We start from the raw sequence: 72,089 nt of genomic DNA, 5'->3' as shown, positions 1-72,089 counted from the left end.
AACAAAAGCCTCACAGAGTTGTAGATGCGTCGGTTCCTTGCTTTGGGGGAGATGATGCGTCGTGCCTCAATGCTTGCGCAGAGCAGGGGATGCGTCTTGGTCCTTACCGGAGAGGAGATGATGTGTTCTTCTTAATGCGTCACGCTTCCAGCTCCCATTGAGACGCAGGCTTCTGCAGACAGAATTCCCAGCAAGGAAATTCAGTGAGAAGCTGGTGATGAAGTATTTTGTCCTGAGACTTCAGCATGAGGCAAGCACCAGCTCAAGCCCTTGGAGTAATGTCTGTATTTGTAGATCTACTTCCATCAGGTTCTACTCATGTAGATTACCTTAGCTACTGGAAAACAATCCAGCCTAAGCCATATAAAAAGACCACCTGATGTTCTCTCCAACAAAGATGACGCAACATTACCACTAAATGTAACATAGATAGATCTGAAGACCGGTTTCACCACCCAAGTCTCATGGAAGAGTATAGTTGGTACTGGTTTACAAACCACCAATTCTGGGTCTGCTATCTTAGCTCTATTTCCCTTCAGGATCCACGATAAGAAACGGAGGAAATCCTCCTGCGTGATCTAATTGCATGCATGGCCAGCTAGTAGAGGAATTTTCCAGTTTCATTGCTGTGTTCATATAACCGCTGTGTGGATGCTCCCCAACACTGGTGGGCCTCATCAAGCGCAAACTGCCCCAATGAGGCCCAGTCAACTTTGAGTTGCCTATGGATCCCTCAAGCATGTCAGCAGAGCAGTGCTTCTCTAGTTTCATCATTCAGGTTTCCAGACAAGTGAACTCATCCCCTTTGACCATTTCTACCCTGTGGAGGTAGGATTTGACGATCTCCTAATCACGGTTTTGCTGGCTTCCCAAAGCGACTCAAAGCAGGTCACTGAGTCTGCGTTAATCTTAAAATACAGGTCAATTTCTGGATGAAAGTGTTCTCAAAATTTCTAATCCAAAGGACACCAGGCATTGAGCAGCCACACTGGGTGCCAGAGCCCTGAGACTTACAATCACTGGGGAGTGGTCAAAAATACCTCTGGAGAGTATACGTGCTGCCATCTTGTGGAGCAGATCGATCAGTGAGAAATTCTTGGTCATGGTCACTGTGTGCATGTATTTCCTGCCAGTGGCATGCCAGCGTCACCACACTTTGCAGAAGCTCAGGGAATCCATGCAGGACTTCAAGTAACATGCCCCTCTCTGATGGTGTTCCGTCAGGGGGTCAGATGAATCTAGCTCAAGGTAGGGAGTTGAGGTGAATTCCTTCCTAGAAAGGTGGTCCCATGGAAAAGCCCAGAGACAACCCCAGTGAGTGTCATGTGGCTATGTGTCAGGAGGTGAGGAGGTATGTAAATGCTCAGGAGGTAGATTTGTTTGCTTTCTAAAGTGCCCTCCACTGCTACGAAGTGGTCCCGTTGGTTTGGGTTCATCTGAGTCACCACCAAGGGGAACGTTTTGTGCAGGAGTGAGGCCCAGCCTTGGAACCCCAGTCCTGCCCTGATTGATAGGCCTGGTCACATTCAAATCTACAGAAAAAGGAACAGTTGGTGCCCAGAATATGGCATGTTTTTTTTGCACATAGAATGACTGCCATTTGCTTGATCTAATCTAGCAGGTCATTGACATTCAATGTCAATACTTGAAAGCGAACCATTCCAGGAGCTGGGAATCCGAATGGTGATGATGGTCCAGAACATATCAAAATCGCATCCACCATCTTAGCCTCCCTGCCTACACCTCACATGTGGTGTGGAACTTACTACTACTTTATCAGAAGTATTTACACTCATACATTTGGCTCCATCTCCTTTTTCTAGGCCAGGCAAATTACTCAAACATGTAAATTACTCAAAATTGTCCGTTGCCTTTGTCAATCAGCCCCAGAAATGATGACTAACAAAAATTTGTATGATTACTCCTACATGTAGCAGCAAATTTATTGTGTAATTTTACCTTTTTGAATAGCCTCTTAAATTTTCTGCAAGATGTGGGCGCAGATTTAGCAGGCACTGTTCTTCACATATTTATTATCTGTCCATTAGTTGAAAGGAACACTTATACATAAATGCATTGTTCTGGAAAGCAATTCCAGACGTCCATGAGGTAATGAATCTTTTGTTCACAGAAGGGTTGATTTACCTATTCTACTATATGAAGGAGGTATTTTTGATTAAAAAGTAACATATTCCAAGGTATAATAATGCATGTTTAAGCTTGGCAGCTTTGCCAGAAGAGAGCATCATTTATTGTTTGTTCTGGGATGGGGCTGTTGTTTTTATAGCAATAGGAGAAGCAGTTTGAGTTTTTATGAGCTGAATAACAGTTATGTTATCTATTTCTGTTATAGTTCAGTTTTTTGCATGCACGTTTATATACACGGTTTCTTTCTTAACTTGTTTAAAATATGTCTATGCTTAAAATGTTTCATTTTCGAAGGATTATTTGTTTATTTTTTTAAGAAATTATTGTGACTAAATTGTACAACTTCTGCATTATGAGATCATTTCTTGTGTATAATATGTGCTATTCTTGGTTTAGATTCCAGTTATGACTCACCGGCAATGCAGAGTGCAGACCAAAATCTACAAGGCCACGCAAAACCACTTAACGTGGCTTTTCATGTCTTCATAGATATGGATTAAGGCAAAGCAGTACAAGTTGCTGTAAAGACAAAGGTGGGGTGGTTTTGGGTAAGTGTGGTATTGATGCTTCCTAAGTATACTCTTTATGCGGTGCACGAGGTGAGGGAATACACACCCTGAACCCTCTTCCTGGACCATCTATACAATCAAAAATTCAACAGTACCACTTGTCCTATGCACACGCTGATATCAATGACATTATTGTTGATTCACACATCTCCTGTCTCTGTATCATTTTTGCATTCAAGATAACACAGTAAGATCAGTTATTTCCAATGATAAGTCGTTCGGGTGTTCTGTTGTTCTTCTATTTCATGCGAAAATGCCCAGCCAACACGTGTTTCGTTGTGGGAAGTTTCCCAATCGAGTTCTTCAGGGCTACAAGAAAGAAAATGCGTATGGGATCCAATGATCAATATAGTTCTTCCAAAGAATCTTATTTTGTGATAGTGAGCATGCAGTGACTTTTTAGATGAGAACATGTTACATAACATTGTGACCCATTTCCTATACCGTTAGCCACGTGAGCCTAAGTGTTGTCCCTTGACTATAGCTCCAAAAGGTTGGAAGTCTTGACATATTTCAATAGTGCTCCGTATTGCAAAAGTGCATTGCCTCCGTGAGTCACACGTGTGAAAATAAATATACATGGGATCACATTATGTCCCAGGAACCTTGAGTTTCTAAGGAAGCAGAAATCTTGTGGCATACAATACAGGTTTTAAAAAGGGGGTGGTGGGCACGACCAAAAAGTCCTGTGTAATTTATTACAATCTTTGAGTGGTATTCATGTTCTTAATGGTCTAGTGCTGTTTAGGCCGAATGTGATAGATATTAAAAAGTGTCTTTCCTACCTGACAACAAAGTGGAAGAAGTTGTCCCGTTCTATAAGATAAGAGATTGAGGGGTTTTATCAGAACAGTGTATAATTCCACTGTTAACCTAGCCTCTAACATATATATCACTTGAGTCAGTGAGATGCTACTCAAGTCAAAAAGTCAAAAAGTACTTTATTCGGTTAAAAGATAATAACCATAAAAGTTCACAACATGATTTACAATTTACACAGGGCAATTTTTAAAAGAACCATTTCATTATATTTCATTAAAATCAATTGTTTTCCGCAATTTAAAAACGAGTTTAAAAAAGCCTAAAACTACATCAACAGTTAAAACAGTGTCCATTCTCTGAAGTTCTAAAAATGCTGTGCGGCATCTATTTAGATTTATTTCTTTAAGAATTGGGATAAGGAATTTTCTACGAGGTAAAATATAAAATTTACAGAAAAATAGGATATGAATATCAGATTGGGACGATAAATCATTACATGGACACATAGGCAAATTTTGAGACCATGAATTCATTACTGGGAAGGACAAGAGTCTAAAAACAATATTTAGTCTAAAGCGGGTCAAGAGAAATCGTTCATAGTTAGACATCGGTAGCGTTAAATACGGCTGTATCTTATCACCAGTTATTACTAGGAGATGCGAGGTAACAGTCTTTTTTTTCATTTCATCTCCCCTTCTCCTCTCCTCTAGGTATTCCATGCATTGCTTACTCAACACTTTCCTAGATATGTGAACCATAGTGAGTGGATCGTCATAATATTGTTGGCAACCAATTTCAATGAGGAAACATTTTACGTACTCTAGCCACTCGAACTTACCAATTTTCCAACTTTAACATATCCTGGAGCATAGCCCGGTTCATAGGACACTCATTCGTTGTCCACACCCTGTGCCACAAAAGGATGGGTTGTGTTCTAATTATGTCCGATATATGAGGTTGTCCTAGCTCAGTGTGGCAGATATAAGTCGCCACACTTTGTGGCACTGCTAGCACATCCCTCATAAACTTGTTTTCGGCTTTTTGGATTGAGTTTATGTTCGCATATCCCCATAGGCCCGAGCCATACAAAGCTACCGATCTACACGCGGCATTATATATAGTTAAAATTTCTCTTATCGGCTTTTTACCCAACTTTTTTATAAAATTCTTTAATGCCATTATTGTTTTTAAGAACAAGAGCGTTCTGGCCTTGACTGCACTTGTCCAACCCCCCGATTCATGGAACAAAATGCCAAGATAAGGGAAAGAAGCGGTATTTTCCAAGGGAATATTTTTCATATACATTCTTCTCATTTGCTTTCCAGTTCTTTTACCACAGTTCATGGAGAAGGTTTTACTACAATTTATTTTCAAGTCCAAACTCATCATGAACTTTTCAAAGGCTATTATCAACTTTTGGAGGGCCAAGGGGGACCGAGCCATCAGGACTGTATCATCAGCATACAAGAGTGCAGGGATAGGCCTCTGGCCAACCCTAGGCACATCCCTGCACCCCTGAAGCAGATGACACTCAAGTCCATTAATGTAGATCAGAAATAAAAAGGGAGCCAGGACACACCCCTGGCGTACTCCTCTTTCAACACCAAAATTTCTGGTACATTCGCCCCCCTTTCCATAGCGAACCGAAGCCGTAGCTCCCGCATATAATTCTCTTAGAAAGCAAATGATTGAGGGTTCCACACCCACATCTTTTAAAATTTCCCACAGTTTCGCATGCGACACACAGTCGAATGCTGACGTAAGGTCAACAAACGTAAGATACAAGCGTTCGCCCTTTACCCTTGTGTATTTTTGTTGGACAATCATTAAATTTAAACATTGTTCTATTGTCCCTATGCCCTTCTGAAATCCAAACTGTAGATCACTCATTATCTCATTCTCTTCAGCCCAGCTTTGGAGTCTTGCCAGGATGATTCTGCCAAGGATTTTTATGGAGGAGTCCAAGAGGGAGATTGTTCTGTAGCAGGCACAATCTTGCTTATCTCCCTTCTTGTATATCGGTACAATGACTGAAGTAAACCAAGACGGGTTCAGCCCCCTTGCTAGTGCTGCATTAAAAAGTTGTACTAGCATAGGGCCCCAGATCTCGCAGTTGGCTTTATATAGGTCTGCTGGGATACCGTCAGGACCTGCGTCCTTGCCTCCTTTAGTTGCTTTCAGGCCCGACATCACTTCCTCCAATGTTACCACCAGTTTCTCAACCCTTGGCACTATATTGTCCATTTTAGTTGGGCCTATTATAGGACTGTCATCTTGGCACCTATAAAGGTTAGAAAAATGTTTCACCCAGTCCTCCTCAGCAATAGCAATCTCTATTTTTGCCTTGCAATTGTCATAAAGAAGAGGGGCATTTACGGCCCTCCAAAAAGCAGATACATCATTTGACTGTGATGCTGCGCATAACGCTTCTAGGGCCTCCTTCTTTATAACATCTTTCTTTTTCTTTAGGGCCTCATTATATATTTTCCTAAGGGCTCTTATTTGTAGGGGATCTCGGGGCGTGCTATGAATAGCATGTTTCTAGTCAGTTAGTGCCCTTGTACATGCTTTATCAAACCAACTTTTATTACCCTTCACCTTATTTTTTGCCTCCACCCGCAAGCAGTTTCTGATTTTGGAAGCTATAATGTTGAAATGCTTTATAATCTGTTCATTGTTAGACTGCTCATTCAAGCATATTGCAAAGCTGTCCGAGCAGGCATTCAACAATTTTTCTAGGAGCGTTTCTGGAACCACCTTTCCCCAATTTAGGGTATACCCCTTTTGTCTCCCGAGGACTACATCTGGATCTATACATGGAGGGTGGATGTCATCATGCTGCTCCCGAAATTGGTTTTCAACCTCCATTATTTGGGGCAGATGGTCACTTAAAGGTACCTCCATAATCTTTAGCCCCTTGATATTATGGCTATAGCTATTTGAAGAAATAATGAAATCAATTGTGGTTAGAGCTCCTCTACCTATAAATGTGGGGGCAAAAGAGCTTGGTTTTTGGGCAATTTCATTAGCATAACCCATATTGTACATAAACAGTATTTCGTTTAAACTATCCCCCAACAAAGAGTGATCAAAGTGCCTTAAGTTGATATCCTGTTCTAGCATTAGGCCACAGATGCCCTGTTTGCCCTTTTTACAGAGTGGACAATTAAAATCCCCCCCCCATAAGATTGTTACTTCCCTGTCCTTTTTATCAATTTCATGTTGTATATCTTCCCTCAGCATTGTTAAAGTGCTGAGGGTTTCGTTTTTAGGGATATTATTATAAAAGTTTATCAAGACCAAGTTAATTCCCTTATTATTTAACCATATAACTTGATAATAACTGGATTTGGACATAAAATGTGCCTGCTCATACTTAAGCCGATTCGAGAGGAACGTAATTAAACCGCCCTTTGCTCTCCCACATTGCCCCCCAATGGCCGGAGTAAAAAAGGTTCTATACCCATTTAAGAATACTGGATCAGTGGTCCAGGTTTCTTGTAGAGCCAGAATGTCTGATCCATTTATGACGCTTTCCCATGTTGGGTTACGAATTTTCTGCCTCAATACTGCCACATTCCAGAATAAAAATGTACAGGGTTTTTTATTCTCTTTTACTGGGCGGTCACCCACTGGTACATTACTCAGATCCCTGCGTCCTATCGAGTGGCATACTATTCTGCGCGTCCCCTCTTCTTTTAAGTCGTGGTTACTGGATATCATGCAGCCTTCCTCCTCATTGTGACCATAGATCACAGTGGGTACAGTGGCAGTGGCAGGTTGAGTAGTGTTTTCGTCGCCCTCCCGTGCCTCCTGATCTCTTCTATTCTCCTTAAGTTTGTCACTATCCTCCCCTAATCCTGATATATTGATGGGAGAAATAGCCTGTTTTTGTCAATCCACATAATCAAGACCCGAGAATACGTCAAATTGATTGTGGACACAAATGTTATAAACGCATGGATCTATAACTCTGTTATCCCACAAATAATTATTCCTAGAATTAAGACTAGGGGTTAGTGGATAATGCTGCCTAGAATAGAAGTTGGGTAATCTCTGAGTTTGGAAGGAAAGATTCTGAGTATATCCTAAGTGATTGGAACCAAACCTTTTAGTAAACTGTCTTTCTGGTTCATGAATTTTAGCATATTGGGCTGAAACGTATGGATAGAAGTAGCTAAGATAGTGTGTAGAAATAGATTCACTACTTCTTGTCTCATACCAATCCCCAATATGCCTGACAGCTCTGTGATCTTTAAAGTTTATAATGATTACATCCCCTTTCCTGTCTTTTGGTCGAGAGCCCACTCATATTGACCGCCTAACATTTAGAATTTCCCCATTAATATGGGCAGGCAAGGGTCTGTTGTTACGAAACCAATAAATAACTTTATTTCTTAAGGCTCCGTGACCTTTTTTAGTGACTATAGGAAGCTCAGGGACACCCGCCATGACAATCACATAAGGCGCAGCATCAGGCGGTAAATCTACTATTCTACGTGTTTGCCATTTTATATTATCCGTGTTCCTGGCCCCATTTTCCTTTATAGCCTTACTTTGCGGGAGTTCTACCTTATCTTTTGTATTCAAATTATTCCCCTCGATCAGCGTCTGGTCACTCGCTTTAATTGTGGGTTGGGCTATAATTTCTGGCTTTTTCTTTGGTGGAAAGAGAGTCTGCACCTTTTTGGGGGGGACACTGGATGGTTTTTTTCCCGCCAGGGCAAACTTTTGTAGGGAGGGTAGAATGTACTGGGACTTGATCTGCTTGTGGCAACGTTTTCCCGGGCTTTACTATAGTGTTTACATTAGTCAGCCCCTTCATTAAATCTGACAGTAGGTTTGTATTTCGTTCTACTTTTTTATCATTTAAGTCTAGGTGTGTGTTAATCATCCTAGTCTTTTCTAGGACGGGGTGCATAAATGTTTTTATCAGAGTTTCAATTTTTTCCAGCAGGCCATCCTCCCCAGAGTGGCGATGTGTTGTAAATAAGGGGGACTTATTGGGAGTCGGTAAGTCAACCGCATTCAGCGATGTTGAGGTCAACGCCTTCTTTTGTATTTTAGCTTCCCTGGTTTTTAAGGGTCCACCCCCTCTTTTTTTAGTTTTCGCCTTAAGTAGAGTAATCTCACTGGTATTAGAAGGGGATGGAGATGGAGTAGAAAATCTCGAGGAATTTGATAGACCTTCGTCATCCATACTATTAAACGATTCGGGAATGGTGGGCGAACACAACAGAGGAACATCAATGTTAGAATTAGAAAACATTTCTACTCTACCCTCCATGTCTCCAGGATTCACCAGCCCACTATGTCCCCCTGCATGGTTTGTAGAATTTGGCGACGTCATGGTCCCTATTTGCCCCAAGGATGATTGTTTTCCAATCATTGAGTTAGGAGCAGGTCCCCTCTTTGGTTCAACTACATCCACTCTTTTCTTGCAGTACTTCCCCCCACGTCTCACACGTGCTTTTCTATATTTTCTCACCGATTTAGGAGCTGACGGAGTATGCTCAAGAACTTTAATAGCAATCTCAGGCCGGTCTTGATGCCTCTCAGCATGCACTTGTGCTGCAATCGTCATGACCTTCCTTACTCCGATTTCAAGTTTAGTAGGCGTAACTTTATCCACCACTATGAGGGGGGTGTCTTCTTGTGCCATATTAGGACTCCTTCGACCTAGTGATGCCCTTCTATCATGGTTGATCTGATTAACTTTTTTAATAAGATAATTATCCGAAGTGCCTAAGCCAGGAGCAATATTATCATTTTTAAGCCGAGACATCTAGGAACCTTATGGATACAGATAGTGTGTCTTCAAGTGTAGGAGTACAATACCAAATCGTGCAAATACGCTACGGCACCGACACCATATGTAAGATACAATCACTTCAATATATGTAAATCTCCCTACCAGGATCAAAGTCTATGGCCCAGTCCAGTCCCTTCAGGCCTCTGAGGGCCTGCTCTTTGCCCAGGCTTAGCCCGGCATGTCCCGCGCGCGTTCCCGCGACGCGGGGAGTGCGCGCAATTTCAAGCGCCTCCGGTGGCGGGTAATGACGATGGCGGCTCCTGCCGCAATGCCCCCAGGGAGTTGTAGTTCTCCTCGCTGCGGCCGCTGAGATGGTGTGTGGCGGCGGGAGAACTACCGGCAGTGATGGCGAGTTCTGCGGTGTCACGGGCAGCAGGACCACAGGTTCCAAGAGTTCGCCCCAAAAAGCCAGGTGAGCAGGCTTACACCCGCTCCACCAAAGTGCGCGCAATTTCCAGCGCCTCCGGTGGCGGGAAATGACGATGGCAGCTCCTGCCGCAATGCCCCCAGGGAGTTGTAGTTCTCCTCGCTGCGGCCGCTAAGATGGTGTGCAGTGGCAGGAGAACTACCGGCAGTGATGGCGAGTTCTGCGGTGTCACGGGCAGCAGGACCACAGGTTCCAAGACTTCACCCCAAAAAGCAAGGTGAGCAGGCTTACACCCGCTCCACCGGGAGTGCGCGCAATTTCAAGCGCCTCCGGTGGCGGGAAATGACGATGGCGGCTCCTGCCGCAATGCCACCAGTGAGTTGTAGTTCTCCTCGCTGCGGCCGCTGAGGTGGTGTGCGGCGGCGGGAGAACTACCGGCAGTGATGGCGAGTTCTGCGGTGTCACGGGCAGCAGGACCACAGGTTCCAAGAGTTCGCCCCAAAAAGCCAGGTGAGCAGGCTTACACCCGCTCCACCGGGAGTGCGCGCAATTTCAAGCGCCTCCGGTGGCGTGAAATGACGATGGCAGCTCCTGCCGCAATGCCCCCAGGGAGTTGTAGTTCTCCTTGCTGCGGCCGCTGAGATGGTGTGCGGCGGCGGGAGAACTACCGGCAGTGATGGCGAGTTCTGCGGTGTCACGGGCAGCAGGACCACAGGTTCCAAGAGTTCACCCCAAAAAGCAAGGTGATGGTCATAATTTTGTGGCTGAAATCACGTCAAAATGTGCAGGCAATCGTCGTCGTTTAAGACGCTACTCACCTCCCCGCCGGTTCTACTTCTGTCCCGGCTGTTTCTAAGTATTCCTTTGTATCGGATCGGTAAATTGTTATCGCAAGATTAGCGTTATATCTTAAAATTAAAAGATAATTTCATTGTAATTGAGCCTCAACCTAATGGTTAAACAACTCTCCACAAACATCACTTATTATGCTTAAACGATGTTAAGCTCTTACCTATCGCAGGCTCAATGTAGAGAAAAAATTAGCCTACTCCGTAGTCTTCCGGTCTATGTGTATGCTTGCGGTCCGTAGTAGGCTTAAGTCACTAGAACGAGAACCCGAGTGTGGAGGTCGGTTCTACCCCTCCCTCTATGCGCTTCTTACTCCTATTTTCTTGTTTCAGAACTACTGTCCAACGTCGTTATTTCAAATTCTATGCACTCATTTCTGTAGTTAGCCTATTTTAGAAATAGTCTCCATTATTCTAATTCCAAGGGATACCATTACGACCACGAATATCTCCAAGATATGGAATGTCAATTCGTATAAGACGTCACCATTCCAAATGACAGGTCTTAGGGTTTAACATCAGGGAATAGTCTATCGCAATACCCACTGATATGCAGTATTTGTTTAAGATGTATTGCAATCACTCTTTCGAAGACAAGGAAATAAAAAACACAAAATCGAAATATAAAAGAGACTTCAGGGCGATTCCAGCAAGACTCTTATGTTCCTGATTGCGAGGAAGTTGCATTTCAATACTTTTGGATGAAGAACACAAACAGTAATTATGTTCCTATTAGCTATCTAGAGTAAACGTTTTCTGTAAAAGTATTCTTTTCTTCTGTTCAATGAAGCTACATTTCAATACTTTTGTATTAAGATCACAGAAAGTAATTATGTTCCTACTAGCTATCTAGAGTAAAAGTTTTCGGTAAAAGTATTCTATTTTTCTGTCAAAAACTTTATCCAAGCCAAGAGCTCATTATGTTCATATGATGCAGAAGACTTGCATAAAACAGTCACACATTGTTTTACATGATATAGAAAACGGATCAGTCTGTTGTGTTCTCTTATTTCAATATGTCACATATATTTTTCATGCAAGGACGTGTACATCCTTAAGTCTCATATATCTGTTGTTGTTCATTGGTACCTCAATCGTGTTAACCTATTCTGCATGCAATAACCAATTTCTATGTTATATCCAGTTCATCCTCTGGAGGATCAATACCCAGGAAATATTGCATTTCATGGTCTGAGTTTAACCCTCTCTACCATTTTCAGGCACATGATCCATTTTGCCCCTGTGCAGTGCAGTCTCAATTCTCTGTTGCCACCCCTTTGGTTTTGTTGGACTTGATCCATTCCAAACAACGAGAACAGTTTATAGGGCCCCTGAGATTCACAGTTACTTGCATGTGTGGTCATAGGGTATCTCTTGTCTCCCTGTTTCAGGGCCCTAACATGCTCACTGATCCTTTCCCTCAATGTCCTGATTGTACTCCTAATGTACATCTTGTTGCATTTGCACTGGATCGCATATTCCACAAATTTGGATGTACAATTGATATTCTGATTGTGTATGTTTGTCCATCAATTCCTGTGAAACTTTTTTTCTTGTCCTCTGCCCATCTGCATACTCCATAGCACCCACATTTGTAGAAACCAAAATTTATTTGGTGAGCCAATTCATATCATTCCTGGCCTGCGGGATGCTGGGGCTGGGAATAGTTTTTAATGTCCTAATCATCCTGTATGTAACTAGGGGTAGTCCAGTAGGGATTTCTTTCAGAGTCTTGTCCGTCCTGAGAATACCCGGGTTTATTCCTGTTTCTAACCATTGATTTGGTCTGGTTGTTTATTGTCAGTGTCTCTATTCCTGTCCTTTAGTGTATCAAACCTTTGTGTAGCTAAGATTCTTCGATCTGCCCTCTTGAGTGTCTGTGGGGTATATCCCCTCTTTTTGAACCTTTCTTTCATTTCCTCAAGGCAGGAGAGAAACTCTTGCTCTTCGCTGGCTTGTTTTTGGTGTGAGGGGTCAGAACTACTTGTATGTAATACTGAATTGAACGCCGTTGTCTTTAGATATAATCTACTGTGGAGTGTATTGTAACTGACATAGAGACATAGAGTTCTATATCTAAGAACTCAATTTGTGTACTGCTGTGTTTTGAGATGAATTTCATTTGCATATTGTTGGAATTCAAATGCCGTCAGAAGCCCATTAGTTCTTCTTCTGAGCCAGTCCACAGAAGAAGGCAGTCGTCCATATATTGCCCCCGATACATGCTATGTTCACTCCACTGACTGCCCTCTGTACACCAAACCCAAATGTTCTTCCAATGGCCCATGAAAAAGTTGCCAAATGATGGGGAAATTTTCGATCCCATCAGCACTCCTTGTCTTTGTCTAGACCAAACATTGTTGAAAAGGTATACGTTATTATTGAGGATAAGGTTCATCATTGTCAGTAGCATCTCTGTGTGTTTCCACAGTGGTGCTGGTCTCTTTTCTAACTGGTGTTTAATAGCTTGATACCCCAGATCAGGTTGGATGCTGGTGTACAGAGCCACCACGTCTAATGTCACAAGCCACATTGGTTCTTCCCATGTAAGGTCTGACAAAATGCTTAAGATATGCTTGGTGTCACTTGTGTGAGGGGAGGTTTTGTACCATGGGTTGGAGGAATAAGTTTATGTACTCAGAAAGTCTTTCAGTGGGACCTCCAATGCCCGACACAATTGGTCTACCCGAGGGGAAAGGGAGATCCTTATGTACCTTTGGTAGGGTGTGCATGCAAGGGTGAGTGGGTCTGAATATCTTGAGATATAGGTATTCCTCCTCTTCTAAAAGTCTCTCTGTGTGCCAGTTACCCAAGTGTTTGTTAATGTTCACAAAAAGTGGCCCCATGGGATTCCTATCCAGTTTTTCATAGCATTCTGTAGTGTTCAACTGCGAGAGTATTTCTTTGTTATAGTCATCTTTGTCCATGATCACTATTTTCCCCCCATTGCCGGCTTCCGTAATGACTATCTGGTCATATGATGTCATTAGTTTGATGGCTTTGCATTCCCCACTCTTAAGGTTGTCCACCCTCTGTGTTTTCTCTTTCTTTTTCTAGTGTCTGCTTGGTCCAAGTCCTCTAACACCAATTTGGAGAAAGTACCTATGGAGTTACCCCCTACTAGAGTTGGTGACCACCTAGATTTCGATTTGAGCCCTCTTGCTACGCTGTAGTATGTGTCAATGTCTAATTCCCTCAGTAATGTTTCCATACTGATTGATGAGTCTTCCTCATTGGTAATTGACGGATCACTGAAAGAATATCGATGACACAAATATAGACTTACCAAAATATCGAGTAAAAAATATAGAATGCAAAAATATCGAATCCCTATCTCCAAACAGGTAAGTACAAAAATATCGAATCAAAAATATCGGTGTAAAAAATATAGTTAGTCAAAATATCGAATTTTTAAAAGTCTTAAAAGTAATTAAAAATTAACGAAATAATAAATATAATTAACTCAAACATACTTAAAATACTTTCAGTCAGTCAAAAACAACTTTATTTGGTTTTTTACAACCATAAAAGTACAATTTACCTCTTATCTTACTAAAACAGGAGAAAATAAAAACACAATAATACATAGCACAGCGGTATCAATATCATCTTACAACTTCATATACATATACTTTAACTATCATTTTAAAATCGGAGTATTATAACAATTAATTTAATTAAAAATACTTATTTCATACCTATACAACACCTCCTTAATCGTGCAGCACTATCTTAAACACTAGTTGTTTCACACTTGTTTAATGTCGAGGACTTATATTGTTAGATCTTACTCTGTGCAATTGAGGGACACCTTAACTTTTTTCATATATTTCCCCAAGACACAGGCTATATCTAAGTTCTCCATTTCCAACAACAATTTAGCGGCTTGCATCCTATTTGTAATATTATAATTTTTAAAAATCGGACATAAAAACTTCTTTCGTAAATCTAAAAACCACATACAATCCAGTAAAATGTGTATAATATTACAGGTAGTGCCTAAAGTGCAGGTGCAGATCCCGTTACAACTTATCATTTGATTTCGAGGTCCATTATTAACATAACATGGGTTTATTCCAATTCTCATTTTTAGGACTTCCCGCCTTAAATCATGACTTGGTAGTCGGTCCACATACGGAAAATGTTGGTCAAGCTCCCATACAGCTATCATGTGGGCTACCAAACTTTTTTGTAAAAGGTACTCCCGGTCATAAGAACGGGACATATCGGTTCCTTGAAGCCTTAGTTCTTTCTTACCTATTATTGTATGATCATTAGCGGGCAGACCTTTAAATCGAGCACCCTGTAAGCATTCCTTATTGATGCTCTTGTCTCTTTGGCCCAGGGTAAGTCGCTCTTTACAATTTCCACTTTAGTCCACTGGGAGATTTTGAGGAGCTCATCTGCTCCCAATCGCTGCCAGAACCGTACAAGGGCCATACAGCCAGTTATCGCCCACGAGGTAATTCCCAACTCAAGTCTGGCCGCCTGTACCATGGAAGATTTGGGCAGTACAAAAATACTTTTTAATATATTTCCCTCCTCTCTATCCCAGGCTGTCTTACCGCTTAAATAAATAACTTCGGCTCCATACAAGAATTGGGGGGGCACTATTGCTTGATAGGCTTTCAGGACTGGTCTGTCCGACATTTCTCCATAAATATTGTTGAATCTTTTTAGACCTTTCACTGAAGCCAATGCCCTCATTTTTAAAGCTTGCTAATGAGTGTACCATTTCAGGGTACCAGAGAACTACATTCCCAGATACCTGTAATCAGCTACCCTCTCAAGCAATACTGTACCCAGGTATCAAGAAAACTTTGTTTTTCTCCTGCCAAAGCAAACAACTTTTGTTTTCTCCATGTTTACTACGAGTTTTTTGGTATTACAGTATTCTTTGAATCGATTTAGTTTTCTTTGGAGCCCAATCTCCGTCTGATCCATAATTACCAGATCATCAGCGTAGAGGAGGCATGATATCTGGTTTCCTCCTAATTTTGGGTTTGCCCCTCTAACCTCTCTTAATTTTTGAGGTAGGTCAGCTAAAAACAGAGAGAATAGTAGGGGGGCAAGTACACATCCCTGCCTTAAACCGTTCCCAATTGGTATTCTCTTCGCCAATCCTCCCTCCTTATCCAGAATTATCTGTGCCCAGTTTTCTGTATGCAGTTCTTTAATTAGGGCTAGCAGGTCGCCCTGTATTTCATACCCGACCAATGTTGACCACAGTTGCTCCCGGTCCACCAGATCAAAAGCTGCATGGAAGTCCACGAAACAGGCGAATAATTTTCCCCCCTGATCGATCGACTTCCGTGCAATGGACCAAAGAGCAAAACAGTGGTCAACAGTTGAGTGGCCTTCTTTGAACCCCCCCCTGTTCTGGTGGTACTACGTGTTTGTTGTCCACCCAGACCTTTAAAATACCCAGAATTGATTTAGAAAAGACCTTTTCTCCTATATCCAACAGGTTTATTAGGCGGTAATTTTTCGGGGAGTTTACATCGCCTTTATTATGTATTGGCCTGATAATTGCCCCTTTCCAATTATCTGGGAACTTGCCTGTGTTTAGGATTTCTTGGAACATATTAGAAAAAAACACCGCCCACCAATCTATATTCGTTCTTATTATAATCGCTGGTAAATTATCGGGTCCTGCAGCCCGTGTTAGGTTTAGTCTCTTTATTATACCTCTAATGGCCTCTGGGGAGAAGTATACTTTAATTTCTTCCCTTATTCCAGGCCAATCATTGGCCGTTTTTCCCTCCCTATCTGGCCATATGCCATAGATTTCTTCCAGATATGTCACCCACTTGGCCTCTGGCACCGAGCAGTGTAGGGTTCCTGAGACTTTCCCCGTACATTCCTGAATTAACTTCCAAAAGCCTCTCACATCCTTTTCTTCAATTGTCTCAAGTAAATTCCCCCAACATTTGTCTTTAAAGGTCCTTTTTTTATCTCTAATAGTGGACTTATATTTTATTTTTAGTTTCTTAAGTTCTATTACCGCTTCATCACTATAATTTACACTTAGGTATCTCTCCTGTTTCCTAATACTAGCCTTTATCTTCCGACATTCATCATCGAACCAATGGAAGGTACTACTGGGGTATGGTTTCACATTATTTACTACTTTACGATTAACGAGTTTTAGTTTTATCCTGAGGCATTCCACCATATCCCTTATTGTATCCTCATACCAGGTTATGCCCTCCTCTGGTGCTAGATTATCTAGTTCCATGGTTAACTGGTGTGCACTCAGTTTGTTTATATATTCATCGGTGATTCTCGTAGTGAGTCGTTTGGGGTATTCCACCTCTACCGATAGCACTTTTTGTCTATGTGGGGAGCTAAGTACCTGGAGTTCTACCTGCAGTGGGTAATGATCACTACCCTCCAGCCTAAGAATTTCAAATTGATTAATTAGATAAAAATTCCAGACCTGAATAAATGCATAATCTATTGGGCACAGTTGTTGTCCTACCTTAAAAGTACGATTCGCTGGCCGGTCTGCTTCCTTTCTTCCATTTATACAGACCTGACCCATAGCCCCTAGCAATTGCCCAAGCTCATCATCTTGAGTTGATATCTCACAGCAGGGAAATTGTGCGGGCTCTATTTTATATATTCCCAGCATATCCCTCAACCAGGGGTCCGTTTTAATGATATTTAATCTATGATTGAAGTCCCCCAGTATCATTAACACATCTCTTGGATAGCGATCGCATAGGTATTCCAGGTCTGATTTTAAACATTCTAGATCAGCCTTATATTCGTTAGTTTTCCCTTTCTGTATGTACACATTTATAATACATAGATTTTCGACCCCCAACATATTGTTTAGTGTACGTACGTACGTACCCAAAGCCCAATTACACTTGAGTTCAAGGGAGTCCATGTCTTTGGCTATCCTTCTTGAGACCAGCGTCATCTGGCCACCGGATGGTCTAACTGATAGGTTCTTTTTTGCTGGCTTTACGTGGTGAGTGAAGCCTTCCGTGACAGGGGTTTCGTCGCACAGCCATGTTTCCTGGAGGCATACAATGTAATTTTTCTTCAAGATGTTTTTGAAATCTTCCTGTGACATTATTCTATTGTATCCATTTACATTCCATGACAGAATGGATAGGCTGTGCAACGACCCTTCTTCCTAGTCAATGTTGCTCATGTAGCCGTCTTCCTCGCCATTCATGTACGCTAGTTCTCTATATCTATTCCCAGCAAGGACATCTTCCACATCCCACCTCTGATCTTTTGGTTTTATCGTAATTTCAAGGGCATCTTTCTTGCCTCTCCCCAGGCTGATCATTTTTATTTGTCTTTCACCTAGGGCTGCATGGTTCCTAAGAAAAGAGTTCCCTGTTTTATTCAGTAACACCTCTTCCCTTTTTACTATTCTAATTCCTTCCCAAAGCATCTCAGGCTCTGCCTTTTCTATTGCATCTTTTGTTAAGGCTGAGTGGAGTAGGACCTTAGTTATTTCCTCCCCCTTACTATTCGCCATAAATCCAACTTCTTTTAGGTCTGCAGTACTGACATATCTTAAGCTGGGGCACTTTGCAAAAGATGATAGGAGCTGTGAGTGATTTAGAGGGATTAATTTCCTAGTTCTTTCCCCCCCCCCTTTTCCTGTGCTAAAGGTTCTACAAAAACCCAGTTGTCTGTAGGCAGTTCTGGCTGCCGATGTTGTAAAATACCATCTTGCATCTCTCCCCTAGTAAGCCTGCTTACTTCTTCTCTGACTCTGTCTCTATCCCCCTTCACCTGGCTTGGGTTTGAGGGCCCTGCACTTACAGACGTGTCCATCCCCCAATCTACTACTATACTCTCCTTTACCCCTGGTTGGGTCCTCCTGGTAGCCTTTTCACCTTTTCCCAAACTATTCCTTGTTATCCTCCTGCTTTGATCGTCAGAGTTATTACTACTTGCTCTTATTTCAGCGAAGTTTCGTTTTTTGGCTCCTTGCCTTAACTCCTTATCCTTTGTCTTATGGGCTGGAGGGGCCCCTCTCCCATACTCCTGTTGCTTTTCGGGGTTGCAATTAGCTGGGGCCTTTTTCCCCCTCTTTTGCTTTGTTGTTTTCTGCATTCTATAGCTCCTTCCCCCATACCTTCTTATTAACATTGGGCAATAGGATATGTATTCTATGGGTGCATCCTCCGAATGGCTACTCGCCCTTCTTGCTACTTCCTCACTATCCACTGTATTCTCTTCCTGAGCTTCTACTGGTCTTACTAATGCGGGCATCAAGTTTTTAATCTGTACCAATTCTCCAATTATATCCTTGTATTGGTCACCTTGTCTTTTTATAATATCATTATTCAGGACTGAAACCTCTAGAATACCCTGCAAAGTCTTTTGAAGCATTAACATAACTTCAAGCATGGATAAGCTGGTTGATCCAGTCACCTCCAAACTGCATAAAGGCACCCCTGTAGCATTAAGGCTGATAGCATTTGGGCTCTTTATACTTTGTTGTCCATTAAAACTGAACTCCCGCTCGACAGAATTCCCTTCACCCAAGTGATTGCTGCTGGTTATTACATCTTTGTTCACCGCCTCTACGCCTATGTCCTGAGTGAATAATGACTGCCACATCCTTGGTGAGGAAGACAGTCGAGGTTCCAATGGTATCTCAGCGATATTGAAGTCTGACTGGTTCAGGGGTTCCGTGCTGGATTCTGCCGAGTCTTCAATGGTTTGCGGGATCTCTAAAACACTTTTCTCCTTGCATACTGTCTCTTTCCCTTTAAAATGTTTCCCGATAAAATCCTTAATGGATTTTGATACTGCTGACCCCCCTTTTGCGCCGGCTGACTTAGAGGATGCAGGCGCTGGCAAAGGGGTTGAACTCGGGGGTGTAGTTTCTCCATTGACCATTACTCTGCTCCCGGTTGGTGTTGCCATATCTTTATTTACGTTCTCCAGGCTTTTCGATACATTGGTCACATCCACCATTCCGGATTTATTTCCTGCTTTTTTTGAGTTTTTCTGGGCCTTACGTGGTTTTGTTTTCCCTAAGGCCATTTGTCTTTTCAAGTTCTTTCTTAAGTACGTGGCCGGGGGTGCAAGGGTGCTTTGTTACACTGGAAGGTATGTGCAACTACCCTCACCCCCAGTTAACTTCCCTTTTTTATTTACTTTTTAGGGTAAAATAAACAAATTAGGGAGGGTTGCCCCTTTCACTTACCTCTGTTTCTGTGAGCCCACACTCCCTCCTCACCTCACCATTCGAAATCCAGGCACCTCTACTACTTCAATGGCAGTATTCTCCTCTCCATGTAATTTGTGGCTTTACTTCCACCACCACCCGCCTCTGTTATATGTGCATAATGGGTTTCACACCAGGCAGTCCCCTTCTTGCTGACTCAGACTGTCCCAAACTGTCCAGTCCACGCTCCGCCCCTCGCACGGTTAGAGCCTTCCTTAGCTCCTCACACGCTGCAAAGCTCAATCAGCGCGTCGTGTTCCAAGGCCCCCCACAGAGGGGTGCGGGCGCCGGGCAATACAACGCGGCTTCCGTACTTGCCGCTCAAATGCCAATGAAATTCGGATTTGGATCCGCAGAGATGAAAGCGGCGGTTGCGGCGGGCGAAGGCACGGCTGGTGTTGCGTGCACCGCTCGGGGAAGCCGGATCTGGAAGTTGGAGGACGAGCGCCGAGAAGTTCCGAGGTGGGCGGACCGACGGGAGTGCTGCAGTCGGGCGGACACAGAAACAGAGTCCAATGTCTGCCAATGTCTGTCTTAAAATACTTAAATAACCTTAACAATAATAAATAATTTATGTAACTTAAAAAAAAATTACTTTTTTAATACATATATATATATATCTAAACATAATAGTAATACAAAATATACAATATTTTTACCGTAGGATAGCGGGAGGGTTAAATGTACTATTACCACTCCAGTGAGTCCAACAGCATAGAGAACATTGGATAGCGTAGCAGTAACAATTACTATTCCCACTCCAGTGAGTGCAACAGTAGGGAAAGCGTTAGATAGCGGGAGGGTAAAAATTACTATTCCCACTCCAGTGAGTGCAACAGTAGGGAAAGCGTTGGATAGTGTAGACGTAAAATTTACTATTCCCACTCCAGTGAGTGCAACAGTGGCGAAAGCGTTGCATAGGTAGGGGTAAAAATTACTATGCCCACTCCAGAGAGTGCAACAGTAGGGAAAGCGTTGGATAGCGTAGGGGTAAAATTTACTATTCCCACTCCAGAGAGTGCAACAGTATGGAAAGCATTGGATAGCGGGAGGATAAAAATTACTATTCCCACTCCAGAGAGTGCAACAGTAGGGAAATCATTCGATAGCGTAGAGGTAAAAATTACTATTCCCACTCCAGTGAGTGCAACAGTAGGGAAAGCGTTAGATAGCGGGAGGGTAAAAATTACTATTCCTACTCCTGTGAGTGCAACAGTAGGGAAAGCGTTGGATAGCGTAGGGGTAAAAATGACTATTCCCACTCCAGTGAGTGCAACAGTAGGGAAAGCGTTGGATAGCGTAGGGGTAAAAATTACGATTCCCATTCCAGAGAGTGCAACAGTAGGGAAAGCGTTGGAGAGTGTAGACATAAAATGTACTATTCCCACTCCAGTGAGTGTAACAGTAGGGAAAGAATTGGATAGCGTAGAGGTAAAATTTACTATTCCCACTCCAGTGAGTGCAACAGTGGCGAAAGCGTTGCATAGGTAGGGGTAAAAATGACTATGCCCACTCCAGAGAGTGCAACAGTAGGGAAAGCGTTGGATAGCGTAGGGGTAAAATTTACTATTCCCACTCCAGTGAGTGCAACAATAGGGAAAGCATTGGATAGCGGGAGGATAAAAATTACTATTGCCACTCCAGAGAGTGCAACAGTAGGCAAAGCATTGGATAGCGTAGAGGTAAAAATTACTTTTCCCACTCCAGTGAGTGCAACAGTAGGGAAAGCGTTGGATAGCGTAGGGGTAAAAATTACTATTCCCCTCCAATGAGTGCAACAGTAGGGAAATCGTTGGATAGCGGGAGGGTAAAAATTACTATTCCCAATCCAAAGAGTGCAACAGTAAGGAAAGTAAATACTTCATATATGAATAAAAATAAATTAAATATTAATACCAATTACAAATTAATCAAAAGTAATTAACAATTTAATATAATTTAATAATTAATCAATAAAAATACAAATACAAATTAATTATTAAAAATTATTACCTATTAATACAAATTATTTACCAATTAACAATTAAATAATGAACAATTAAAAAATAATTAAAAATTACAACAACAAAAAACAATAAATAAATACAAATATTTAATTAATTACAATTAAATTACTTCCCCCCATTCCCCTATAAACCCACAACCCGCTACAGAAAATAAATTAATACAATTAACATAATTATCAATTAATTAAAATTAATTACCCATTATATTTTAATGAATTAACAATTAGCAATTAATTAACCATTAATTCAAAATAAATACCAATAAATAAATTAAAACATTTAATTAATTATAATTAAATTACTGCCCACCCTATTCCCCTATAAACCCACAACCCGCTACAAAAAATAAATTAATAAAATTAACATAATTATCAATTAATCAATTAATTAAAATTAATTACCAATTATATTTTAATTAATTGCCAATTACCAATTAATTAACAATTATTCAAAATAAATACCAATAAATAAATGAACATATTTAATTAATTATAATTAAATTACTTCCCACCCTATTCCCCTATAAACCCACGACCCGCTACAGAATTATATTTGGCAAAAATTAAATACCATAAAATTAATTAATTAAAATAAATTATTAAATAAATATACACTTTTCACACATATACTGACATAAAAAATCGCTTAAAAAATTGGATATTATAAAAGAATTGATTTTAACTTACTTACCTCAAATTCAATATTTTGTCCATTCTATATTTTGAATTCGATATTACTGCTATCGTATTCGATATTTTTGTAGTCTATATTCTGTCCATTCGATATTGTGTCCATTCTATATTTTTAATTCGATATTAATGCAAATCGATATTAAAAACTCGATATTTTGAGTGTATACCGTAATTGACAGTTGCAGTTGAGGATCCCGAATTTTTTGTATACGTTGTACATCTGATATTAAACAAACAGGAATATTCTTGTTGAATTTGTTTATTCTTGGATTATTTAGAAAAAAAATAGGTTTTAAACCTCTAATGAACTTAAACAGATCAATTTTTGATTTGCACACATCACCCTCCTCCACAGGACACAATCTCAGCCCTTTCACCAATACAGTAATCATGTCTTTTGTAAATACTTTCGAGAACAAATTCATTACCTTTACTTCTTTGTTTAGTCTCTCTTCTAAATTCTCTTGTCTCCATACCTAAGGTACATCGTGAAACCTTCTTGAGCCTGATCTATTCCACCTGCGAGTTTTTCTGTAGTGTCCACCCGCTTTGGTTGTATTCTGTTCCCTTTTTTATCATCTGTATTTCCCTTAAAAAAGAGTTACCCTGTTTATACACCCCTGATGTTCCTGCCACCCTTTCCACTTTGCTTTCACTGCTAAGAGGAGCACTCAAAGATGTGGAACTTGAGGATATAGAGATGGTGTCTGGTGCTGTTTGTATCACCCCTGTTTTCTCATTATGTGTGATCTGATCATATTTCATAACAAATGTAAAAATTCTCCCATAGTCTATCTCATTCCCTTCTCAGTTTTCTTGTTTTGCGCTGTTTGATATCTTTCTTGTGTCTCTCCAACACTTCTGTCAGAATCACATAATTTTTGGCTGTTGCCTCTTTCAGGCCTAAATCTTTAATCTCCCCCTCTAACGTGTTAATTACTAGCTGGAGTTTTGGGACTTTGCGGTCCGCATTGTCGATTAAGATACCTATTAGTGTTTTAGAGTGTTGTGTCAGTGCATCCTCCCACTCTTTTAGATGATCGTCATCCAAATCGTCGTATGTCAGGAATATTTGGGCCCTCAGGCCCCTCGGTATTCTATTCAACCTGAGGTACTGTCTTAGCGTGACCCATGGCAGTGAATACTAACAACCTAAGTGCATTGGACACTACAGAGTCAGACACTTTTTTCTCTACATTGAGCCGACGATAGGTAAGAGCTTAACGCCATTTAGGCATAATAAGAGACGTTTGTGGAGAGTTATTTAACCATTAGGTCGAGGCTCAAACAATTACAATGAAATTATCTATTTAATTTTTAGATATACCGCTAATCTTGGGATAACACTTTACCTATCCGATACGAAGGAATAGTAAGAAACAGCCAGGAAGGAAGTAGAACCGGCGGGGAGGTGAGTAGCATCTCACTGACTCAAGTTATATATATGTTTGAGACTTGGTTAACAGTGGAATGATATGCTGGTCTGATAAAACCCCTCAATTTCTATCTTATAGAACGGGACAAATTAGTCCACTTTGTCAGCAGGTAGGAAAGACACTTTTTAATATCTATCATAGTCGGCCTCAACAGCACAAGACCATTATGAACATGAACACTACTCAAAGATTGTAATATATTACACAGGACTTTTTGGTTGTGTCCACCACCCCATTTTTATAACCTGTATTGTATGCCACAAGATTTCGGCTTCCTTAGAAACTCAAGGTCCCTGGGACATAATGTGATCCCTTGTATATTTATTTTCATGTGTGTGACTCACAGAGGCAATCACTTATGCAATATGGAGCACTATTGAAATATGTCAAGACTTCCCACCTTTTGGGGCTATAGTCAAGGGACAACACTTAGTCTCATGTGGGTCACAATGTTATGTAACATGTTCTCATCTAAAAAGTCACTGGGTGTTCACTATCACAAAATAAGATTCTTTCGAAAAACTAAATTGGATCATTGGATCCCAGACGCATTTTCTTTCTTGTAGCACTGAAGAAGTCGATTGGGAAACTTCCCACGACGAAACACGTGTTGACTGGGCCTTTTTGTATGAAATAAAAGAACAACAGAACACCCGAACGACTTATCTTTGGAAATGACTGATCTTACTGTGTTATCTTGAATGCAAGAATGATATAGTGACAGGAGATGTGTGAATAGACAATAATGTCATTTATATCAGCGTGTGAATAGGACAAGTGTTACAGCACAAGTTGCTGTGTTGCCTTTCTCACGTCAAAGAGGCATTCCATGGAAACTGCAGAATGAGGAAAACACCTCCATTGATTGGTTTTGTGCAGGAAGGTGTACTTTCCTGCACAAAAACAATCAATCACTCCGGCATTGGCGCGAGGCAGCCAGTTTTGTAAAAGTGCAATGGAAGAGGACAAAAATGCACTCTATCCAGTGCTTAATTTGAGCTGGTGGTTTTCGGTTTTCAGCACTGGCACTTAATTGTGAACACTGGCATTTAGAACAGTCTGCCAGATGGTGGCACTGTTTGTCTAATTTACAAATAAGTGCAACAACAGTTGCTTATTAATTTAATATGTATAAAAATTACAAAGACCTGCTGCCCAAGCCATTGTTATAGCTCTGCGGCCTGGAATCGTCTGATTGGTCCATTTGTAGAACAGTGATAGTCGTTGTGTTGGTACTTTCACTGGCACTGATGGCAGGGGCAATGGGTGGTGTAAGCTACAGTGGCCTCCTGAGAAAGGTCCTGGCACTTATTTGTTTACAAATTAAGGACTGGCCATATCACCCTGTTCTTTTGATGCAGGCCAGTGCAAAGTGACTTGCTGCGCTGCCCTGCATCACAAATTAGTAAATAGGCTCCTGGGGGCCGCATTTACAAGAGGCCTGCGCTGCCTGAGCATCACTTTGTAGGACACCCTGTTGGCACAGGCATCTCGGACATATATTTTTGAGGCGGCGGAAAGCCACCCTGCGCGGCTTTGCATGGCCTCATAGATATGGAGTAAGGCAAGGCAGCGCAAAGAGCTGCTTTGCTTTGCTCTGCATCAAGGAAGTATTCCCTGGGCATTGCGGTGGATTTTCCACGCAGCACCCATAAGTTTTGACACACTCCCAGATTTATAAGGATCTGTAAACCTAGGAATGCTAACAATTGTGCTCCTCCCCAGGAGAGGCATAATAAGGAGAAATAACTTTATTTCTCCTGGTTTTTTCCTCTTTCTATTGCAGCACACATAGAAGGAGTAAAACTCTTCTATTGATTGTTTCTGTGAAATCAATCATTCAATACAAAGCAGGGACCATTGCACCATGGTGCAAGGATGCCTGTGTTGGCGCCAGGCACCAAATTGTGCCCTGTTGCTGGCTGAAAGGACAGAAGTGCATCCTATCTTGTAAATACATTGCATTCCTGTCCTTTCGATTTGATGTAGGACAGTGCAGCAAAAAGATTTGTGACTCTGTCCTAGCTTAAATCTGTGTAAATGAGGCCCTTTTGAAAGTGAGATAAAAAAGAAAACAAGATATTCACTTTTGAACAGCATTACAGTAAAAATACCTACGTGAATGCACACAGAATTAATGCACATTTAAAAGTACTCTTAAATGGATTCCTATGCTTGTGTTCATAAATCGTGTTTTTGTTAAGTGACACACATGTGAAGCGCACTCGCTGAAACACGATCATTTCTGCATCACAGCAGCTTCTGTTTTGTAGATTGCCCTATCCATTCACGAGTATAAAAAGTAAATATCACTGTAAAGGGTTTCTCGGGACAAATGTTAAAATGTGTTGATACAAATTGAAGGCCAGAGAAAACAGGCGACTCGCTGCTTTATCAAAATGTCAGTGTCAGATCAGACCCTTCAACCGTAACCTTTTCTGCAATGAAAAGTATTGTTTATTTGACAATATCATTGCAGTTTTTTGTCTGGTATTGTGAAAGTTAACATTACACAGGAATTGATTTTCCTGTTTTTCACTAGTTTCCCGGAGGGAGTCTGAATCACAAAAGTCACTGTTTTTTTTGATTGAATGGAAATAAGGAATCTTTTTATACACAGTGATTTCAGTTGACAGAAATAATTTCGCATAGAACTCATGACTGTTTTGTGGGGAGTGTAATGTGGTTTAAAGGAAAGTATTAAAACTCAACTAAATCTCCATCTTTCCAGCCACAGCTAGTCCCCCCACGCTGGAGGGAGAAACGGCTTCCCTCTGCCTCAATATGTAAGTGTTTCTCCGAGAATCAAACCTTAATTTTACAGAGAGCGAGCCGTAAAGATAGGGAGAAAAAGACAGAGTGAGAGTGAGAAAGATACTCAAGAGCACACGTCATACTGTTGTTGGTCATTGAAGTTCAGCTTACACATGCAAATGGCTTGATTTACGAGGGCAAGTACTTCCCAAATGGTGACTTAAAACCCATAAAGTGATTTTCTCATGTACAATATTACCTAGTATAGTATATTCTACCAGGAGAGGGGATATGGTGTTCATGAATGGGGTGCCTTGAAATTTTGTGAGCGCACACTATCTCAAGGGTCATGAGTTTGAGGTTTTTCACAAACTTGCCCAAGAACCTCACCCATTCTGCAAGCAGTTGCATTTTATTCATGCCAAGAGCCAAATAAAATCCTATACAGGGTGGGAAGGAGCAAGAAATGTAATTGCCTTAAAAGTGTTGGCGTAGTAGTGTAAGAAAGTAAGTAAAATTGTATTCGATCATTTTTATGACCATAACAAAATAGAAACATCACAGTCCATTGTTAAAACCGATTACTTCATAAAAAAAGGACAACATTTAAGAAAAAGAGATACCACCATATACATTTAAAAACTATTAAAACACGATCCCTATAATATATTCACAAGCAAAAATGCATTACTTAGTATAGTATTAATCACAATTTGTTTGCCTTTTTCCACATGCTTTTGTTATCACAATTCATAATCACAATTTACCAGCATAGGCAGTTTTTAATGGCCTTCGCTCTCCTCCACCAAGCATATAGCAAAAATCTCGAAAGCGCAAAGATCATCCATCTAGTCGTCTCTGATTTAAAAATTCTCATTGCATCTATTGGGCTTCCACATGATAACAAGCGACACATTGGTGCAATTTAGTTCCTACGAAAGTCTGCATAATCTGTACAATAAAGAATAAAATGATTACCAGGCTCTGTGGCAGAATGACACATAGGACATGTCGAAGGGAGTAAATCGTGTCCCCATTTACTCTTTTACTGAGTTTAAAGGCGGAGTGCCATACCTAAATTGTAAAAACAACATTCTCGCCTGGGGTGGTTCGACCTCATCAAAGAACAGTTCAAAGCTATAATTGGATTTAATTTCGAGAAAGGCAGCGATCAATGTACCATGAGCACTAAGATTTATATTACACTGGTCTTGGTAATCTCAGAACCTCTTTTTCAGTGTAAAAACCATCTCTTTCTTAATGCCTTCAGGAGAATCCCAAACAAAACCCATATTAAGTTTATAAAACCAATCTCTGATCTCTCCAAGCCATTTAACATGCCCATTCATTTTATGTGGATTGATTGGCTCTGTTAAACAGCTTCTGAGAGGGACTTGAGAATTGTTAACCCAAATCCTGATCCAGAAAATTAGTACCCTCAAGATCGCAAAATGGGCAATGGATCTGAGGCCAAGGTCCAATCTCAAGGTTAAAAGAGGTGTGTTCATAGGAAGATTTGAAATTGTCCTAATGAACCTGTTTTCCGCTAAAACTAGGCTTTTTAGGTTTTCCAAACCCCAAAGTTCCGCTCCATAGAGCGCTGCACCTAGCACTTTTGCTCTGTGCAGTTCTATCAATGGGGATATTGGAAAATATGAAGAAGCTTTGACCCTCTTGTTTATTACACTATCTACATGTTGGAGTGTTAAAGTGCTCTTTTCTATTGGTCAGACCAAACAAGATTTTCATTAATTCGAACCCCATGATAATCAAAAGATTTTACCCGTTCCAAACTTTGGAAATTAAGGGGCAACTTTCCCTTTTGGTGCTTATAGGGGTTGAACACCATATATTTGGTCCTACTACAATTGATTACCAGCCCCCTAGAATGACAGGCCCCTTCAAATCTATTGAGGAGGTTCTGGATTCCCCTTGGTGTTCTTGCAATCAAAACGGTGTTGTCCGAATTAGCAAGCAGGGAACAGTTCTACCCGCCATTTTGGGGGGATCTCATCTCACTTGAAAAGCTCATCTATAACCCCATTTACAAATGGTGTAAATAAAGTAGGGGGCAGGACGCACGCCTGGTGGACACCTTTTTGAATATTTATGCTGCCCATGAGTCCACCATTCAAATTCCATCTAACCTATGCAAAGTTGTTTACATGCAAGCGAACCAAGATGTTAAGCAGGTATGGTGGTAGACCCATATCTCTCAGGACGGACCACAGTTGGGATCTATTAATAGAATCAAAAGCTGTTTTTAAGTCCATGAACACAACGTACAGGTGACATCTATTGATGACCACTTCCTTCCAGATTAACATAAGGAATCTGAGGAGCTGATCCATTGAACTCGTGGACTCCCTGAAACCCGCCTGGAGGTTAGAGAGTACCTGATTTATCTCCATCCACTGTTGGCTTCTGGCCAATATAACCTTCCCAAAGATTTTTTGGGAGACATCAATGAGGCTGACGGGTCTGTAATTTTCAGGGGAGCCCATTTCTCCTTTCTTGAATATGGGGATAATTTCAGCACCCCTCCAGGACAGTGGGACCTCTCTCCCTTCCAGGATGGCGTTGAAGACTCTAGTTAATAATACCCCCTATATTTCAGGCTCTGCCCTATACATATCTCCTGGCAGTTTGCCATGCCAGGGGCCTTCCCTTTCTGAATTGAGTTTATGGCCAGAATAGTCTCTTCAACCGTAATGTATGTATCTTCCCTTAGGGGCAAAGAGATCGGGCTTCCAGGGTATCTGTTTTTTCCTCCCCCCTCGGGGCTGCATACAGGATCCCAAAGTACTCCTGCTAAAATTTGGGGCTGTAAGTGGAAACTATTTTCTATTTTCAGGCTACTAGAGCCTTTGGCCATTAAGTGCCAGAATGTTAGACTGTTTCTCATTTTTGAGGCTTCCACAAGAACTCTCCATTTCTCATTCTCCCAATCTTTTTAGGCGTTTTTCTGATTGCAAAGGTAATTTTTCCTGCAAGCTCTTATGTTGTCTAGGGATTTGGTCTTTACCGCCTTCATTAGGGTTTCCTTAGCCTGTCTACATGATTGATTATACCATGGCTTGGTATGCTTACGTGGGAGAATATTATCATTTATTTTGAAAAAAAAGGGTTTTATGGCATCATTTAGTTCCCTAAATATGTGCAAAGTATTAACCCTATTCTCATTTGTTGGGGCTAGTTCCACGAGGGCTACCTCTACCCTTTTGTAAATTTTTGGGAGGGCTGTTTGATCTAAAAGAATCATCGGCCATTTAACACTTCTCTCTTTATTAATTGTAATCACTGGAGCATTATTTTGTGATGTAGGACCATGGTAATCCAACATATTAACCATTGTTAAAAATAGGGCGTTATGGTCACTGTCATCTCTGTCTACAACCACCATATCTTTTATATTTCCCCAAAGTTCAATATCGACTAAAAAATAGTTGATTCTGAATTTACATGCCCCTCTCTTAAAAGTAAATCCGGCTCTTCTATCGGTGTCAGTCCTACCATTGCATGCTCGTAACCCATGATCAATGGTCAGAGAATTTACTTGTTGAACTGCCCTAGTACACTTTTTTATTGGTGGCATTTCCAGTTTTGGGATTCCTCTTGCGTCATCCTCCTCTTCAGTAAGTTCCTGGATATAATCGACAGGCTCAAAATTAATATTTAAATCACCAGAAATTATTAGTCGATGCCTCCCTCTTACTAAGTCAAGACGGTTCCCCAAGAGTGTCAATGTTTCAGAGGGCCTAGGTGGACTGGTCAACCGGTTATATACATTCAAGATCTTTAGGGGGGGCGCCTCCCATTGGGCGAAGCATTTCCAACCCAAGTATGCCATCGCATCCAAGGTTGAGGCTTGTGATTTGGCCCATTGGTCCCTTCTTTGCCTCAATACTGAGGGTGGTGAAATCCAGTTTATATACTTTCTCGACTGCCCAGGTCTCCTGAAATAAGCATATATGGTATTTATCAATAAAAGTGCACCATTCAGGATCATTAAGCTTTGAGTTGATACCCGCCACGTTCCAAGACAGAATTGTTAGATCGCTAGCATTTGCAATATTTATCTGGGGGTCTCTGTTGTTCAGTTGTTTTCCCCCTTCCTCAGGATACATATTGGGCTGGGCGATTGTACTTGAGCGATTTAAATTATCCTTTACCTGTTCATTTGGTTGTGCCCCATTTATTACAATAAGGCCCTTACCTTCACCCAACATTTGTCTAGGGACTCCATTGAGTCAATCTAGATCGTCTAGATTTGAAAGTGGCTGGTATCTATTTCTAAGTTCAAAAGCCCTGGGCCCTCTAATAATGGCTTCATACAAGGGGCCATGCCTACTCGTCATCAGTACCCCTCATTGGGTGCTAAATTCCTGTAAAAACAGGCCAGTGGCAGTCGTTTGGAGCCTTGTCCTGAGCTTTGATTTGCTAGTACCAAACCCCGGTCAGTCAGCCACTTTGCTAGCGAGCGGGATCTACAGCTAATTACAATGCTTTCCCCTTTCCTCTGCTGTGCAATCTAACTTGTTGGCCGTTTCTAGGATATTCTTTAATACAGGTTCTATTTCCGTTTGAACCGTAGCACCAGTGTACAGCTCCAAGTGACGGTTGGTTTGGTCCCTAGCCTCCCTAGCTTCCGTCCCCCGTTTGCGATGGTCATGGTCATGGTGTGTTAATAAAGCATCTTCTGCACCGACCCTCCTATTGTACCCAGCTTTCCGCTCCCTATCCATTCCCACCCTAATCCCTGTTACAGCATTTAACAACAGTTCAATGTCAGCCTCTAATTTTTCCAGTCTCAAGATTAATGGGCAGAGGGTTCTTGCCAAGGATTCTTCTAAGAGGCATGTTAACATCTCAAGGGAGATGGAGGGTGGAAACTCTGCATTCTTGGTTTTATCAGTAAGCTTACTCCGGGCCAGAGGCCCATCCCTGGTAACCACAATTAGGCCTTTACTGTTTTTCTTTGACCTGGTATGGGTAGAGCAGGAGGGTTCAGAATGTTTAGTCTATCTCCTTTTTTTCAGGGCCGTAATGTTCTCTGATTGGGCAGGTGCCTGTTCAGGAGTCCCCTGGCTGTGCATTAACTCCAGGTCCACTATAGGGAGTGATGGAGATTTATTAAGTGGTTCACTAACAGTGATAACCTCAGTTACATTAATAGTACCTGTTTCCACTAGGATGTTAGCAGTTGCACAGCCACCTTCTACTGATAACCTTCTTTCTGCTGTTTGTATCTCTTTTTCTATCGCCTTCGTTGCTCGTAATACGTATCCATCTAGTGTCGATGTCCCCAATGTCTTTGGGGTTGTGAACTTTGTGCCTCCTGATCCCTGCTTTGCTGCCATTTGTTAATGTCTCATGCAATAGGTATGAACCCAGAGCCAAGTGGTATGGCCCCGCCCGCTCCTCCTGGCTGTGCATGTTTTTAAGCGCCCCCTGGCACTTGAAGATGATGCCTGTGCGCTGCGCCCAGTGAGGATGCCGGGAACAGTAGTTCACGACCGTCCACGTCACCATCAGCGGAACGGTCTCCCCAAAAGATGTTGCAGGGCGGCGAGAGGGACTTCAAAAAACAATGCCCGCCAGGTGGGAGAGCAAGGTATCCAGCAATAGAATTCGCGGACCTGCGCCACGGGAGGCTCGGCGTGGTGGAAGTATTTTTTCCATTGTGAAAAACATCGCCCTTTTGGAGACAAAAATAAATAATAAAAAAAGTACAATCCAAACACTACTTTATGTGTTCTGGAAACCTTTACTTGTTGCATGTTTCCAGAAGTACACTTGGAAAAGTTTGTAAATTGCACATATACATACATCTGCAGCCAGGCAAGCGTGTACACCTGCTGGTACACATTTGCAAATCATTTTGTGAAGTTGAAACTTATAGGGAGACTGGGTGTAAGCGGGCGAGTGTACACGTGAGAGAGAGGGAGAGACAGAACCCTCAAAATAAAGAGGGATTTGGTGTTGTATGACAATATTTACTTTGAAATGTCGAACTGCAACAATATTGACCGGAAGAAATTGACTTGCATAATATTGGTAATGTAATTGAATATGGAGTTAAAATAGTAAATCTATAGTCTTATAAGTTTGTGTTGAAGGTCATTATTTCTTGCCGTCAATCTTCTGACATGCAGCTGACGGTGAGGGATTGAGAAGCCAGGGAGAGATCTGTGGAGAGAAAGAAAAAAGGAGAGAAATCATGGAAACACTGAGAGAGAGTAAGAGAAACAGGAATTTATCAGCAGCTTTTCATCCATGCCTTTTCCTTGGGATGTGCACTGCCAGGGTGCCAGCAAGGACAGTTGTGTCTGCACCCATGCTCAAGTTGCTCAGGTTCAGTCAGTTCTGTCTTTTGATGCAGCAGATGTTGTAAGTATCAATATGTTCCTCACATGGAAATACTGCTCTTTCTCTTCCAAGCGCTACACAGGCTTCTATGTAAGTTATAGAAAGCTGACCAGAAAGGTGGTTTCTCGTGCTGGAGACAAAGTTGAACACTATTTCAGCAGATACATGCCTTGTCCGTGTCGTGATACTATTCTCTTTGTGAGGCTCCTTCTTGTGGCTTTTGGACCATCCTGGTTTACCGGATATTACTCTTTGTGGGTGATGCTGTTTACCCTTGTGTCCCATGGCACATTTCTAGTACAGCAATTTTCTCTCTATTATGGTAATCAGAGGAAGCCCGCAAGGCATATACCATGAGGAAGGGGAACTTAGAGAAATAGATGCACTATGAAAGTATACATAACAATCAATAACTTCAATATTGAGGCATGAAAATTACTTGAATTAGCAGGTAAGTAAAATCTACATTTAGAATTATTGTAAGTAAAGACAACCAGAATGCCATTACATCTTCTGGGCCTAGGTTACAGCCCCACAATTTTTTTAGCCCAGGCACACCGAGGACTAGATTTGTGCTGAAGATTGCTTCTAATAGCCAATGATCTGTAATAGTGGGTGTTTCAGTTTGACTTTGTCGTTTCTGAAGTATTTGATATCTCAGAAACGATAGAGATTTATTGATGGGATACAGGAAATTATACTGCTTCCTGGGATTCATCTTGGTGTAGCCATTGTGGTCCCCAAGGATGCTTATAAACAAAATAAGGCACCTACAAAATTGACATTAAAAAGTCACTTAAACATCAAAAATATCCGATCTCAAAAACCCACCATCCAAACAACAAGGACTCTACTTCTACGTGTTTCATGTCTTGTATCTTGTATTGACATTTTAAACACAGGCTGATAAGACAACACCAGGAAACACTATTCGCAGACATATACCACTGCTTCTCTAAAGGCCAGCAGAAAATGAATCTCATTTCCCACACCCAGAGCCCTGCGAAATGGAACACCATTCTTAGATCCCACCTCCACATACCTAAAACAACTTGCACCCCTCCCAGCTGCAAACTATCATTCCTAATCTCAAACCACCACAAATGCAATGGCAACACCTTTGCAACCATCTACAGCAATGGCACAGTTCTGATCCAAGCCAACAATGACAACCTGGACTTGTTTTACTCCCTACTACCCTTTCTATGCAACGCCTTCACTTATTTACTCTACTCCCACTCGAACAACACCCTATTCTCAAACAAACCGACCCTCCTGGAAAACTCTCAAAACATTCCCACAACCCGCCCCAACAACCTATCACCCCCAGCACCACCGCCCCACCTCCTCCAACCCCTCTCCCAACTCGCACAATACATTGCTCTTATCCAGAACAAACATGAGGTGCGCCCCGGATGAGACACTACAGTCTTCTCCCAGCCTCCTCCTCTCCCCCACTCTATTCAATACTACTCCAATTAAGCAACAAAGGAAACTGACCTGCAGACAAAAGCCACTAACTCTCTCCGTACACCAAAACCAGTGAAGCTGCCGCTCAATTCTTGAAGTACTTTTTCACAACAAATCCCCACTACTATCCTGAAGAACCACATAGGCATCAGCAACACTGTGACCACACCTCCACCAAAAAATTCTCTCCAGCCATAGACATAGGCATCAGCAACACTGTGAGCCACTCCTCCAATGACAAGCTCTCTCCATCCATAGACTGCCCCGCTCAGGACATACGGATAACAAACTCCCCTACACCTTACTCTATGAATACAACTCAAAGACTGGCATGGCTGGAATACCAGCTTGAGATCGTAATACAGGGTATAAATAAAATCTTAACGAACTGCACCACACCTATGGAGCCCACCCAACGCCTACCCCCCAAAGCCATTTTCAATAAACACACAAGTCTCCACAAGGTCAAAAGGCTCAGATGGAACACAACCCCCTTCATTAACCAGCCCCAGAGAACCAGAAAAACAGGGCACTGCAATGTCCATGAAAGAGGCGAGGGATCTCGCCGAATTCTATAAAGCAACTTCAGCTATCTTTCCCAGCTCTGAGATTCAGGTAATCACAGGATTTGGAAGAGACCACATCGTACTGAGAACGTTGAGACTTCCAGCCTACCTCACCAATATCCCCATGGCTCCCCCAAAGGAGAAGCGCAGCAATAAGAGGGTGACCAACTGCATGCTCATAAACTGCAGATCTGCCACCAAACAGGCAACAGAACTGGCATAAACCATCCTCTCCCATGACATAGACATCACGTTCATCACAGAAACCTGGTTGAATGAATCCTCATCCCCATCATCGATATGCTTGTACTCCCGGGATTCTCATTCATCAATAAAGACAGAGAGAAACAGCGAGGCGGGGGGTACCACAATCATCCACAAGAGTAACATCTCTGTAACAGAATCGGACTCCTTCAAATATAATACATTTGAATACCTAACAGCCACCATTAAGACGACAGACAAAAAAACGCTCTACTGCCACCTCCTTTACCATCCACTAGGCAACACCCCTGCATTTTGAGAACACATTTCTGACCTGACAACACAATGCTCACTCTCAGACGCGAACAACCTAATACTAGGCAACCTAAACCTACACTGGAATGACGAAGCAACTCTCTGATACAATCCATGAATGAGCTTCTTTGTAATAATAACCTGATCCAACACTGCACAGAGCAAACCCACAACAGAGGAGAAATACTGGATGCCATCATAGCACATAAAGTCTCAGTCACCATTCACCTTATCCTCCCTGTTGACTGGTCAGACCACCATATCATTCTATTTCACATCAATCAAAAGACCCAATGCCTTCCTCGCAAAAATGAACCCCCTCATTGGGCGAGAAACCTAAGCCGGATCCCCCTCGCTGAACTAGAAGAAAAGATAAGTGCACTCCTCCCCATCACCGCAGGCGACAGTTCCACAACAGAACTTATATCACATTACAATGCAACAATACCCGCCATACTAAAACAATTAGCTCCCCTGAAACAAAAAAAGTCAAGAACATTCCATCGAGATCGTGCTTCAACACAGACCTAAACTCAGAAAGCAGACAACTAAGAGCTGCAGAAAGACTCTGTTGAAACAACCCATTGAGCAATCCACCTTGATAAACTCAAAACAGAACCCAGGAAATATAAAGAACACATCAAAAATTAAAAAACCTCCTTCTTCTTTGGTAAACAATACCACAAACCTCCCCAAAGAACTCTTTGATATCATGAGACAGCAAACATCCAACCCCCCGCCGCCTTCTGCAATGCCGGCTTCCAAAGATCTATGTAACAACTTTGCGAATTTCTTTAACGAAAAAATCTCCGAGATTGAGCTCTCACCGGAGGACCACCTCCACCCACCCAATGAAAGCCCGCCCCCCTACAAAGTAGAATATAACCCACCCAGAAAACCTCCCATCACCTGGAAATCATTCAAACCCACCTTCAGAACAGAAATCATTGAAATGACTACCGGAATCAAGCCCTCGTCACACGTTGAAGACCCCCTCCCTGCCCCACTGGCCAAAATGCTCAAACTCTGCCTAGGCCCGCTCTGGACAAAGATTATAAATAGCTCCCTGGAAATAGGAGTCATGCCAGAATACCTCAAAATCGGTTAAGTAACAGCATTACTGAAAAAATCGGGCTCTGACCCAAACGATATCAGTAACTTCAGGCCTGTCTCCAATCTCCCATTCTTAGCCAAATTACTAGAAAAATGTGTTCTCCTTGAACTTACCCATCACATGGACAACAACAAACTTCTAGACCCTCACCAATCGGGTTTCAGAAAAGGTTGCAGCACAGAGACAGCTATCTTGAATGTCATATATGATGTCTACAAATCACTCAACAAGGACCCCTGCTGTCTACTCATACTCCTGGACCTAGCAGCAGCCTTCGACACAGTTGACCACAAACTGCTCATCAATTTACTCCGTGAAAGGGTAGGAGCAGAAGAGGTGGTCCTACAGTAGCTCACCTCCTTTCTGTAGAACAGCTCCAAAAGAATAAAAATCAGAAACTTCACATCTGACCTAGCCCCATAAGCAGGGGCATCCCCCAAGGATCAGTTCTCTCGCCCGCACTGTGCAACTTCTACATGGAGCCCCTCACCCCCATACTAAAAAAAAAGCCAACATACCCTTCCACCTCTATGCTGACGACACACAGATCTACCTAGAAACTTACTCAATAGCTGACATGCAAAGAGTTAATGACACTTTAATAGAAGTCCAACTATGGCTATCCCACAGCCACCTGAAACTCAACCAGGATAAAACTGAAACCCTGCTCATAGCCAGCAAAGAGCAGACCACCCAAATCACAGAATGGCAAAAAACTAGTGATGCTCTCTACTGCACTCTCATCCCGGCTGACTCTGTTAAATCACTTGGAATCACTCTGGACCCTAACGTAGACATGATCAAACACATCAAGAACAATGCAAAGAGTGCCTTCTTCAACCTAAAACTGCTCAACAAAATGAAACCCTTCATCCCTCCAAATGACCTTAAGCAAGCCACTCAATCCCTTATGCTGCTATCCAGATTGGACTACAGGAACGCTACCCTCAAAGGCATGGCAATATCTCACCTTGCTCCTCTCAGAGCAACTCTAAATGCAGCAGCCAGAATGGAGACTGGAGTAAAGAAATACGATCATATCTCCCTCGCTCTCAGAGAGCTAAACTGGCTCCCAATCGAAATGCGTGCCAACATCAGAACCGCCTGTCTCACACACAAAGATCTGCACACTGGAAAACCTGCCTATCTGGCCTCCAAAGTCAACAAAGCTGGGCAGACAAGGAATCTCAGGAGTACCAACACTCTACTTTTCATCTCTCCGAAAACTCGCAAAAAAAAACCTTATAATGCTCCTTCTCTGGAAATGCACCCAAATTGTGGAATGCCATCCCAGTCCATATCAGGACTAACCCATCCTTCAAAAAACTCAAAAGCCAGCTCAAAGTCCTCTTCCTCAATCGAACTCTTACGAAGTTGATAGATTACACACATGGCAGAATCGTGCCCACCTGAGCATCCAGTCACGGTGATAAAAATAATCTTTAACAGCATCTACCTCTTGACTCGCAACTATGCCCCCCCCCCTGAACAAGACCCATCACGAATCAATGTGTTTACTACTGTTATACTTTGTACTCTAGTCTTAAATGACAAATGCTCCAATACTTTCAGGACTGTCCAGGTCTATATAAAATGCTTAAATAATGAACGAATGACCGTCGTACTTTGTTCCCTTGATTCACAGTTTTGATTCCTCTAGCACAGACAGCACTATTTGGAGGTGCCCCAAATGCTCTTCCCAGGTATTGCTGACTAAATCACAGTTATTCATTACAGCAAACAACATGACTCTAGACTATTCATGAATAATATCATCACATCTTTAATGTGTGCAGGCCAGAATTTAATCCAATTTAAAACAGGCAAAGACCATCATTGGTGGGGAATATTGTGTTCTCCATAGCTCTAGGTGCCAGTGTGATGTACCAGAAGCTACTGGTCAAGTCAAAGGTACTGAAGGGCGAGATGCGGGGGCGTGGCTTGCGCGCCGGCGGGTGAGGACGGCTTCCCCGTGAGCTCCGCTACGGACCAACTCTGCGGATGCCGTGAGAGCTGTTTACCCTGTCCAAATCGGACCTGAAACTGCAGCAGATGAGGCGGAATACACAGAGAACGTGAGGATGCTGTTTTCGGATGTTTTATGCAGCGGTGGTGTTACTAAGCCTCCACGGTAATTCATCTCTTCTTCCTGACACGATCAGCCGCCATTTTGGGACACAGCGCGCCCGTCTGACTTTTCTCTCTAATTTTTTTCTTTCTACCGACATGAGGGATTCCTGGATTTATCGCCTCATTATTGGGATGCCTACATTTGTTGCTTGGTTCTCATAGCATTTTCTGCTCGGCACTGCATGTCCTTTGCCGTTTTTTCCTCATGTTTTGCTATGTGCCTCACAAGATTGCGTGCCGCCATTTTGTAATGCTTCCTCTGCTGGTTGTCAGAGTCTCTCATGAATGCTCCCACCCAAAGCAGTGTCTTTACTAATTTGGTTATACCTCCGGAGCTACTACTTCAATGACACTTCATTTATATCATTCCTTATGGTGGCGCTTACGTTCTGTCAATGCTCTTTTATGACTCTTTTTTGAGATTTCCCCCCAAAGTTCTATTTTTGCTGTGCATGTGCTCTCTCGCTTCTTGCTCTATATAGGGGCTCTGGGTCACTCGACTTGTGTGCCATTTTCCTTCGCTTTCACGAGGTGTTTTGCTCTCAAGTCATACCACGTACTTACCTGAGCTGTGTCATCTTGCGTTCCCAGCCTTTCTAGTTCATCTATTGTGGCAGACATGGCTACTGACTCCCATACTTCGAAACTATCTCAAACAGGTACCAAACCTAAAAGACTTAAAAATGACCCGCCTTCCCCCATAAAATCGTCACCAAACCCGGTGTTAGACTCCATTCTTGAGGAAGTTCGAGGTCTCCAACCATTCATGTCTGCTACTAATGACCGTCTCAAGCAAATTGAGGACCGCTGGGTGCTTATGGAGAGCAAGGTTTTAAACTTAGAGCAAAGAGTGAGCGACATCCAGGATGCTTCAGTTAAAATTCCACTATTAGAGCAAGAGATCCATAAGCTTAAGCTACATACAGAGGATTTGGAAAATCGTAATCGGAGAAATAACCTACGTGTTTACGGTGTTCCAGAAAATCTGGAAGGGCCTGACATGGTGTCTTTCATCCGCAAATTTTTACAGGAACTTTTGAATCTCCAACCTGCGTCACATCCCCTCAACATCCAGAGGGCACACCGTCTAGGCCGCGTCAACTCGAACTCTAGTAAACCTCGTGGCATCATCATGCTTTTCCTAGAATTCACGGAGTTGATGTCTGTCTTAAAAGCCGCTAGACTTAAGAGACGCCTTCAATGGTCCGGCCATAATATTTTTATCGCACAGGATCTTTCATCAGCGACGAATGCTCGGCGCAAGGAATTTCTGAACGTTCGTCCTCTTATGCGACAGCTCAACATTCAATACGGCATCCTTCACCCATGTTTTTGCAAGATCACGCACAATGGGCGTACCTCCTCCTATGACGACCCTCAAAAGCTCCATGCTTATCTTCAGATTGTCGCTCCTTCAAACATGGACAGTGCCAGTGCCATCTAATGTTCCTCCTGCACACTTCCTCTTTTTGACACTTTTTTCTACACTGCAGCTATTCTCGTCTTCTTTTCATCCTCTTTTCTGTATTACTTATTATCTTTGTTCTCATTTATAAGGCTTTGCTCTTACATTTTGCTCTCTTTTTCTATTTGTGTCCTTTTGTGGATGCTCATGGGCACAAGTCCCCTGTCTGGTGTATCCATGCTTCCTTCGTTTTGGTTGTTCTCTCTTTCTTCGATCAGGCTTCTGTGCCTTGATCAGTTTCTTCTTTCTTTGCTCTGTCTCCTCTACTCCTCAACTCTCTCCTTTTTTCTCTTTCTCTCCCTTTTTCTTCTTTTCTAGATTGCCTTTTCTTCTTTTTGTTTCTTCTTTGCTTCTCTGTTCCCATGCGGTCTTTTCTTAGAATGTTCTCCTTCATGATGTCCTTTTTGAATTGTAATCAGTCTTGTTTTTGTGCTGAGTGCTTTATGGGAATATCCACCTCATGTGTTTTGTGTCTTTGCTATTCCCCTTTTCGTAGTTGTTCCCTTACCATGTGGTCCATTCGTGTGTCGCCCATCTCCTCATTCCTCCATGGTTTGTAAATTTGTCTCCTGGAACGTGAGAGGTCTTGGTCATCCTGTCAAGCGTCAAAAGGTATTGTCTCATTTATCTAAACTTACTTCACAGGTTGCTTTCCTTCAAGAAACGCATTGTTCTGATGTTGAATCTCTAAAGTTGAAGAGACAGAGGGTGGGTCAAGTTGTATTTTCTCCTGCTGTTAATAAAAAAGGGGGGGGTTGCTATCCTATTTCATAAAGCTTTAAATGTTCAGATTATATCTACTCAAAATGATGGTGAAGGACGCTGGGCAATGGCTAAGGTGATTATCCATAACAAGACACTGGTGTTGTTAAATATTTACGGTCCGACTCGTCCTGACCCTAGATTTAGGAACGATATTAAAACTTTGATTGCCTCCATTGATTCCCCTGACTTCATTATTGCCGGTGATTTTAACCAATGGTTAGACCCTTTCTCTGATAGACTATCTTCCAGTAAGTTTCAACCCGATAAATCCCATAAAGCTTTTCAATCAGCCATTGCCTCGCGTCCTTTATTTGATTCATGGAAATTATGTAATCCAGATGTGTTGGAATATACCTTTTTTTCTACTGTTCATCACACCCGCTCTAGGATTGACTATATTATGGTTAGCAAATCATTACTCCCCTCAATTCAGAACTCTGTAATTGGCTCAATATTTATTTCTGACCACGCCCCTGTCTTTACCTCCCTTGACCTCTCCCTTATCTCTTCCAAATTTAGTCGTTGGAAATTTAACTCCTAAGGCTGCTTTTAGGGCGTTTACTATCTCCTATGTGGCTACCAAAAAGAAACTTAATAGGAAGAAATACGAGGATCAACTGCAGAAAATCAAAACCCTAGAACACATATATTTTTCTTCTAAATCCCCTTCCGCCCTTCAAGATTTAATTTTGGCCAAATCTGAACTGAATAAGATTCTTACTAATGAAGCTTGTAACACTCTTCTCAAAATTAAGTCCAAATTTCATGGTGGCCAAAATAAAGCGGGGAAAATGCTGGCAAATTATTAGAAAGTAAAGTCTGAACGTAAAAATGTAGGTCCTATTTTTAATGACTCTCTTCACAAACCGGTGTCAGCAGATGAAGACATTGCTGAAGTTTTTCATAATTATTATCAATCCCTATATACTGATGATACACATCCGTCGGATGTTAATTTAACATCCTTTTTTGAAGGTCTTCCTTCTCCCCCAGCCATCCCAGATGAGTTCGCTCTTTTGGAAAAGGACATTACTATCCAAGAAGTGACTCTGGCCATTAATTCGCTTAAAAAATCCAAGGCACCTGGTCCGGATGGCCTTCCCATTGAATTTTATTCTCCTTTTCATACTGTCTTTGCTCCAAAACTATTGCAACTTTTTAACTCCTTTATTTTACATGCGAAGGCATCTGGTTCATTTTTGTATGCATTAATCATTATCATTCCCAAGCCTGATAAGGATCACTCCCAATGTAAAAATTATCGCCCTATTTCTTTAATTAATTATGATTGTAAAATGTTTGCAAAAATTTTGGCTTTACGTCTTGATTCCATCATCCCCCGTTTAATCAAAACTGATCAGGTTGGATTTGTAAAGGGTCGCCTTGCTGCTGATAACGCTCGCTTGTTCTCCAATGTCATTTCTCATAGTAAAAAACTTAAAATCCCCCTGGCAGCTCTTTCATTAGACGCTGAAAAGGCGTTTGACCGCATTAACTGGCAATTTTTGTTCCACACCTTACAATGTTTTGGTTTTGGTCCTTCCTTTATTTCAATGGTCAAACTTCTTTATTCCTCACCACGTGCTAGTATTTTTGTTAATAATCAATTTTCAAAATTTTTCTCCCTGTCTAGAGGTACTAGACAAGGATGCCCCTTATCCCCCTTGTTATTTATTTTCTGTCTTGAACCTTTCCTAGAAAGAATTAGATCTAATCCCAAGATTTCTGGTTTTAAGTTGTTCTCTAATGAAATTAAATTGTCAGCTTATGCTGATGATGTGTTGGTTTATATGTCTAACCCTGAATCCTCTCTTCCCCCCTTTTTGGAGGAGGTCCGTTTATATTCCTCTATATCGGGTTATAAACTGAACCTATCCAAAACTGAAGTGTTACCACTTAATGCGTCCTGTTTACAATTCATGTTTGATAACACGGATTTTGCTTGGTGTCCCACCAAAATTAAATATCTGGGTATCTGGTTTGCACCTTCCCTGAAAGAAACCCTCCGACTTACCTTTGCCTCTCTCACACAGAAACTCCAATCCCTTCTTCAAGGTTGGTCACCCTTATTTCTCTCATGGTGGGGTCGTCTAGACACAATTAAAATGATGATTGCTCCACATGTTTTATATACTGTTTCTATGCTCCCCTTTAAAATTCCCCTTTTTTATTTCTCCCGTATAAATTCTCTTTGCTCCAAATTCCTATGGAATAACAAACACCCCCGTATAGCCATGCATAAGCTAATGCCCATCAAATCTGAAGGTGGCATTCGATTTCCTAATTTTAAATCATATCATTTGGCCTTCCTGATTAGACAAGCTTTTTCTTTGGCCTATGACTTTCAGGATAATCCCATACCTGCTTGGGTTCTCCTTGAACGCTCTCTCCTGAAGGATTTTTCCTTTCAGCACACTGTTTTTATGTCAAATTGTTCTTTTTTGACTAAATTCCCTATTCTAAAATATTCCCAATTTGTGTTATCCAAAGTCTTTTCTTCTCACCTTTCTCCAATGCAGTGTTTCTTAGCTTCAGTCGTTTGGTATAACAAATTCCTTCGGTACAAAGGTAAAACTTTTTATTTCAAACACTGGAAAGAAAAGAATATTATATTTATTCATCAGTTTTTTGTTGATGGCTCTCTACTTCCCTTTTTGCAATTACAAGTCTTAAATGACCTGCCCTCTTCCTCACTTAATGAATACACTATTATAACATCTGCTATTCTATCTCATTTACCCTCCCTTTCACCTCCAGCTACATTTCCTTCTTTTACCCCTACATCCCCTTTATATCCTTTATTTTCCGGCCATCAACCTAAAGCTGCTTATGTTTACTCAATTTTGAATTCAATTGTTGGCGATCGTCCCAAATCTTCTGTTGAGATTGCATGGGAATGTGACTTGGATTCTAATTTTCCTGTTTCGCTGTGGGACCGTATCTGGTCTAAATTGTTTAAGACATCTGTTGCTGCTCGAATTACGCAATCTTTGTTTTTTATTTATCATAGAGTTATAATTACACCTGTTACTGTTCATAAGTTTTCCAAAACTTCATCTTCACTGTGTTGGTCATGTTCTAAAGAGACTGGTACACTTAAACACTTATTATATACATGTCCTCTTGTTCTCTCCTTTTGGAAGACGGTTTGGAGGACTTGTATGTGCATATTCTCTTGTTCCGCTCAGTTATCCTTACAAAATGTTTTCCTAGGCTCATTATCTGATGATGTTGATATTTTATCTCCCTCTGCCAGATTGTTAGACCTGTTCATCGCTATTGCATTCAAAGTCATTCTATTGTGTTGGAAAGATAATTCTAAGATTTCTATTCATACTTGGTGGAATTTTGTATGTGATGAACATAGGATCTCTATTGCTGCCTCCTCTTCTATTCCCCTAAAAATTAAATCTGATCTTCTTTGGCTTCCTTTAACATCCTATCTATCTTCTAATTCTCCTTTTTGAATGCTTTATACTTTATTCCCACGTACATTTCTCCTTTGCTTTTCTTTTATTATTCTTTCCCTTCTCTCTCTTTTTCGTCTCTTTTCTATTTTCAATCTTTTTGTTCTTTTTCTCCTCCTTTTTCCTATCTCCTTCTTTCTCCTTCTACTATATCCCTCTTATCATCTGTCATTAGTTTTTAGTACATGGGTTATGTATTCATTATTTATAAGTATTATTTGCCTGCTTTCCGCAACGTCATAACTTGTGTACTGTTATATCTGTAAAATACTCAATAAAAATTTCTTAAACAAAAAAAAAAAAAGAAAACATTAAAGGTACTGAAGGGCGTTGCTGCATCCCGCTTCCCCCTTATACGTCACCAGCACAAATAAGACTGGAATTCGGTATCTACAGACAGGCCTTGGCCCGCATGTGGGCATTTTTAATCAGCTGCCACAAGCCTAGGGCGTCAAAGGAAGGCAGTCTGGCACACCATCTATGGAAACAGGTGTTCTCAAGTCGATGGCCAGCAGGCAACTACTATTTGTCTTGTGAACTCGGTACTCTTGGCTTGAGTAGCCTTTGGGACCTAGAAGTCAGCCAACAGGAATTCAAGAGGCTAGCAAAAATCAGCACAAAACGACTTTCTTCATAAGAAGATAGCGACAACCTCTCTGCACAGTGTCATGGTTGGATGACCCTACACACCTACTCACAGCTGAAACCCCAGGGCTATCTAATGATTACCTATAATGCACGCACCAAGCTCCAGTTCCTAAAGCTGAGAATGGGGGTGATTCTTACGATCTGTCACCTCCCAAAAAAGGGTAAGCGCCTGCACCCAGGAAATGTGTCGGCTTTGCGGACAACACAGGGAAGACATAACTCATATGTTATGCTTGTGCCCCAATCTCCTAGAACACAGAAGAACCTTGCTACAAAGGATGTTTGATCTTGCAGGGGAGTGGTGCTGGCCTGCTTTGACCCTATGAACATTACCCTCAATTGAGCCTTGGTTAGGTTAGGTTCATGGATCGCTTCACAAAAAAGTTAGGGAAGGCAAGACGTGCAAAGGTGGGTCGGCCAGCAAGTCAGAGTCTCTGCCTCTCTGCGATTGCCGTCCCTAGCAACTGACTTACAGTCATGATTTAGACCCATTACCAATGCATGGCACACGTAGCAGAGCCTATTTGGTTGCATTATCTTTTTTCTTTCTGTTTTTGAACATATACATAGTGCATTACGGACTGCTTCAAGCTGCAGGGCTTTTTATAACACAATGACTTTTGTTTCTAACTTTTCAATTTTTAAACTTCAACTGTTACATTGGTCTCTTGTTTTGTTTAGATCAGGCTGTCACGACTTTTAAAAATTCCAATGGAAGTACTTTTCAGTAGCGATATGTAGCATCATGTAGTACTGCTAGGATTTTTAATTAATTTTCTTTATTTAATTTTCCTTTTTTTAACTGTATTTATATATTTTCAAAGAGAAAAAATATAGATAAAGGCAATGTATCATATCCAATGTACAGGCTTCGGCAAAATATTAAAGGCAATGAGGCAGATGTTAAGGCCAGGTTAAAAAGAAGTGAATCAAAGAGCAATACCTGATGTCAGAGGCAATACAATGATTCTAACAATAAATCAAATACACTGGAAGTCTCTATTACATCAGGTGGTTCAATGAATTGCAAACAGTCAAATTGGAAGGGGGTCTGTAAGAGTGAATGGGCATTCATAATTTTGGTGGTCACCACATTGTTGATCTGTGTATTGTCGACATCGTCGAGTGAATGAGAGAGTGAGTATGTCGTAAGGGGTCCCCAGTTGTTGAGGGGACGGGAGATAGGGGGAAGCAGTTCGGCAAATGCATACATTTGTTCCTGCCAGAATACCAAGTCTCGGATCTAATCCTTAAATTTAGGTGCCCTGCCCCACCCCATCTGCACGCTATATGCCGTTTAGCTAAGAGGAGGCTGAAGGAGAAGAATTTCCGGTGTGTCACCACTAGTTTCTCAGTGTACCCTAGTAAGGCGAGAAGGGGAGAACGCTGGTGGCGTACTGATGTCATTTGTTCAAGGGCCGTAAGTACCTGGTGCCAGGACTCCTGTACAGCACGCAGTCCCAGGCCTAGTGTATGAAATCAGTCCCTATGGCACTACAACGATCACATCTGTCATTGTCATGCAATTGAAAGTGGTGGAGCTTGGCCGGTGTATAAAAAGTGAGATGAAGGAACTTATAATGTAGGATGCGGAGTCGGCTACTGGACGTGCTTTGTTCTGTCTGCTTGCAGCAGTAAGTCCACTGCTCGTCTGTGAGGACAAAACCCACCTCCACGCACCATTTGTTGCGAGCTGCACTCTGTGTTGGGTCTTGAGTGGTGTGAAGAGTATGATAAAGTGAAGAAACTAAGTGTGATGCTGCATCACTACGCAGTATTAGGAGCAATGGGGCAGTCTCCGGATGCTCCTGAGGATAAGTAGGTGTATGCTCCTCGAAGCCCTGTCGCAAGCGGACATAGAGAAAGATGTCCATATGAGAGGGCGGTGTGTGGAGAAGAGTTGTTGCAATGAGCGAAATTTACCATGAAGGTAAAGATCCCCCGCAAGTCTTAATACCATATTTTGTTTGAGTTTTCCTAAAATCTCTTTCCTGAAGGACAGGCATTTTTGTATGGTACACTAGGGGAAGCAGGGGCGAGTACAGCATAGGAGCCTGGGATCGTATGACAATGGTTTGCCATGCCTTCACAGTGCTGGTGATTAGAGATGGGTCCTCGGTGTGTGGTGCAGTGGCGGTAAATATGGCGCCCTCTAGTGGTATGGGATCAGATAACCAATGTTCGGTAGCTACTTGTGGCATGTGCTTGGGAGGATGGAACCAGAAGTGAGCATAGTGAGCCTGTGCACATGTATAAGAGTTCAAAATGTGGTATATCGAACCCCCCTTGTGAATATGCCCTAGTGAGAATGTCCCATTGTATTCTGGGTTGTTTGCCACCCCAGATAAGGCATATCAGCTCTGAACGAAGCAAAGATAAAAAATATCATATGATATGTTCATAAATAAGTAAAGGAGTTTACGGAGGATAACCATTTTTATAAGGGAGATGCGTCCTGCAGAGGAGAGTGGCAGGGCGATCCAACGTGTGACGTTATCTCGGTTTGCAGCCATTGTCACGCATTTTTTATCCCGCGGACTTTCAGTCCGCATACCATTATCCCGCAAGGTCATTGACCTCGCATACCATTATCCCGCATTTTTTCAAAACACATGTGCATTTATCAAGCATGCCTTTACAACGAATTACGTTTTAAAGGCATGTATGGTAAATGCATTTGCGTTGTGAAAACCACGATGACGAGAGAGGTAAGTGGGTTTGGGTTAATTTTTTCATTGTGCTGGGTTAGGGATTGTGTAGTGTAGTGTTGTGTTAGTGTAGTATAGAGTTGTGGTGGTTGTTTAGTGTAGGGTCGTGCTGGGGGAAGTGTTATAGGGTTTAGGGTAGTGTTGTAGTGTTTGTTTAGTGTAGGGTCGTGCTGGGGGAAGTGTTATAGGGTTTAGGGTAGTGTTGTAGTGTTTGTGTAGTGTAGGGTCATGCTGGGGGTAGTGTTTTAGGGTTTAGGGTAGTGTTGTAGTGTTTGCGTAGTGTAGGGTCATGCTGGGGGTAGTGTTTTAGGGTTTAGGGTAGTGTTTGCGTAGTGTAGGGTCATGCTGGGGGTAGTGTTTTAGGGTTTAGGGTAGTGTTGTAGTGTTTGCGTAGTGAAGGGTCATGCTGGGGTGTAGTGGTTTAGGGTTTAGGGTAGTGTTGTAGTGTTTGTGTAGTGTAGGGTCATGCTGGGGGTAGTGTTTTAGGGTTTTGGGTAGTGTTGTAGTGTTTGTGTAGTGTAGGATCAGGCTGGGGTGTAGTGGCTTAGGGTTTAGGGTAGTGTTGTAGTGTTTGTGTAGTGTAGGGTCATGCTGGGGTGTAGTGGTTTAGGGTTTAGGGTAGTGTTGAAGTGTTTGTGTAGTGTAGGGTAATGCTGGGCTATAGTGGTTTAGGGTTTGGGTAGTGTTGTAGTGTAGGGTCATGCTGGGGGTAGTGTTTTAGGGTTTAGGGGGTGTAGTGGTTTAGTGTAGTATTGTAGTGTTTGTGTAGGGTCATGTTGGGGGTAGTGTATTAAGGTACTGTTGTAGTGTTTGTGTAGGGAAGTAAAGTGCTTTATGGTAGTGTTGGGGGATCGTGCTGGGTAGTGTAAATGTAGAAAAAGGACTGTGTGTAAGGGTGGGTGGTGCAGGGGTACTACATTAGAGTGTAGGGTAGTGTAGGGTAGGGTAGTGTACTTTTACTTACCTTTATAACTTTTACAACGAGTATACCTTTAACATGCATGCCTTTATGTTGTAAAGGCATGCGTGCTAAAGGCATATTCGTTCTAAAAGTTTTCGTTCTTTTAATTTGCGGGATAATAGTACATGCGGGATTATTTTTGCGGACTGATGGTGTGCGGGCTGTTTGTCTGCGGGATAACGTCATATATTCGTTATCTCTGATCCCATCTAGGGTGTGACAGTAATTAACCGGCATCAGTTCTTAGCGGTTTTCAGTGACATATATACCAAGATACCTTACTTCCTCAGTGCACCACTCTATGGGGAAGTCAGGGACGAGTCCCTTGACTTATGAGGTAAGAGGGAAAATATTGGATTTTTTCTAGTTTATATGAATACCAGAAAGCCCACCAAATCGCATAAATTCTCGGAGCAACGGATTGAGGTTAAGTTGTGGCTCCCTAACAGAGAACGGTATGTCGTTCGCGTATAGGGAGATCAGGAGAAGTTGGAGTGGGCACCGAAGGGCTTTTGTTGTGAATCTATCTAGGACCCTAATTAGATATCCCCGATTCATGCCCTTATGTGGTCGTAACAAAACATACCCTTATAAAGGCATAAGAATCATGTCCATATTTAGGCATAGCCAATGCAGTCCAAATACGGCAAGGCTACTCCCATAGACTCCTAGAAAGTACAACGCGTTCTTTAAATAAACCAAGCCTCTAGCAGCCCGGGAATTCCCCCTGCTTTTGTTTTGATTTGCACAAGAACTCCTGGAGACCAGAAAGAACTGTTAGTTCTTAGTGATGTCTTATGTCCAACCTTACGTCAAACTCGGCACCTTTCAGGTATAAATATACCAACACTTGCCTTAAGCATACACACGGTGGTTTGGAGCAGAGCGGCTATCTACTTGCCCGACGCCCAGCTGATGCGAGTGCTGAAGGAAGCCGACCCTCCCATTTGACGCACTGAGAGAGACGCTGTTGTTTCTTCTGCCGAGAAATCCAGCTCCGGTGTTTCCAGTCACCCTTGCGGGTTGCTGGGAGATCGAGTCCTGAGAGAGAGATACAAGACCTCCTTCATTCTATAAACCAAGGTACGGAGCTGATTAAAACCTTAAGAGAATTCTTGATTCAGATTCTTGGCAAAAAAACAACTTAAATTAAACTGCAACTTACTTCCTCCTTCCCACGTATTAGGCTTAGGTCAGGTACACCGGGGTAGGCATATATTAGAAGCACCAGTTGAGTACGTTAGTCAATGTTTTTATGTATGTATATATTTTATCCGTTTTAAAGTATCATATGGCTAAGAAACCATTTCAATGCTTTTACTGTATTATTTCATAATACTATTTTTACTGTACGCACTTTACTTCATGATAAGTATTGCAATTGTGGCAATTCATTTCTCTTGCATGAGAAAGAAGACTGCTCAATAAATAACAACTTTTATTGAAAACGCCCGTCTCTCTATTTCTCTGCACTCCTGGTGAAATTAAGCATGCACGATTGACTGAGTAAAATAGCTGTCTATTGTTTTCACACAACTCTGGAGATATACTCTTTATTCTGAGGGAGCAAAGTTGTCATGTTTATGCGGTTCTCAGAAACTAATCCCTTCTTGTCTAAACAGGAAAGTTAACTCCTCCCTGAACATTCAAGAAAGTTTCTAGTGACCTCTGAGCTAGCTGGCAAACCTAATTAAGTCTAACATATTCAGCAGAGACCTAGATGACCTCAGTCCTACGTCTAAACTGCCGTTTATGTTATTCCAATGCGCAGAACCTATTGGGAATATAGGAACTACACTACATGGCGCCCAACGTTTGGTAAGGCGATAATCTAACGCAACACTCTAGAGTAACTCAGTCGTGCTTTTCACACAGACCCCTTATTCCATAAATACTCCAAAAGACGTCTGGAGTGGGTAAAAGGTTAAGATCCGCCGGAACTTAGTAGGAAGAGATTCCTATGTATTAGTTTTTGGTTTAGTCAACGTTGAAGGATACAGCGTTCCAAAATATTGTGCACCTAATCTTTGTTTTCCTTGAAACTTGCTCTGCAAAGCAACAAAACTTTCGGTCAGCAAATGGCGGAAAGTGACGATGAAAGGGAGAAAGCTAGAATAGCAGCTCAACTCCTAGCGGATGACACAAGTCTCCGAGATGAAGACCCGAATGCTATAATCATTCTGGTAAACGTAAGAAGAACTATATCTCTTAAACTTATAGAAAATGGACTATCAACAAGAGGTGGTACAGTCATATTTGTGGTAGGGGCCCATGAATATCGGCAGACAAAGGTATTCTATTCATGGATACATTTTCCAGCAGCACACGCTGTGACACAAGATTTTCATTATTACAAAGTAGAGGAACCTCCGGATGAATATGCTCCTTTCGAGGACGTTCAAATCCCACTAACATACCAAGAGCACCTGCTCTGGTTTAATGGCGCCCTAAAACATCAAAATCACATCACCAGGCTCTGTCCACTAGGTAGACCAGGAGCCACATGGCCAGTTCTAGCCAGCTACACACCACATCCCGACATTGAAAAGATGTCAGACCGAGAACTCTTAGCTCAGCTAAAACTATTAATTAAAATACACAGACAATTGGTTCAATATGTCATGCGGACTGCAACAGTCCAACCAGCAATAAAAATTCCACAGACCACCCCTCACCAGGGGAACACAAATAAAATCACACCACAGAATATACAATCAGCCATTGGCAAAATTCCCGCAAAACGGGAACAGATTCCATTCTGGTTAGCTCAGAAAATCACTCAAATAGAGGCGATATTTCCTGATACTACACCTCATGAGAAACACAGAATTCTGACTATCTGTCTTCCAATGGGGATCACACCACATGTGGAGGACTGTGACACTTGGGGCACAGACTTTGCTTCAATTTACACAAAAACACATGGTGTTCCGTCCATGGCGATTATACCAAACGTACTAAGACAAATTCAAAATGAATACGGTCCAGAACCTAATTTAACTCTAGGTATGAAATTACTGAAAGACTTTAAGCAAGTCTCGGCTATACTACTAGCCAACATAAAAGGAGAAGCAGCATATGTGGCGATCATCCAGAAATTGAAGGAAACAGATATAGCAGAACAACCTTTTGAACTTGCCAGAATCATAGAAAAATCCTATGAAGAACTAGGTAGAGATAGTTTGGGTAGGAACCCACTAAAACCCCAACTAATTGAAAATCCTGAAAAAACCTTTATTAAAAATAATCTCAACACTCCAACAAAGAGTTTGGAGGGTAATAAACAAACTACTCCCATAGAAAACCGGTTTCAGTCCAGAGGATGGTCTCCTCAACGAAGAGATAGATCTCCAGAACGAGGAGGCAAGTCTCCCCAGAGGGAGCCCTCTGAGAAAAGAGACAACCTTAGAGATAGGGATAAATTAAGAAAACCTAACAGATATCAAGATAATGATACACGTCCCTCTCGATCTTTTCAGACTTCCTCACAGAAATCGGAAAGAAGAGGACGGTCAGAACACAAGGAAGAGCACGTCAAGTCCAAAGACAAGGAACCTGCTCATCAAAGTAAAAAATTACAATTTCCAAAGAAGAAGGTAGCTAGTATTAAAATAAAACATGCCGAGGATTCTGAGGACACAACTGAAAAATGGAGAGTGGGCCCAGACAGTGCTAGACAGCGCAGCAGAAGTAACCATAGCTCGCAAGATCCTGATGAATCATCTGGAGACAGTGGACACGAATGAATACATTCAAGTGGAAACTGCAGACACCAGAGTTAGCAAACCCCATAAATTATACGAAATACCATTGCGTATAGAGGGGGACAAAACTAGGAAAATAAGAGGTCTCTTTTGGGAGAACCTATCAAAAGGCTATGATATCCTTCTAGCAGAAAAAGACTGGCCACCAGAGTTTGTCAGGGAGTGCCCTCATGGCGAAGACATGATTATGCCTGCCTTCTCAAATCACATTCCAATTCATAAAAAATACATATTTGCTAGAAAATGGGCAGTAGCCCAAGCTCCTGCATTATATAAAAATCATGTAGGATGGGATGAGGATTCTCCTCACCACAAAATCCAGTTAAAAAATCAACCCACTGCACAAAGGCAGTATCCTGTTAATCAAGAAGCTAAAAAACAAGTCAGGGAGATCTTAGATCAACTTGAATATCAGGGGGTGATTGAAACATGCACCTCACAAATGAACAATCCTTTGTTTCCTGTCTCCAAGCCAGATGATACATATCGTCTACTTTTGGACTACAGACACCTAAACTCCTGCTGCAAAACTTTTGCAGTACAAAACTCACACAGTGCAGCACTAATGAATAACATCGTGCGCAAAACATATAAAACGATATTAGGTATCTCAAATGGCTTCTTTTGTCAAAACATTGCACCTGAAAGCAGGTATTTGACCGCTTTCTCAACAATGGGAGCGCAAAAACAATTCTGTCGACTCCCACAGGGATTCAAGAATAGCCCAGGATTATTCTCAGCAAGGGTAACAGAGTTACTACAAATGTATGATGATGAGGCATTATCATATGTCGATGACATCTTTCTTACAGACAACGACCTGGAGACACACTTGAAAAGAGTGAACACCATAATACTGGGATCGCAGCTGAAGGGTAAAAATTCAACTTTAAAAAGTCACAAATTGCCCATCTTACTGTCCTGTTTTTAGGATATGAATTATCAAGTGAAGGCAAAAGCCTAGCAGACAACTTCTTAGAGAAGTGCGCTGTACTCCAAGCTCCAAAAACGCTGAAGAACTTACAATCTATACTAGGTTTCCTGAATTTCGGAAGAACATACATTCTATATTATGCAGAGAGGGTTAAACCTCTCTATGAATTAATAAAACCTGATTTCAAACCAATTAATTGGACTCAGAAGCACACAGAAATTTTAAGATGATTACAAACAGACATGTTAACTAAAAACAAAACTGCAAACACGCGCAAATGAACGCAACCTTGTAATCCGAGTCATCCCAGGAAGATGCGGATTCACGTACCTGACCTCTAATGAGGGAGAAACGGTAACAATAGCTTATAAATCACACTTGTACAAACAAACTGAAATGAAATTCAATTCTACTGAAAAAATTCTAACTGCGGTTCAAACTGCTGTAGCAAAAGAAAGAGCCCTCGCACAAGGTAAACGAATAATAATTGTTACACCAGTACCTGCCCTAGAAGCAGTAACAAGAGCAAGCATTCCAAATGCTAAAGCTCTACATCCGAGATGGATACAATGGGTTAATTCTCTTGCTGCATCAGACGTATTATACGAATTTGATCCTAATTTAAAAACACAAGAATTTCTCCAATATGAATATTAATGTCCTCTGCCGACCAAAATCCTGCCTCTCGAACAATACAGCTACGTAATCTTCACAGACAGATTTGCACAACACTACGTTGTGGATAAAAAATCTTACAGTGCTGCGTGCACGATTGTTAAAGGTCGTTGGCACGAAGGAAAATTTAGACCACTGGTCACTAAAACTGAATCACTCAGAAACTGTACAGCTCAGCGAGCTGAAATAAGATCTCTAGGGATGGCGCTTGAAAATGCTGATCGCGAATTCCCCACACTAATAGTGTGCGATTTGCATTACTGTGTCCGGTCTTACAATAATGACATACAGACTTGAGTCAAAAACGGTTACAAAGATGAGACAGGTGCCACAATAAAGCATAAAAAGCTCTGGGAACAAGTAGTTCTTTTGAAGAAAGAACTAGAAAAGACTCACGTGATACATACACTGAGTAATGAACTCGATGGCGTTCACGTTGCAGGGAAGTCATTGGCTAATAGAGCCACAGCGGCAGCTGTCAAACCGGCTTCCGTAGCCAAAAAAAAAACGGTCTAAAAAACACATAGATGGAGAAACCATGCTGGCAGTAAAAGCCTCACTAAAAGGCGACTATGCAGCATTACCTCTCAACTATCCACTCAGTAATACATACATAATTGATGCAAACACCGTTCCTTTTGCTCAAATCCCTGGAGTGGGGGACAGAGTAATTCCAAACACAAACCGGAGGGCTTACTTGATTCAAGAAGCACACATGGGACAGGGTCTGAGGCACCAAGAGATCGTGAAATCTCTAAAAGAATTAGAATCAGAATACTAGTGGCCGGGGATGAGCCTGCAAATTTACAACTTTGCAATAGATTGTCAAGACTGCAACAGAGATCGCAGTTGTGAACCGGACCAGACTGTTGCCAGCACAACGTTATTAGAAAGCATCAGGCTATCTATACGCAGATATCCAGCCGGAAAAATGCGTTCCCATAATTTTTAAGACTAGCTTCACTTAGAAAGTAGGCCCCAGCACTTGGCTGACGCCAGAACTGTTATAAAAGATTTGCGAGTCTTTATCGGCACATACCCAATTGGCATGCTTCATTCTGACCAGGGTCCTGCGTTTAGCTCTTGAGCTTACAAAGAGGCCATGACCAGCATGGGCATTGCATTGCGGTACTCTTCTCCCTTCCATCCTGAGGGAAATGCGGTAGTGGAAAGAAAAAACTGTGACATAAAGCAATCTATAACGGCGAGGGTATTAGGTTCGGGTGATGGGTGGGTCAAACATCTAACAAGTGTCCAACGCAGTCTCGACAATCTGCCAAGAAATTCCCTAAAAGGTATCACTCCTTACGAACTATTGTTCAGCACTAGAATGAAAATCCAGGACTTAGATTGTCAGACTTCAGTGGTAAAAGAAAAAACCTTTGATATTAAAGATCGTTTGGCTGTCTTACAGGACTTAAATGAAACAAGAAGAAGGCTAAGTAACATAAAGTTAAAGCCAACAGCCACTGAAGACAAACCACCTGTCCCAGCAAGACCTGTCTGGATTCCAAAGATTGGGGATCTAGTCAGAGAAAAGATCGCGGTGAAGAAGGAATGTGGGCCTTCTTACAGAAAAGCAGTACCTGTCTTAGCTGTCAGCGGAACAAGATCAGTAGTACTACTGCCCCTTGCTTGTAAAAAGGAGAACAGAGTTGTATCCATCGACCTGGTAAAACCACAATCATGTGGCCAATAATAAGTAGTAGGCCCAGTGGACTCCCAAGAAATAGCAGAAGACCAAATCTTGCTACAATCCAAGAGGTTCAAACTGAGAGACTTATCACATTTGATAAACCTGCAGTGAACAAAAAAGGACTATGCAACAAAGCCATAGAACTTGTGCCTCTTGAAACCCAAATTGCAACAGTTCATCAAGAAACACCTGTCTACAACGATGTAGCCTCAGACTATGCTAATGAAACAAAGAAAAATGCAAAGACTAAAGAGAATCCGGAAGCAATTCCAACAATTGACAGAACTGCATCTGGCTACTTCATCAATTTCGATGACTTTTCTGATGATCCAAGTGAGCATGAAGAAACGCCAGCAACAGAAACTTTTAAAGAAAAAATGACTGAACTCTTTCATCAACTAAAAGAAACATATCTGATTTCACCATGGATTGAATTATGGATTGTGTTAGGTGTACTTTTCCTCCTGCTTTGTCTCATCATGGTTTTATGTTTGGGTAGATTTATTGATGGAAAATATAGTACAATGGACACAGCAAGTCAGAACATCAACTTGGTCCTAAAGCCTCACAGATCTTCACACATCGAAAAAAGAGAAATGTCATCAGTAAACATCACAGCCAATCCTATACCCGGTGGGGTAGCATGTGACAAAACGGATTATGAAATCTATGGCCCGATTGAGCTCTGGAAATATCCACATCAATTCAAGGTTTCCTTAAGTGACTTTGTGACACCAAGTACTTTTTCTGATGATTGGGACTTTGAAAATATTAATAATAAGATGTCAGATTTAGTAATGTCAGCAAAATTTACAGAACATGATTACTTACAAGGTTCATCGAACTATGAAGAAATGTACTGTTTTAACCACTATGGTCATCACTATTTGCATAAATCTGCTCAACCTAGAAATGTTTCAACTTATAATCAATGGGAACATTGTCCAACACCGCCAAAAGGCAGCTCAAAAACATTTTATGAGAAATTCACATACTTCTCAGGATTTAACAACAGTGATCCAGAAACGTTTTATTTTAAAATGTTAAATAGGATAGGAATGAAAACAATGTTGACAAATACTAAATTGATTTATTCTGAAATTTTTTATGATAAAATGTCTACATTTGGTTTTGAATTTTGGAAAAACAACATTGAAACAACAACATTCTGAGGTTCAAAAGACTGGCAGGTACAAGGTCTAGAAGCATTATTTAGAGCTGGCATGATCCCAGAACAGATAATATTCCTGAATGACACCATTCAACAAACAACCTGTCCTGGTTTAGCCAAGATAAAAGACTTAAACAAACCGCCTATTCCGAAGCCCATACCTGATAGTAATAGCACTACAGATGTGGAGATAGACGTATCCCATATTTTACAGCAAAACAGAACAAATTCTGATTGGAAAAAATGGCTGATCTGGCCCACAGACACAAATAACTGTCAAGATAGATTCCTGAACAAAATACAGGGGTTCATACAGAACAGGCCAGACCCAAGATATCCCCAGAGACAACATCCAGGGATAGTTACAACATATAGTGTAGGAAAACTATGCCTTGAGTGGCTACAGAAATCCACACTGCCAGAAATTAAGCAGCACTTGACTTTACTTAAAGAAGGTGCTGACTTGCGAGATTTCATATTGGGACCTCGCAAACAGCGTCAAAAACGTTTCATATACGCCGGTATATACGTTGCTTACAACGAAGCTTGGAAAGTAACACAAATTGAAACTGCAGAAAAAATGCGAGAAATTGATCGTATAAATTTGGAAAAATCCCTTTCTGTAGTGGACAATGGGTTAACGACTCTGTCCTCCAGAATTTATTCACTGGACAGCATTGTATCATCTGCTATTGATATAATAGAGCAGGACTTGCTAATGTTACAACATGGTCAGTCCCAATTACGTTCTATTGTACAGCTAGGCTGGACGTTGCAAAACCTGCGTTCAGGCTACGTGCCATGGCGTCTAATCAACACAACGTCATTATTTTATATCTTTAACCTTACTGATAAACAAATCAGTTTGGCACAAAAAGGAGCAGACTATATGATTCTGAGCATTGAAAAACTTGAGAGATTACCATTGACAATGTTAGAGAGACCTGTCATTGAATGGATAATACATGGAACGATTACAATCCCAATAACAACTTTCCAGTTTAAATATTGCCAAAAGTATATACCAGCAGGCCTGTATGAAAGGTTGGGTAAAGGATACATCTAATCAACCTGGAATTTATAGTTTAGGGAAAAAAGAGGTATTCCTTAGTGGTGACAATTGTAAAAAATCACTAAGTGGTACACTTCTGTGTCAAGGTATTAACTTGCATGGAGCCTGCGAAGGTTCATCAAATAACCTTTTTAATGTCACCTGCACGGCACTCCTGCAACACAGATAGAGCCTTTTTTCAGACAGCTTTCCAACTGCAGTTATGGTCTAATAATTGACCACAGCTGTTGTGGCATGGTGTCAGGAAAAGCCTATCTCGTAACCGTTACTTCCAGGGTCATTTGCTGTATGCAAGTATTGTATCCAAACAGCAATCCAGACATGGAGGCGGCAATATGGCCTTCTTTGAATATCTCTTCTATTCGAATTGATACTTTAAGCAGAAAGAAGTCTATTCTTTTACAGACAACTGTGCCTTTAACCTCATCCAAAGAGACGTATGATCTGCAAGTTGCAAGGACAACGGCAGAGATACATACCCTATTATCAACAAATTGCCCCGTACATTTCATAGAAATGTTAGGTCAAATTTTAAACATGTCTGATACCAGTGGCATCACACATGTATTTAAGACAATTTTTTCGGGACTGTTAGCACCCTTTGAAACAAGTTCTGGGCATCTTCCCGAATTTTGTGCATTCTGTATTTGGCGGCCTCTTCTTTTGGGACTCGTAGCAGGAATTTTATTTTTGTTCCTTCTGCTTCGATATGGCAAGCCAAGCGACAGACAAAACTCAGGCTACAATGGAAGAAACGATGCTGGCCATACATTACAGAGAACGGATCACTAAAGTCCTCGGCTTTGCCCGGCTAAGAGATCTGAGTACTACCTGGTTTCTTTCATTCAGACCCATCTCACAAGATTGCATCTTACCTGTGCTTCGATGTCTGCTATGCGGAGAAGAATGCGTGTTGGACGTCTGTCTTACACTACCATCAGCAGTACCTATGGATATCGATACTTTGCTTGGTTCGGTAACTGCTCATGCAACGTGTTGTCCCCAGCGGCTACCTATTCTGATGACGGCATTCGTTGAGACTTCACCATTACGACTAGGTGGCAGTGAAGTACAAGATGAAAGCAGCACCACACAGGTACAACCTTCTGTGAGCATTGCTGATCCAGACATCGATGATAGCAATGATTCTCACATTTGCACAATTTCAGCTTTTCCGAACTTGGTTGAACTTTCACCTACTGTTGTAGACCAATTTTTTGCAAGCCTGTCTTATCTGATGTTCTCTCCTAACAACGAGAATAACTTTCGAAACAAACAAGCACACAGCGTGTCCTGAACTCTGAATTCAGCCTACAGTTTTTGATAAACAAACCTACTGAAAACAATTGGAGCTATTTTTTCCCCTGAAAAGCGAAATTATTTTTCACGTTCCCAAAATATTTACCTTTTTTCTGGCACACGGTACTCTGCTTAAAGTAGAACTATTCTTAGAGAACAGAACTTCTATTTTGAAACTCTAGAGACAATATTTTGATACAGCCTCTAGCACATGTATAGTATTGTATAAATATGTGATGAAATGGTCTCGACCTTCTTTTCTGTATTAAGAGCCATTTCATAAATGTAATATTCGCAATTCATTCAGCCAATATTTATGTATGCATTATCTGAATGATACCGCTGCTTGAAAACCGTACAGTACAAATACTCATTTTCGTGTATATACCATATACCATTTCAAATGCAACTCATGTATTTTGGGGTGGGTTGGAAAACACATGCATCATTATATGTTTAGTATTGCTTAGTATTTAGTAATGATGGACATTAATACGTGGAGTGGGTGTTGTGAATCTATCTAGGACCCTAATTAGATATCCCCGATTCATGCCCTTATGTGGTTATAACAAAACATACCCTTATAAAGGCATAAGAATCATGTCCATATTTAGGCATAGCCAATGCAGTCCAAATACGGCAAGGCTACTCCCATAGACTCCTAGAAAGTACAACGCATTCTTTAAACAAACCAAGCCTCCAGCAGCCTGGGAATTCCCCCTGCTTTTGTTTTGATTTGCACAAGAACTCCTGGAGTCCAGAAAGAACTGTTAGTTATTAGTGACGTCTTATGTCCAACCTTACGTCAAACTCAGCACCTTTCAGGTATAAATATACCAACACTTGCCTTAAGCAAACACACAGTGGTTTGGAGCAGAGCGGCTATCTACTTGCCGACGCCCAGCTGATGCGAGTGCTGAAGGAAGCCGACCCTCCCATTTGACGCACAGAAAGAGACGCGGTCTTTTCTCCTGCCGAGAAATCCAGCTCCGGTGTTTCCAGTCACCCTTGTGGGTTGCTGGGAGATCGAGTCCTGAGAGAGAGATACAAGACCTCCTTCATTCTATAAACCAAGGTACGGAGCTGATTAAAACCTTAAGAGAATTCTTGATTCAGATTCTTGGCAAAAAAACAACTTAACTTAAACTGCAACTTACTTACTCCTTCCCACGTATTAGGCTTAGGTCAGGTACACCGGGGTAGGCGTATATTAGAAGCACCAGTTGAGTACGTTAGTCAATGTTTTTATGTATGTATATATTTTATCCGTTTTAAAGTATCATATGGCTAAGAAACCATATCAATACTTTTACAGTATTATTTCATAATACTACTTTTACTGTACGCACGTTACTTCATGATAAGTATTGCAATTGTGGCAATTCATTTCTCTTGCATGAGAAAGAAGACCGCTCAATAAATACCAACTGTTATTGAAAACGCCCGTCTCTCTATTTCTCTGCACTCCTGGTGAAATTAAGCATGCACAATTGACTGAGTGAAATAGCTGTCTATTGTTTTCACACGACTCTAGAGATATACTCTTTATTATGAGGGAGCAAAGTTGTCATGTTTATGCGGTTGTCAGAAACGAATCCCTTCTTGTCTAAACAGGAAAGTTAACTCCTTCCTGAACATTCGAGAAAGTTTTTAGTGACCTCTGAGCTAGCTGGCAAACCTAATTAAGTCTAACATATTCAGTAGAGACCTAGATGACCTCAGTCCTACGTCTAAACTGCCGTTATGTTATTCCAATGTGCAGAGCCTATTGGGAATATAGGAACTACACTACACTTTATCCTGATGGTATTGCCGTATCTTAGCTGCCAGTGGTTCAACCCCGAGAGCGAAGAGGAGAGGAGAGAGTGAGCAGTCTTGTCGGGTGCCCCGGGTTATGGGGAAGGAAGCAGATGAATGGCCATTGATGAGGACCTTGGCTTCAGCGTTAGTGTATAATAGGCGGACCCATGAGAGGAATCCCCTAGGCATGCCCATGTTTTGGAGGATTACGAATAGGTAGTCCCATTCGACGGAGTCGAATGCCTTCGTGGCATCAAGAAATATGGCTGGTAAGGGCAGCTTTGGGTCTTGCGACTGTAGGATGGGGAAGAGCGTGCGGAGATTGTGCCATGTCACCCTGGCAAGAATAAAACCAGCCTGGTCTGGGAGTACTAACTTCTCCATGAGTAGGCTGAGGCAATTGGCCAGAATGTTGGCAAGGATTTCGGCATCCGTATTGATTAAGGAGAGGGGTCGGTATGAATCACAGCATTCTGCTGGTTTAACGCGTTTCAGGAGAGAGGAGATCAGAGCCAGTCACATGGACAGAGGAAGGCAGCCCAGCTCATGCACCTCGTTGAACACGTGCTTGAGAATGGGGTGCAGCTGGTCAATGTAAGTTTTATAAAAGTTGATGGGAGGCCATACGATACAGGGGCCTGCCCGGATTTAATTTGCATTATTGCCTCAAGTATCTCATCGTTTTCAAAGGGCGCCTCAAGAAACTCCCTCTGCGAATCACCAAGCCAGCCAAGGGTGATATCTCACAGATATGCGGCAAGGTCCAGAGGATCAACTGTGCAGGCACTATATAAATCAGTATAGAATTCAGTGAAGGTATGGAGGATGTCCAGACTGTCTCTATGACGCAAACCAGAAGAGTCCCTAATTTCAAGGACATAGTTGGAGAACTGGGGTAGACGGATGGCTTGCGCCAACATCTTGCCTGGGCATCCACCCTCGCCGTATCTGCGTGCAGTTGCGCAGGGTAATATTTCCCTCTAAATAGTGCCTCTGAATCAGCCGTTTGTTTGTATTCAGAGAGTTTTTCTCTGAATGTCGCCAGGCTTGGCCCAGAGTTATCACCCCAGAGGTCACTCTCCAGCTGTTTAAGCTCACTTTTGAGCGTGTGCAGAGTGCAACAAAGGTCCCGCAATACTCCAAAGCTTTTGGCCATGCAGGAGCCCCGGATGGTGACCTTAAAGGCCTCCCAAACCGTGTCTATCAATGAGACAGAGCCAACTATGGCCTGAAAAAAGTTTGTGATTTCCGTGCGGCTTTCAGCTCTGAAGACGGTATCAAGTAGTGCCTCCGGCATGATTCTCCAGAGTCTAGGAGAAGAGATTGAGTTGGGTGGGGCTATTGTTATGAGCACCAGAAAATGATCTGAGTAAGTTCTAGGGAGGTGAGTTGCCTGCATGATCCACGAGACCACCCCACGGGAGACCACCCAATAGTCCAGGCGAGCTCAGGAAGCATGTAGTGTGGTGTAATGATTACCCTCCCTTCCATACGGGTGGACATGTCACCATGCATCTATGAGTCCGTGAGCTGTGAAAATGCCCGTCAGTACCTCTTGTGTCTTTGTATAGTGCAGGGGTGATGGATTAGATCTGTCTGCAACAGGATTGAATGCGGTGTTGAAGACGTCCCCCTTAATAATGTAAGTGGAGCCTATTTGGAGTATGCGCCCCCATAGTGTGGTATAAAGATCAGGATCATCAATATTAGGCCCGTAGCAGCATACTATTGTGACTGACAGGGTACCCAGTGTGCCGCATATCATGTAATCTTCGCCCAAGAGAATCCTGTTGTGTGCCCCCCAAAATAATGGGAATATTCTGTTTTACAAGGATCAGAGCGCCTCTGGAGTAGGTAAGAGGAGAATTCTGGAATTGCAGCCCACTTGCTGGTAAACGTAAGAGTACGAGCTGGGGCTAGGTGATTCTCCTGCAAAACCGCAATGTGGACGTGATGTCTATCTAGATATGTAAGTTCTTGTCTGCGTTTTCGGGGATCACAAAGACCCCTGAGGTTCCATGTGATTAGATTCAGTTGTAGGGCCTCAGCTTGGATTGACATGACATTTAAACCAAATTGTATCACGGTATGCTCTGCGGAAATAGTGAGAAAGTGCACTTTGGCATATGGAGCCTGTGTCTATCTGTTTGGAAGAAAAACAGCAAATAGCAGAAGAATTAAACCCCCCACCACCCTCACCCACAACAGCACCCCAATCGTGCTGGCATTGTTATCCCTACCCAAACCCTAGAAAAAAATTGCAATAGTGCAATAAAGAGGGAGTCATATATTGAAGACAGGGGGAACACCTGTGCAGGGACGCTAGTGTGCAACAATAACCTCCCCCTTTTGTTGTGTAAAGTTCATCCCCCAATGGCGAGGGGAGATGGAGTGAAAGAGGGGGGGGAGTTGCTTGGCATAGTTCGATTCGTGAGTTATAAACACTCAGAAAAAAGGAAAAATGATACCATAAAGGATTAAAAAAAGAAGTAATGTCCGCTAATAATAACGAAAAATTGCAACTATGAGTTCGTGGCACTTATCTGTTGATGGGTAGCAGTTTGTCAGGAGCTAATCTTCCAGGATGTGATATTATGAGGCATCGATCAGACAACAGGAGAGGTATCGCCGCTATCAAGTAGAAGTCCAGGTCTCATCTAGCCACTGCATCTCCGAAATGGCAATAAGACCACCGGCATCGATGACACCCCAAGGCAGGATCGCCGAAGTTAAGTGGTGTGAAGCGGGGACCTTTAGTCAGAGCTCAGCGATGAAGATTGAGTTAAGCGGTCCCGGGAATCCCTGGAGGGGGAGTTCTTCCTGACAGTGCAAAGGAAATTGTCTACTTGTTGACCATTTGTAAAGAAGTGTTGCTTGCCATGGTGTGTGACCCGCAGCCGAGCAGGGTATAGTAGGGGGTATTCAATCTGCAGTTTCCGAAGCTTCTGTTTGGCAGCCAGGAATTTGCCACGCACCTCTTGGACCGCAATCGTAAAGTCAGGGTATATGGAGAAGCTGACCCCTTCAAATTGCAGGTTTCAGTGCAGAGTCGCGGTCCCTGTAGTTGAGGGTTTGCACCCTGGGATAGACGGGGCCGAGGGAGCTGTGAGCGCGCTCCACAATATGTTGGATGGAGAATGCGTCCACGCCAAAGGTGGTGCGCAGCAGGTGCTCAACAAAGTCCTCCATTCAGCCAGTGTTTGCGCTATCGGGGATTCCAGTGACGCGAATATTTTTACTCCAGCTGTGAGCCTCTAAATCCTCATTTTTGGCTGCAATTATTTTCATTAGTTTGTCCATCTGTGCCACCTGTTGTGTCACTTGGCTTGTGGCATCCTCAGTGTCAGAGGGGCCGATTCACAGAGCTAATCTGAGACAAAATCCTAAACTTACACACAGAAGGCATTTACTAGTAGTAAAGTTAGGACTATTAACTTTACTACTACTAACTTGAGACAAAATCCTAAACTTACTACTTTTGGAATTCCCAGAAGGCATTTAGTAGTAGTAAAGTTAGTAGTCCTACGTTTACTACTACTAAATGCCATCTGTGAATACCAAAACTAGTAACTTTAGGATTTTGTCTCAAGTTAGTAGTAGTAAATGTAAATGTAAATGTATTTCGATTTATATAGCGCACTAATCACCCAGGGGTCTCAAGGCGCTTGCTTAGGGAACCCGTCCTGGTATTCCCCTGTGAGATACCCAGCAGGGTATTCACAAGGTGAAAGCCAGGCATCCCGCCGCGAGGGGCCGTAGTGGAGATTAAGCAAGCTATTGCCCAGAGTCACAGAGTGTGACCCCGTGAGTCGAGTAGGCACCGGAGCGAGAATTGTCAAGTCTGTGGAATTTTTGAACCTGAGACCCGCCGAGGCGGGGAATCGAACCCTGGTCCACGGCTGATCTCAGCTTCCGGGTCTGCCGCCTCTAACTACTGAGCCACGCGTAGTGAAGTTAGTAGTCCTAACTTTACTACTACTAAATGCCTTCTGTGAATACCAAAAGTAGTAAGTTGGGGATTTTGTCTCAGATTAGTTCTGTGAATCTGCCCCAGAAATCCGTCTTGCCGCCTCTTTAAGTTGCTCGCCATGTTTCTTCACTTTCAGCACTATATAGTCCATGCGGGTGCTCACGGAGTCCATTTTGTTTGAGAGATCCGTAAGGCTGTGCTGCATAGCCAGGAGGGGAGTCTTCACTTCATCCACTTGGGTTGGTGGAGGATTTGTTGATTGCGCATCAGCAGGCTGTTCTGGTTCTTCAGTATTAGAAGGTCTGAGAGCTTTTTTTGTGTCAAAAGGGCGTTTGGGCTGTCATCTATCAGCCTTCCCCATGGCGGAAAGTGTACTTGGAGAGAGGATGTGCCAATAACGGGATACTGGTGGTAATCCTTGTGTAAAGGTCGTCGTCTGAGCTGGCTTACTTAGTTAGATCTCCCCTGTGTTGTAACTGTGGGAAGGAGCAGGCGCTTACGATTGTATTTTAAACATATTTAGTGGGTATAGAATGCTTGTAGATCCCCACTTCAGCTGCGAGCTGACCAGGAATGGAGAATTCGCCAGGTGAGGTTAATTGGGTGAGAAGGGAGTCAGCAGTTTGTGGGACTCCGAAGAAGGTTTGACTTCAGTTTGCTCGGCATAGGCACCAGTCTCGTTGCTAGTGAAGGAGGGCACGCAAGTCAGCGGTGGCGCCCACTCGGAGGCTGCAAAAGCAATCTCCGCACCTGACTACTAGCAATCCACAAGCAGCAGGCAGTCAAGGGGCAGCAGGGATCAATGGTGCAACAGGGCGTTGTTGCAGGAGCTGGGGCACCATGGTCAGGATCAGGAGCTGCAGAGGTAGCGGTGCTGGGGAGATCAATGGCGAGCGCCTCGCTAATGGGGTGAATCGCCATGGGAAGTCGGTGTCTAAAGGGAGCAGAATCGGCCAGAAGGAGGTCTCCCAGGATAGCCCCGGGTGTACGAGATGGGGAATACTGCATTCAGCCTCACCGTGCTCAGAGGTTGATCCAGGCTGCGCGAGTCTGCCATTTCAAGTGTTGGGTCAGTGCTGATCAGGTTTCGAGTTGATCTCCTCCCAGCGCTGGGTATGGGTATGTACGAGCCCCGTATGTCTCACGGGGGATATAGGTCGCAGGTTGTTATCGCAGGCGAGCAGAGGAGCAATGTTACAGGCAGATGGCTTGTGACGCTGAGCGGCCTAGTCGCCATGAGGAATCCTCCGCCCTCACCCACCCACTCGAGCAACTGAAAAGGGGGGCCCTCAGCCCCCCGCCCGCATGGCGGCGCGGTGGCCCCCCCTCTCCCCTTGTCTCCCGGTGGTGGGGCGTGACCTCCCGGCATCCAGTGATGACGCGGGGGGTGCGTGCCGCACCACCGGTTGGCTGGCGCCCGACCCCTGACCCGGAAGGCGTTGTGCAGGCTTCCGGGTCGGGGGGCGGGTGGCTGGGGGGTGGGGGGAGGGGGCGTGCCGCCCCCTCCCCACGACCCTAGGTTAAAGGAGGGGGGAGCGCTCAGGTGGCCCCTTGTCGCCTGGACGCTCCCCCACACTGGTCGTGCCCCGCGCTCGGGGCCTCCTAATTTTCCCCACCCACCATCCCTGGAACATTGCAGTGTTTTTGAGCATATGGTATACCTGTCTTATTATGTGTATTGACGTGTATTAATTACTTATTTTCCCGTTTAGGAAGTATTTGAAAGACAAATGTCGGTTGCAATGGTATCTCATGTATATTGTATACCTGTTTTTTATGACGTGTATTGACGTGTATTAACAAATTTTTCCCATTTAGGCAGTAGTGTTGACACATAAAATGTTGGTTGCAATTTTGTTTAGGCCTTTTTCCCCTAGTAGCCTGACGATGGTATTTCATGTCGTGTTGAGTTAGTTAGTGTAGTTGTCCTTTAGTTCTTTTTCCACAGGTAGTCGTATTTATTAGGGTATGGACATGCGGTAAGGTCATGACCGGTGAGCAGCTATTTTAAGGTCTGAGGGGGCGGCATCATCCTTTGGAGGTGTCCGCCCAGGGGGAGGGGTCACTGGCCCCTCCCAGAACTTCAGGGGCAGGTATAACTGGTGCTGCAAAGGGGCGCGGGTAGGAGAGTCACGCTGTCCTTATGGCTGGTAGCCACCCCGCGCGTACTCATGACGTCAGCGAATGGCACGAGTAAGGGCCCTCCTTCAGTGGGTAAATGGAGTTCACGGCGTGGACCGAGTAATTAACGGGCTCGGCTGCGCATGCGCACCTGCGGCAAGGGCGCAGCTAGTAGGACCTCACACCGGTTAGGACCTCACCATATGGCCAGTAATCTTAGTATGCAAAATTTCAGAGGAGGATGTTAGATTCGGTTAGGAAACAAGCTGTATTAGAATCTTGTTAAGGTTAGCATATCATACTTGTTGATATGGTTGTATCTAATGTCCCTGAATAATTTTGCATAAAACGGTATCCTTTGTTTAATAATTTTATTAATTTTGTATCTTAATAAATACGGCCGGGGGGTCTTGCGATCCCCCGCCTTCCAAAGACAGTCATGTTTCGTGTCAGTGTGTCCTGGGTTGATGTGGGTCCACAGGGAGGGGGGCGGTAGCCGTCGCTGACCATGCAGTAGGTCTTCATAGGGAGTCGTCCCACGCCGGGCAGAATGATTCGTCACCTTACAACAACCAGCGGGGTCTTTTGTGCAAATTCAACCCCACGGCCAGGACCAGGCGCTGTAGAGTTGATGGTGCTGGTGAAGTCAAGCGCAAACGATTCGCTGAGGTGGATGAATTGCCGTGGAGGGAGCAGATTTTACAAGCGGGAGGTTCCCCAGTGAGATTATTACATGCAGCCTCACCATGCATGGATGTTGATACAGGCTGCGCGAGTCCGCCAGCTCAACTGTCGGGGAAGTGAGGATCAGGTTCTGAGTCGTCCACCTCTAGTTGCAGGGTATGTATGAGCCTCGTATGGCCCACAGGGGTATAGATCGCTGGGTATGATCGTGGTGTGGTGGGCAGGCAGCGGAGCAGTGCCACGGGTAGATGTCTTATGATTCGAAGAGGCCTGGTCACCACGTTGGATCCTCGGCCCTCACCTGCTGGCTCGAACCCCCAGCAGGTCTCCACAGAGCGCCCGGAGCCTCACAAGCGTGCGGCCATCTTGGTTGTGTGCCACCTAGCGCCCCCCCTTTTCTTTAACTAATTTTCACTGTTAATTATTCAGTTGCCAATTTTTGCTATTGAATACTGTTGCAATGTTTTTGGGGGTTTTTAAATCGCTCAAGAAAGTTTGTTGTTCTTATTATTGTCACTTAGCTTTTTCACTACCTTGTCAGCTTGAACAATTGGATGGATGTCAGTCTTTGTTACAAGACCCAGTTTTCCACACACACAATTATAACCGCAGATTATAACCCTTGCTTGGGCACCATTATCCCTGACATTCAATTGAACTGCATGAATCGTCAATATCCCCAATGTCCATCTCTTGGTTTCCTTATTTTACATTTTTAAGATTTTTCTCTTGACTTTTAGCCCGTCCAATGCCTACGTCATAGACACAAATGGGTATTAACCAATTGAGGAAAGAAAGCAGACAAGCAAAGCCGGTCAACACACCGTACAGTCTGCAATTTATTCATGTGTCAGTTCACATGAAAGATAATCCCTCCACACATCCACCTTTCTCATCTGCTTGTACAGTGTCTCACAGTGCTCCTCAACCTGGTCAGGATTCATGAGTAGCACAAACAAGGCGTCAGTCAAGAATTATGTTTTCAGCTGATTTACATGGAACCCACTGTGGGGATCCCTGGTCACTCCAGCCAAGACAATAGTTGGTATCACTTATCAATTTAGTTTTTTATAGGCTGTTCCACGTATCCTTTCCAAGGGCAACTCATAATGCTTTAGGATAAGAACCTCGTGACCGAAAGGTAAGACCATTGCTTCTTCAGTTCTTGGCTGGGTTAAAGATTATCCTATGCCTTATGCAATATCTGATTCCTAATTTGTATAGCAGCCTAGCACATAGTCCACTACATTGTGGGCATTGGGCCCTGTATAGTCTCCTAATGTTCTCTTTTCAGAGTGAATGTGCTATGAAACTGCTATCCTTAAAGGTGTTCAAAGGCACTCACTGTTACTCTTTTCTGGGCCGCATCTCCACAGGCAAAGAGGAGGTGTTCATCTAGGATGTATACAAGTATGTATGTATATATGTGTATATGCATGCCCACATCTATGCATATATATATTCACTGAAAAAACCATAGGTTATAGACCATATATAGTTAGGAATTAGCATTTAAAAAACCTTATTTTACTCACACAAAACCATTGAAATTCCATATATAGTTAGTTGCACTAACTATATATCGCGCACCCGCAATCCACTGCTGATCATGTCACATATTACATCATTCATGACATGGTCAGTGACATCACTGATGACATCACTGATGACATCTCAAATGACATCACTGATGACATCACTGATGACATCTCATTTGACATCATTCTTGTGCTAATACGATAAACCTCTTCAGACTCGAATATAACCTTAGATACACTCAGTGTATACAGACACTCACACACTGTCACTCATCCATGGAGTTACTCACACACCTAGTCAGTCATGCAAAGAAACAATCTCACCTCCATTTCCTTAACTATACAGTTATACACACCTTACTTATTCAAGCATATACTAACACATATTTACTCTCTTACACAATCCCTGATACAAGTTCACAATGATCCATACAGCCACTCACACATTCAGTGGCTCTCATGCACAGTTAATTATATATGCCAACTCTCACATGTACTGTGTTTTACATATGTACTTACTATGACATGTAGCATTGAGATATCCATTCACTCATCAATACACTCATGCACACAGTCAACTGCCCATGTAGCTGTTTCCACATGCACTCTTGAACTCATACACCTAGTGAATCAACTGCTGACACATCTATGCACAGAGTCACACACCTCCCAGCCACCCCCACACAAACTCAATCTCCCATACAAATACTTGGGCAACCAATCAATAACACATATAGCCTCTCGTATAGCTAATGATCAACACATGCAGCAGTTTACATCACAACAGACATACTGATGCACACATTCAGACTGTTTAGTCACTAACCCATGCATTTAGTACGACACATTTATTCACTCACTCACAGTCAGTCACGCACCTACTAAATCCTTCATCCAGACACTTATACATCCACTCATTCTTCAATATATCAAACATATTTAAACTTTACAGAAACACACAGTCACTGGATGATGTCATCAGTGATGTCATCAGTGATGTCATTTGAGATGTCATCAGTGATGTCATCAGTGATGTCATTTGAGATGTCATCAGTGATGTCATCAGTGATGTCATTTGAGATGTCATCAGTGATGTCATCAGTGATGTCACTGACCATGTCATGAATGATGTAATATGTGACATGATCAGCAGTGGATTGCGGGTGCGCGATATATAGTTAGTGCAACTAACTATATATGGAATTTCAATGGTTTTGTGTGAGTAAAATAAGGTTTTTTAAATGCTAATTCCTAACTATATATGGTCTATAACCTATGGTTTTTTCAGTGAATTTTCAAGGTTTTGTAAATGCTAATTCCTAACTATATATGGTCTATAACCTATGGTTTTTTCAGTGAATTTCAATGGTTTTTTAATAGCAAATATCATAAGCTGTCGAATGTCAAGTACGTGGTAAGTGAAAACATTTTCGTGTTTATGCACACTGATCTGCTTTGAATGGTGCCCCCCCCCCTCATTTCTATTAGGAGTACTCTCTCTTTGCAGATAGTGAAAGGTAGTTAACGCAGGCCTTTGCCCCCATTGTAATCCGTCGTGCCTGCTTCTCTCTCCATTTGATTGATTGTTATCCAAGTATTTACTGTTTTAGAATTAGTTCTCTTTGGTTCATTCTCTATTTACAAACAAACACAGAGTCGCAATACTCTGTTTAGTCTTTGCAGATAACGAAAAATCGTGTAAAAAAAAAGAAAAGGAATCGAGCAAAATCAGTAGGCCACTAATGGGATTTCTTTTTGACCTCGCTAAAATAGAAACATTAGGAACAACCCCTCATGACAAATACAAAACTAGTGAGATGAACTGAACTCCACACAATGATGGCTGCAAAACAGCTCGGCTCCGCCACCCACCCCGCCCAAAATAACGATAAAGAACGGCTGCCATGATTGGTTGCGGAATGACCACGACGGAGCTACGAAATGGTGCTGCTCTCATGCTAACCCCAGCTTCAGTCTGAAACATCCAGAAACACTGTAGACTACCAATTCGATCAGTTCCGGTAGCGCCCCAATGTAACCCGGTAGAGAAGAACTAGCCCTCCCCTCTTTGACTGATGGTTCTTGTTGCCTGTCCCTTCTGTTGTCATTTAACAGAACTATTTAGCCTGCTGAAAGGGGTTGTGTTCCGACCGCTGGTTGGTGGAGACATTTTGACTATATTCTGTACCTGCGTTGTCGCGTAATGCGTCATATGACGCGCCGCGTTAGCGCATCCGGCAGCGCGTAACGTAAGCATAACAAGTCATGTGACTTGTTAATAAAACTTTTCATTGGTTCATTTTACTTTTCTTATTGTAATGATGAAAGGCTTGGTCATATGACCTAAAAATTACGCTTTTCATTACTTCCGAACATTATTTTTTCTTAAATATATGTTATAATGTTCCAGGCTAATGTACTTTCCCGGAAATTTTACAACTGTCCTGCAAGTAAAATATATTCTTTTTTCGAGAAAAAGAGCGTTTCTTCGTCCCATGACGGAGCCGTTGAGCAAAAGAGGGTCGACCTGCTGTCTTAGTCGCCGATAAGCCTGAATATGAGATTCTTATCGATCACTTTA

Source organism: Lissotriton helveticus, chromosome 3_1, assembly GCF_964261635.1.
Source record: "Lissotriton helveticus chromosome 3_1, aLisHel1.1, whole genome shotgun sequence".
Taxonomy (NCBI): domain Eukaryota; kingdom Metazoa; phylum Chordata; class Amphibia; order Caudata; family Salamandridae; genus Lissotriton; species Lissotriton helveticus.
This window is presented reverse-complemented; position numbering follows the sequence as displayed.